This window comes from Loxodonta africana, chromosome 7 (assembly GCF_030014295.1).
Source record: "Loxodonta africana isolate mLoxAfr1 chromosome 7, mLoxAfr1.hap2, whole genome shotgun sequence".
NCBI classification, from domain to species: domain Eukaryota; kingdom Metazoa; phylum Chordata; class Mammalia; order Proboscidea; family Elephantidae; genus Loxodonta; species Loxodonta africana.
The window spans coordinates 82,221,644-82,292,685 of NC_087348.1; the positions used below are offsets into that span (position 1 = coordinate 82,221,644).

Below are 71,042 nucleotides of genomic sequence, written 5' to 3' on the forward strand. Positions count from 1 at the left end.
AGGGTTAATAGAAACAACTTTAACTTCTTCCCTAGAGAATGAGGAAACAGTTCCTGTGGGTCTCCCAGGCCCTAACTACTCACCTCCTCTCCACACTAAGCAATGATCAGGGAAAATAAAGGGAGAAGTAAGGAATCCATCAGTCTCTTCCTTTCCCCACCAACCATTTCTTTGGTTGGTGTGTCTTCACCTTTTATATATTTGCTGTGTGTCTGTCAAGACAATCTTCCTTCTTTACTTTTACTCTGCCCCCAATATTAGGTGAGTCCTGGCTGCTTGAAGGGATTTGGTTTGGACTAGTATTTGGAGAGAAAAAGAAAGTGACTGAAGATTCTAGGACTTCATCTTTTAGGGAGTATGAACTGGTCCCTTCCTTCCCTGGGAAACTCCCATTTATCAAATGAGGCATGCTCTCTGACACTTGGTTAAACGCTCCATTGAATTAGCAAGAAAAGAATAAAAGAAATGGACAACTACACAAGTGGCTTAAGCATGGCCATGGATAGTGTCGTTCAGGAAATCTCTGTGTCAGACATGTGACAAAGGCCCATAACCTTACACAAGGTATAAAATTAACTGTGTAGGTATGTGTGTATGCCTGGGGGTGCTCTTGTTAGTTTCAGCATCTGTCTCTTTCTGCCTGTGTTCTCTTTTTCACCGTGTAGTCTGACTGCTAATAAAAAAAAAAAAAAAAAAACTGACTGCTAATAATAAGGATGACGTAAAATACAATCTAATAAGTCATAACACTCAGTACAAGCTTACTATGTGCCAGGCACAACAATAAAGATTATTTTTGGGGAGAGTCATATTTTATTATAATAACTATAAGAAGTAGTGTCATTATTCCCTTTTCACAAATGAGGAAGTTGAGAGTCAGGTAGTTCAAGTATCTTGTTCATGTTTGTAGCAAGTACGTTCTGGAACCAGAACTAAACTGCCTACCTTTCTGACTTCAGAGCACACGCTCTGGACCAAAGTATTATCCAGGAATACTATAAGCATCTGTGTGTGTGTGTGTATACCTACCATTATATGATGATCATATCTAATAAGTTAACAATGATTCTTCATTTTCACATTATACCTAGTTCATATTTTAATCTTTTCAATTATTCATTCATTGTCTTCTATTCCAGGTTTGTTTAAACAGGACCCAGTCTGCATTGCATTTGGTTCTTAGGTCTCTTAAATTTACTTTAATCTAGAAAGATATTTACCTAACACCCACCTCTCCCTTTTCTTAAACGGCATTGATTTGTTGAAATGACCAGACTGATTGTCTTGTAGACATGCCCTACATTGTGAATTTGTCTGATTACAGAATGCCAAGCCTGAACATTTCTTTTCTACTTTCAGGCTGCTGTGTATGTTTGCAAATGCTTTTGGATATCTGTATGACCATCTGTTGTACCTGTGTGCAAGGAAACATAAAAATGAACGGAGATCTTCCCCTATATATGTGTGAATAAAGAATGACCTCAGATAAGCTAGAAATCTTTGATTCAAAGTATATGTTTCCGAGATGCTGATGCTATACATTGTTGAATATGTGAATAGCTAAGGAGAGGGGTTTTCAGACGAAGGCCGAACACCCCAAAAAGGTCTCTAATGCTGATAATAAGCGAGTTCCTGATTCCTATAGGTAGGATAAGAGCACTGAGAGGAAGATACATGACAAGGAAACACAAATACTCAGCACATGTGGAAGCTGGACTGTGAAGTTCAGACTGTATCTGAACTGTACCCACATAATCTAGAACATGTGAAACATGGAGACACTGTACAAGAAATATGTGTTTTTACTTCTAGATAAGGGAAGGCTCAGAAGAAAGAATACCTTCTTTCGCTTCTGCCATGTGCGGAAGGGAGGAGAAACTCAACCTTGATCTGTGGGATGGAAGGTATTGTGAACTGGACTTAAAATTGAGACTAAAAGGAGGAATATGGGAGAAGGGATAAGGTTGGTCATGGTTTCTGGCCTTGTCATGCTAAGAATCTGAGGTATAAGAACATCACATGTCTCATCTTAGTGCTGATACTGGGAATCCCTGGCCTCACTGTATGTCTACGTGTACGGTATTGGTATCTTTCTATATAAGCACCATGGGGATATTACTGGAGAAGAGAGTGAATGTAGGGCCTAGTATATAAAGGAGAGATTCCAGTTATTTTGGGAATTTCCAAAGCATCTGGTACTGCCCTATCTAGTCATGAAATCTTTTGTTTCTATCCTTCTTGTGGACTCTGTCTTCTGCACATACAAAGGCCTGTGTGTGTGTGTGTGTGTGTGTGTGCCTCAGAGAGAGAGAGTGCCAGGGGGACTTTGTTTGTGTAAGATTATATGTGGGTAGAATCCATGAGGGAATATGAGCATCAATCATGACATGTCTAAGACTCTAAATTTTAAGTGTGTTTGCATCTGAAAGATTATGTGTCTTGAAGCCTATGTTGCTATCTAAGAGAATATATGTTCATAAAGCAATAATGTTCCTTTTAGACAGAAATCTTTACTAATAGTGTTACTACATTCAAAGTATTAGGATATTGAAACCTGTAATCTAGGGTATTGGAAATTATTTCTCTGAGAAGCAAGAGCATATGAATCTCAACTATAGATAAGTTTTCCATTTCATGTTTAAATTACAAGTGACACCTAGCATACTGTAGGGGCTCAGAGTTTGTTTCATGGAATTAGGTTTTTGAATGGCGATAGAGTGTGTGGACCTCACAAATTTAAGAGCCACAGTCATAGGTAACCTGGAATGGAGTGAGTGCTTGCGAGATGGACTTAAAACTTGGGCCAGAGATGAATAGTCCACGATGACAGAGGAGCTCTTATCTAATGATGACCATAAAGGCATATATACTATAATCTACCAATCCCTGGAAAAACAAGTCCTATATTTTGTTAATTTGTATCCAGGGACAGTGTATAATGAAAAAGAGTGATTGTAGCCACGGTGGAAGTCTTTCAGGAGAAGTTGCGTAACCAGTGGGCTTGGCCAGAATAGAGAAAAGATTCTTTTTCAGTGGGATGACTCGTTTTGTGGAATAATCCTGGTTTATGCATACTTCTTGCCGTCATTGTTAATCTCAACTTTTTTTCACTCTCAAATGTCTCCCATTTTCAATGATAAATTATACGGTTAAATTACTTTGGGGGCCAATAATGATGAATTACTCAAATAAGAGTGACTCAAGTGACCCTAACTATCCTTTATACAGCTGTTTCCTAAGGACCTGGGACTTGTGACATCCCGGTTTGCAATGGTCATTTTCAACTTGAGCATTTATAACCCAGAACCCTTCATTATGGTGGGCATCCAAGGCCTAGAACAATACCATGTATGGATTGGAATTCCCTTCTGTGTCATCTACATTTTAGCTGTTGGGGGAAACTGCGTCCTTCTCTACCTCATTGCAGTAGAACGCAGTCTTCATGAACCCATGTTCTTCTTTCTCTCCATGCTGGCCATGACTGATCTCGTCTTGTCCACAGCTGGTGTGCCTAAAACACTCAGTATCTTTTGGCTTGGGGCTCAAGAAATTACCTTCCGAGGATGCCTTACACAAATGTTCTTCCTTCACTACAGCTTTGTCCTAGATTCAGCTATCCTGATGGCTATGGCATTTGATCGCTATGTGGCCATCTGCACCCCCTTGAGATACATCACCATCTTGACCCCCAAGACCATCATCAAGATTGCTGTGGGCATCTCCTTCCGAAGCTTCTGCATCATCTTGCCAGATGTATTCTTGCTGACACGCCTACCATTCTGCAGGACACATGTTATCCCCCACACGTACTGTGAGCATATAGGTGTTGCTCGGCTTGCCTGTGCAGATATCTCTATCAACATCTGGTATGGCTTTTGTGTTCCCATTATGACGGTCATCTCAGATGTAATTCTAATTGCCATTTCTTACACTTTCATCCTTTGTGCTGTCTTTCATCTCCCCTCCCGAGATGTCCGCCAAAAGGCCCTTGGTACCTGTGGTTCTCATGTTTGTGTCATCCTTATGTTTTATACACCTACCTTCTTCTCCATCCTTGCTCATCGCTTTGGACACAATGTCTCTCACACTTTCCACATCATGTTTGCCAACCTCTACATTGTTATCCCACCTGCACTCAACCCCATTGTTTATGGAGTAAAGACCAAGCAGATCAGAGATAAGGTCGTACTCCTCTTTTCTACCAAGGATACACAATGATGGTCTACTGGACAGTGACAAGAGTAGTGTCAGTTCATAGTGTATATAAATATAGAACGAATAATGAAGCCAATGGTATTTAAAGCATGAACTGATTATAGGTGCTTTTGAATACCAGGAATGGTTAACAGGTTCAGCTACTAACTGAAAGTTTGGAAGTTTGAGTCCACCTAGAGGTGCCTGGGAAGAAAGATTTGGTGATCTATTTAAAAAAAAAAAAAAAAATCAACCGTTGAAAACCTTATGGAGCACAGTTCTACTCTGATGCACATGGGGTTGCCATGAGTCAGAGTCAACTCAATGGCAACTGATTTACTGGTTATATGAAAGAGATAATTATCTACATAAAAATTTCCTTGATAACATCTTTGCTTGTGGAATACAGGGATACATAAGATATGATCAGGAAGAGGAAGGCAAAAATAGAGAGCTAAATCACTCTAATTGGAAAAAAATAATAGGAATTTATAAATTGGGGGTTTGTCACTATAATGAAAGAAAATACGTCATAGGTGAGATAGGGAGACTAAAAGTACTAAGGTAAGTGAAAAATTTCTTATTAGGGGACTAACAAAACAATATTTAAGACATTTATGGCAATATTCAAGTTTAATTATTGTTCATTTTATGCTTGATTGGAATTCACTCTAAATGTTCTACTCTCACAAAATCTTTTGACACAAATATGTTTGAAACAACAAGTTCTATTGGCAGTGATATAGTGGGGATGATAGAAGTAGGATATTTACATAGGCTATGGTTCTTAAAAGGAGACTTGGTGGTGGAATGATTAAGCGCTCAGCTGCTAACTGAAAGGTTGACAGTTTGAATCCAGCAGCTGCTCAGAGGGAGAAAAGACCTGGTGATTTTTTTCTATAAAGATTACAGCCTAGGAAACCCTAGGGGGCAGTTTACTCTGCTTTTTGTGGTCACTGTGAGTTGGAATTGACTTGAATGCACACAACAACAATATGGTTTTTAAGCCCGTGCTGGGAGAGGTGATCAGCTACTAGACTCCAGGCCACATTGGGGAAGTAAGCTGCAGAAACAGTACCCAGAAGAACATAATCCCTGAAATAGTCGAAAATCTTGGCAAAGGCCCACACTTCCCACAGTACATAACATCAGTAAGATTAGTCCCCAAGTCCGTTCATTTGGATACTAAAGAAAAATTTTACCCCAATGCCAGAGATCTTGTAGAAATAAAGACTATATCACCTTGATTGCAAAAAGGAATCAAGTACAAGACACATTTGGGCAGTCAAGGCTTGGGACAGTGATGAGGGGAATATTACGATAAAGTAACACATCCATGGCAAGATACATACAAATTTCATTTGTTGCTGTTGTTAGGTACCGTTGAGTTGGTTCCAACTCATAACAACCCTACGCACAACAGAACAAAATACTGCCCGGACCTGAGCCATTCTTATAATCATTGTTATGCTTGAGCTCATTGTTGCAGCCAGTGTCAATCCACCTTGTTGAGGGTCTTCCTCTTTCCGCTGACCCTGTACTCTGCCAAGTATGATGTCCTTCTCCAGGGACTGATCCCTCCTGACAACATGTCCAAAGTATGTAAGATGCGGTCTCGCCACCCTTGCCTCTAAGGAGCTTTCTGGTTGTACTTCTTCCAAGACAGATTTGTTCATTCTATGGCAGTCCGTGGTATATTCAATATTCATCACCAACACCACAATTCAAAGGTGTCAACTCTTCTTCGGTCTTCCTTGTTCATTGTCCAGCTTTCACATGCATACGATGCGATTGAAAATACCATGGCTTGGGTCAGGCTCACCTTAGTCTTCAGGGTGACATCTTTGCTCTTCAACACTTTGAAGAGGTCCTTTGCAGCAGATTTACCCAATGCAATGCATCTTTTGATTTCTTGACTGCTGCTTCCAGGGGTGTTGATTATGGGTCCAAGTAAAATGAAATCCTTGACAAATTCAATCTTTTCTCTGTTTATCATGATGTTGCTCATGGGTCCAGTTGTGAGGATTTTTTGTTTCCTTTATGTTGAGGTGCAATCCATACTGAAGGCTGTGATCTTTGATCTTCATTAGTAAGTGCTTCAAGTCCTCTTCACTTTCAGCAAGCAAGGTTGTGTCATCTGCATAACGCAGGTTGTTAATGAGTCTTCCTCCAATCCTGATTACTAAATATTGTGATCATAAAAGGATCTTGGAAGGATAATCATAGAATATTTTAGAGTTAGTGTTCGTGGTGGTTTTCAATCACGTTCTACTAGAAGAGTTCTGAGAATTTACTTTGAGACAGATCTCAAGGTGCGTGGAAGAAATTCCTTATCCTTCTCTGTCTATACCAGCATATCTGTTTTCACTTACTGTTCAAAGTCTTCTCTGACTCCCTAGTTTGGAGTATGGCCACTCCACGTGGTTTCCATGGACATCTTTAGATTTCCCATGACTCTCATTCTGTATTGAAATTTTATTGCACAAATCTATCCCCCTCAGTATGTGATATCCTCAAGGAATAAATTGATATTTATCTCTGAATATCCAGGATGTAGAATAATGCCTGGTTTCCTGGGCCTGAGATCTTATTTCTAGTTTTAATAAATGCTTGATGCGTGAAATAAGTGACTTTGAAATCCTTTTATAAGTACCATGCAAGATGCTTGCTATATTTCACACATATATGTGCCTTTCCCTGTTGAGGCAGGTTTAAAAGGGGTTATTGAAGTATAATCATAGTGAACTATTTTACGCAGCCTACATGCCTAATCACTATGGTAACCCTGCTTTGGCCTGTAGTTCCTTACAAGTAGGTAGGAATATGTAACAATACCCTGCATTCCTTTTCATATTCGTTAGCTATGCTAGGTAACAAATTACCCTTAAAACTAGCAGCTTAAAACAATAATAAATATTTATTATCACACTCATTTTCTGTAAGGCTGGAATTAGGGAGTCAATTGGCTAGGTAGTTTTGTCTTGGGGTCTCTTATGAGATTGCAGTCAGGATATGACTGGGATCACAGGCAACTGAAGGCTTGGCTGGAGCTGAAGGATCTGCCTCCAAGATGGTCAATCATTGAGGGCTGTTTGTTAGCAAGAGGCTTCAATTCCTCTCCATACAGTCCTCTCCATAGGCTGTTTGAATATTCTCACAACACATTGTCCAGATTCCTTCAGAGTGGGCAATCCAAGAGAAAGAAGGAAACTCCATCCTTTTTAGCCACAAAAGTCACACATTGTCATATTCATCATATTCTGTTCATTAGAGATGAGTCACTCACTTCAACTCTCACTCAGGGGATGAGGAATTAAACCCTACCTCTTAAAAGAAGTAGTATCAACAAATTTGTGAACATGATTTTAATCTACCATACTTTTTGTTTATATTCATAATCACCTGAATTCATAAAACAATTTACCTCTACTATTTGGCAGCATAGATTCTACTCAAAATAACAATATTTTACCCAAATATTCTACATGAATAAAGAAATCATCTACAAGAAATATGGACACACACCTACAATACAACAAAAGTAAATTGATGATAGCATTTAGATTTGCCAATTCTTATTTTCTCTTTTCTATTAATCATGCTTGTCATGGGTTGTGGAGTTTGCTGATATTGGAATAGGATTGAAGTGAGGAGTTTGACCTGGGAGAAGACTGTGAAAATATTGTAGTAAAGAAGGGGTTTTAATCTAAGGTAAACTTTTGTTACATTATTCTTCTTTGATTTGATCTTTTGATGTCACCATAAGCTAATAAAGTAATTCTTAAGATTCAGCAATCCAGTATTGTCTCTATTCTTCTCTATATTATGCTGTAACTTAGTAAGACTGTGGCCACAAGAATGTGTGAGACAGTGAGTGGTTAGGGAGTGAACATATTGGTAAATGGCACAAATCTATATATCAGACCTTTCCCAGATACATCAATCAATAAATATAATATGATTTTCCAACTGGCATTATAACAGTTACTTCAGCATATAAAATGTGATGTAAATAGAGGATAATAATATTTCTACTAATAATAATTATAAGCACTGATTGACTGCCTACTCTATGAACAAGCATGGAAATCCAATGGTAAACAATAAGTGTGAGGTCTGTATCATCATGAAACTTGCATTCCGGAAGCCGAAACAGAGAGCAAAATAGGTAAGAAATGTTGTGATTAATGCTAAGGCCAGGATAACAAAATAGTGAATGAGGGATGACTGCAAATGATAGTTTGGAATGTAACTTGCAAGCTGTGCCAGGTAGAAAAGAATAGGAAAGGAATTATAGAAAGAAGGAACAACATAGGCAAAGGGATGATGCTTAAAAATTATAATATGTACTTTAAAATGCTAATAGATTAGTAATTCTGGGAGTTCAGCTGTACTTAAGAGTACATTGGCAAGAGATAAAACTGAAGAGGAAATCAAGGGCCTGAAATTGTAGGTTGTATGTTATGTTAATGAGGATTTATTTTATCCTAAAGCCTTTACGGAGCCCTGGTGGTGCAGTGGTTAAGAGATTGACTACTAACCAAAAGGTCGGCAGTTTGAATCTACCAGTAGCTCCTTGGAAACCCTATGAGGCAGTTCTAATTTATCTTATAGGGTCATTATGAGTAAGAATTGACTCAATAGCAATAGGTTTGTGAAGCCTTTATAAAAACCTTTGAAGAAAGGACAAGATCTTATTTCTATTTTAGAAAGATTATTACAGCTTCTGAGCTGAGGGAACATGCATCCATGGGATAGGATGGATTTTTTTTTTTTTTTTAATTTATTGTGCTTTAGGTGAAAGTTTACAAATCAGGTCAGTCTCTTATAGAAAAAGTGGTACACAGCCCACCGTGCACTCCCAGCTGTTCCGCCATTAATGAGACAGCACATTCCTCCTTTCCATGCTGTATTTCCCGTGTCCATTCAACCAGCCTTGTTGCCCTCTTCCTTCTCATCTCACCACCAGAAAGCAGTTGCCCACATAGTCTCATGTGTCTGCTTGAGCCATGAAGTTCACTCCTCACCAGAATCATTGTGTTATAGCCCAGGCCAATCCCTGTCTGTGGAGTTGGTTTTGGGAATGGTTCCAATCTTGGGCTATCAAAGGGTCCAGGGGCTATGACCATCAGGGTCCCTCTGGTCTCAGTCAGATCATTAAGTCTGGTCTTTTTATGAGAATTTAAGAACTGTATCACACTGTTCTACTGCTCCAGGGTTGAAATTTTTAAACCAATCAGTGCCCAATAGGTTAAGTGACAAGACTGAGCAGTGGTGACTGAAGAAAGATAGATTCTAAAGATATTTTGAAGTCTAAAAATTGACAGGACTAGGAAGAGCATATGTAAGGAGTTTTATGTGAAAGTTAAAGAGGTCAACATTTCTGATTTGTGGTAACCATGGCATTCCCCAAGTCTTTTGTCTTGAACAGGAAGAACTTGTAGCCCTCCTTTCACCCAGCCATTTGAACTGTCGTATTTAATATAAGAAAACATTTTCATGTTCTCATAACCATTTTATACACTTACAGACAAACTGAATATTTATAACAAAACCAGAATAATACTCAGAGACACACAATATCTTTCAAACATGAACACACACACATACACACAGATAATGTCACCATAGATTGCTTTAGCTGAAGTTAAAAGTGAACCTGCCATTTCGAAAGCCCTATGGATGCTGCTCTCTCAGGGTACTGCCTGCCTTTTAAGATTTGAACCTGCAAGTACTTAATCCACCCCAGCCGCCGTAACCTCAGAACTTCAGGAACTAGACCTCTGGGAAGTGTCTCCCTATCCAGCCCACAGGTCACTGACTGGGTTTTTTCTGTGGTCTCCCAGGAGCCCATGAGCTCTGAGGACCCTCTTTGAGGATCCCAAAAAAGATAGAAAATAGGATTGTCCTCTGATGTGTCACTTTTCTCCATCCTTTGGTCCCCATCAAGGGGTTGGGGCTGGTGAGTGTTGGTTGTTGGGCACGGTAGACAGCACTGTTGGTTAGGTGTCGTTGAGTTGGCTCTGACTCATCGTGACTCTATATACAACAGAACGAAACACTGCCTGGTCCTGAGCCATTGCCACAATTGTTGCTTACGTTTGAGCCGTGGTGGCACCCACTGTGTCAATCCAACTCGTTGAGGGTCTTCCTCTTTTTCACTGACCCTCTACTTTACCAAGCATAATGTCCTCCTCCAGGGACTGGTCCCTCTTGATAACATGTCCAAAGTACTTGAGAAAAGCCTTGCCATCCTTGCTTCTAAAGAGATTCTGGCTGTACTTCTCCTGAGACAGATTTGTTCATTCTCCTGACAGTCCCTGGTGTATTTAATATTCTTCACCAACATCATAATTCAAAGACATCAGTTCTTCTTAAGTCTTTCTTATTCTTTGTCCAGCTTTCATATGCATATGAGGTAATTGAAAATACCATGGCTTGGGTCAGGCTCACCTTAGTCTTGAAAGTGACATCTTTCTTTTTAACACTTTAAAGAGGTCATTTGCAGCAGATTTACCCAATGCAATACATTGTTTGATTTTTGAAAGCAGCATTCAAGAAGTAGAAAGTCAAGGGTAGAATTTAGGGCCAGAACATAGGAAATTAACTGAAGGGACTAAAGAGGACCCATGTGGAAGACCAAGGAGAGGTTAATAGAAGCCTGGGTGGGCTAAATTCAGTTTTCCCCATGAATTAAGGTCCTCAGGATTGGTGGCCAGATTTTTAAATTGTCTTAGGGGTAGAGCAAGGATGGATAAAAAGGGAATAATGCAACAAGTAGGACTGGGGCTGTACTGAGGATGCAAATCAACAGCCAAAAAAGGAAGAACCCCTGAGCTTGGATTGAGAAGAGCGGACTCTGAGTCTGAGGTTTCCTTGTGGTTGCAACTTTATGTTATTGCATTGGTTTCTGCCATATGTGCGTGTTTCCATGTGGTTGTAATAATAGTGATATTTCAAAATATTTGCTATTTATTGAGAGGTTACTCTTTTCCAGGCACTGAACTTATATGACTTTTCTTACGTAATTGGAACAAAAAAAAAAAAAAATTGAGGTATAGGCATCTTAGCAAGAAAAAATAACTCATTCTATACAAGAGTCACAGCTCAAGAGAAAATCCAGGATACTTGTCTTACCCAGTTTTTTGCAATGATCCTCTATGTGGACTCTGTCTATGAGTTCATATCTGTCAGTGTATATATATACATGCAGTATGTATTGTACTTACTCATTCATTCATTTTTTCATCCATCCATTCATTCACTCATTAAATTTCACTTTAATGGAATATAGAGTAAATAGAAGGGAACATAGACTGGAGGTGGCGTGGGAGGGATGTGACTGAAGAGGATTGTAGGTTTCATATCAAAGGGGAGATTGTGTGTCAAACTAAGGGTTTAAGCATCATTCATTTATTCAACAAAATTTATTGTTTTGTAGAAATTGATCTAGATTCTTGAGACAAAATTATAGAAATAAAAAATGTGTTTACCCTCATGGAAGAGAGAAGATAAACAAGCACAATAAACTGTTTCAATGGGTATGTGCGGGGGGTGGGAAGAGGCACTCAATTCAGCCTTGGGGGTTGAGAAAAAGTTTTCTGGAAGAATTTTCACCTGTGTTGAGGCAAAAAGACTGGCCAAAAGTAATCACTGGTTTGAATATCCTGGACAATGTCAATAAAAATGATAATGATGAATAATGATTTTATTTCCATCACTGATGCAAATATCTTTAGCATTTTTCTGATTTGGCATGTTATGACTGCTTGTTTGAATAGTTTTTCTTTTTTGTGGGATAGAAGGGTTTTCTTTTGCATAATAAATACTTAATAATTTCAAATATATTTTCCGAGTTTATTGAGACAAATGAAAAAAAATTTTTTTTTATCTTGACTTAGTAATGATATTCAATTCCAGACATGGAGAGTACTGTTGAAAGAAAATGAAACAAATCTGACATCATCTTTGCTTTTACAGGGACTGCAGTTTAGCAGGAAATACAAATATTTTAAAATAGTTACAAATATGATGACTTTCAGAAAAGAGTGAATATTTCTCTTCAGAAAAGAGTAAACATTTTTCTTCAGAAAAGACTAAATTTTCTGATATAGCATGTAAGAGAGGACTAAAAGTTTTCAGAGAGATCTGGAAGCCCATTCCAAGGGAAGTTATGTTTTGCTGAGAAAGACATGTCTTAATTGAGACTTGAATGGTAAGTAGAACTTAGCCTTGTTGGGAGGTAGGAGTAGTGAGGGGAATTAATGTTTTACGTAAAGAGAGAAACTTGTACGCAGCATCAAAATCAGTAGACTTTGGCACTGAAGGAACATGTGTTTCCTTACTTGTATTTAGAAAAGCGCACAGCATCTGTTTATCCAAACAACCATCGTTCAGAGAAGTGCAGACCTCTTTTCATGCCAAGTTCACCACAGGTACCACTTCTGAACTCTGTATAATGATAACTAAATCTCAGGGAGTGTCAGTGGTCACAATCTTCTGTACTACATGAGTTTCCAGTGTCTCTGGTCTCATTATCTTTCATCTTCAGAGAAATAAGATGAATCTCAGTGGACTGGGACATATCATAGCACGTTTGAATTGTCTCAATGTTGATGGAGCAGAGTTTCAAAAAGCAGGTTGAAGACAGAGAAGAGAAAGATAATTGCCTCACTTATTCTTGTTTTTATACATGATTTGTTTAAACAAGATCCAATCAAGGACCATGTTATACTTGGTTTTAGGTGTTTTAAATTTATTTTAATCTGGAACGGTATTTCCCTTGCCTAATCCCCTCTCTTTTATTTTTAATGGCATTGACTTGTTGAAATGACCAGACTGGTTGTCTTGTCCATGTTATGGATTTGTCTGCTTGTAGGATGACAAGCCTGATCATCTCTTTTCTACATGCAGGCTGACATGTGTGTTTGTGAATGCTTTTGGATGGCTGCATGTATCTGCAGGCATAGAAACACAAAAATGACAGAAGACCTTCCTCCACATATGTGTGGACAAAGGATGACCTCAGATAAGCTGGAAAGCTGTGATGCAAATACACACTTTCAGGATGCCATATATTATTGAGTATGTGAGTAGCACAGGAGAGGGGTTTTTAAATGAAGGCTGAACAGCCTAAACACGTCTCTAATGCTGGCAATAGGTGAGTTCCTGGCCTCCACAGAAGAGCACTGAGATGAAGGTGCATGAACTTAGAGAACACAAATACTCAATAGAAATGAATGCTGGACTATGGCTGACCATCTGAATTTTGGAACATGTCCTCATAACCTAGAACACATGAATTACAGAGATACTATACAGGAGATTTTGAGTTGTCACAAGGGAATGGTTTTTAGTTATAGAAAAGGAAAAAGTCTGAAAGAAAAAAAATCTTTCTCTTCTGCAGAACACAGAAGAGAGGAGTAACTCAGGTTTGGTCTTGGGGATGGAAGATATTGTGAGCCAGGCCTAAAACAGAGACAAAAAATGAAGGGTAAGGAAAAGGTTGAACATGATTTCTGGCCTTGTTAGGCTAGGATTCTGAGGCACAGGGCACATATATCTTGTTAGTGCTGCTTCAGGGAGTCTTGACCTGGCTGTACGGTTATTTGTACAGTATTAATAGCTTTCTATGTAAGCACAATGGGAGACATTACTGGAAAAGGAAGCAAATATAGGACCTAGTATTTAAAAGAGAAATTCTGTGAGTAAAGCTTACATGGCATGTGGTGATGCCCAATCCAGCTATGAGAAACATTTTTTTTAAATATCTTTTTTGTGGTAATGTCCTCTGTTCACATGTGTATGTGTGTGTGTGTGTGTGTGTGCCTCAGAGGGAAAGGGTGAGAGAAGGAGTTTGTGTGATTATATGCAGATAAAATATATGAGAAAATCTAAGTGTAGATCACGGTATGCCTAAGATTACAGGTATTAAGTGTATCTGAGAAAGAGTACATGCCTTAGGGTCTATGTGGCTATCAAGAAGATGTCTGTCCACAGAAAAACAGTCCTCCTTTGGTGCAGATATCTTGAACAATAGTGTTTCTAAGACCAAAATATTAGGATATTATAAACCTGTATAAACCTGTAATCTAGGTTGATAGAAAGCCATTGCTTTGGAGGAGCAAGGACACACGAGCCTCAGCTACAGAGAATTTTTCTATTTCGTGAGTTACAGGTGATGTCCAGCAGCATAGTGTAAGAATTCAGCTAGACTATTATTATTTTTGACCTGAATTAGTTGTTTGAATGGCAATAAAATAGATTTGAGACAACAAATCTATGATCCACAGTTATCGGGTAGTCTTGAAAGGAAGGGGCAGTTGCCCTGGGGCAGAGAAGGATATCCGCAATAACAGAGAAAGCAGATCTTATCCAATTATGACCATAAGCATGTAAACTTAATCCATCAACACATGGAAAAATTTGTCTTGCTAACTTGTATCAGGGCACAGCATGCCGGGAGAAGTATGATTGTACTAAATATGGAATGTTTCCTAATAAAGTTGTATAAACCAGGGTAGTGGGCCAGAAGAGAGAAGAGCTTCTGTTTGGATAGAATGATCATATATTCCAATGTGTCTGGGACACTCCTTGTATACACATGTTGCTTGCCATCATTATTAATCTCAACCTTTTTTCACTCTCAAAGATCTTCCACTTTGGATGGCGCCTTATCTTCAGGAGTCAATAATGACTGGTTGAAAGTGAGAATGACTCAAGTAACTCTAACTTTCCATCATCAGACTCTGTCCTTCCTCAGGACCTGGGGCTTGTGCCATCCCAGTCTGAAATGGTTATTTTCTACCTGAGCCGTTATTACCCAGGAACAATTCCATGGGTGGATTAGGATTCCCTTCTGTGTCACCCACATTGTGGCTGTTGTACGAAACTGCATTCTTCTCTACCTCATTGCAGTGTAGCATTGTCTGCATGAACTCATTTTTTTTTTTTTTTCTCCCCATGCTGGCCATGACTGACCTCATCGTATCTACAACTGTTTTGCCTAAAACACACTGTATTTTTGGCTTGGATCTTGAGAAATTACCTTCCCTGAATGCTTTATGCAAATGTTTTTCCTTCGTTTCCGCAGTGTTTTGGATTCAGCTGACCTGATGGTCATGGCATTTGATCACTATGTGGTCATTTGCACTCCTTTGAGATACACGAGCATCTTGACCCCCAAGACTATGATCAGATTGTTGCGAGCATCTCCTTCCAAAGCTTCTGCATCATCCTGCCAGATATATTCTTGTTGATACGCCAGCCTTTCTGCAGGACACACATCATCTCCCACACATACTTGAGCATATCAGGGCTTTGAACCAGTTCTTTCTGGTTCAGTCATGGCCGATGAAGCCAAATAGAACAGACTTGAATTTTTAAAACATGGGTGAACTGGAACAATACTGGAATGGGAAAAATTACCAGTCAAAGCCCTGCTAGAAACTTAATCTCCCTCTTAGAAAACAAGGACAGCGTGCATGTTGCATAGCAGTCAAATATTTTGACAGGCAGAGTCAGAAACAATGGCACCCGGCTCAAAGATGGTGGCCGATCACACCACTTTGAACGTGTGTCACCCTTCACTGTTCTGCCAATAATCCAATCTTCAGCATCAGGCTCCTGAAAGGGCTCGCTATGCCATTTCTGAGTGTCCTGTTCCCAGGCTTCGATCTGTAATTTTTCCTGTTCTAGTTATCATTCCGGTTCACTCAAATTTAAAAAATTATTTTCTGTGCTGATTTCACTTCATTGGCCATGACTGAAGCAGTTCAAACTGGTTCAAAGCCATGGAGTATATAGGTGTTGCCTGGCTTGCCTGCGTTGCTACTTCCATCAATACCTGGTTTGGGTTTTTTCCGATGATAACAGTCATCTCAGATCTGATTCTAATTGCAACTTTCTACACTTTCGTCTTTGGTGCTGTCTTTCATCTGCGCTCTCGAAATGCCCACCTGAAGGCCCTTGGCACCTGTGGTTCTCATGTCTGTGTAATCCTCATGACTTAGCTACCTGCCTTCTTCTCCATCCTTGCCCATCGCTTTGGACGCAATGTCTCCCTGAACTTTCCACATCATGTTTGCCAGTCTCTACATTGTTGTCCCACCTTAATTCAATTCCGTTGTCTATGGAGTGAAGACCAAGCAGATCAGAGATAAAGTCAAACTCTTGTTTCTACCAAGGGTACAGCATGATGGTTCACTAGGCGATGAAAAACTTAAAATAAGTTCCTAGTGTGTATAAATACAGCAAGAATAAAAAGAAAATGTTATTTATAGCAAAAGCTGCCCACAGCTGGCTTTTATATGCCAGGAAATTGGCATAATCTATGTGAAAGAGATGGTTCTGCACGTAAAAATTTCTTTGATGACATCTTTGCTTGTGGAATATGGGGATGCGTAGGATATGATCAGGAAAAAGGATGTGAAAACGGACAGCTGAATTAATCTAATCAGAAAAAGAAATAGAAATTTCCAAGTTGAAGATTTGTCACTGTGATGAGAAAAATATGTCATAGGTGAGGCAGGGAGACTGAAAAAGAGATACTAAAAGCAAAAAGACAGTGAAGAATTTCTCATTTGGGGATTAGCACATGGATATTGAGAATGTTTATGATAATATTCAAGTCTAATTATTGTCCATTTTATGCTTCACTGTAATTCACTCTACATATTCTACCCCCACAAAATGTTTTCAGTGTAAGTCTTCTCTAAACAATGAGTTCTGTTGGTAATGGTACAGTGGGAATAAGAGAAATAGGATATTGATGCATGCTATGGCTTTTCAATCAGTACCAGGAGGGGAGATCAGCTAGTAGGCTCCAGGCTACATTGGGGAAGTAAGCTGCAGAGGTAAGGTCCCGACAAACATAATCCTTGAAAACAGTCAGGGATCTTGGGAAAAGCTTGAACTTCTCACAGTACATAGGATCAGTAGGCCTCAAGTCAATTCAGTTGGATGCAAAAGTAAAAAAAAAAAAAATTGACCAGAGAACTTGTAGACCCCTTTGCTACAGACCATATTTCCTTGATTGTAAGAGGCAATCAAGTACAGGGCACTGGGGGTTGGGAGAGTGAGGAGGAAAATACCTACAACAAAGTAACATATCCATGGGAAGGTACATCCAAATTTCGTAAGCATTTACTATATGCTGTGATTTAAGGAAGAATAATCATGGAATATTATGAAGTTAGAGTTCACCTAACCGAGTAGTTTACAATCCTCTCCTAAGGAGCTGGGTTCTGAGAAGCTTCCTCTGAGAAGGCTCATCTAAAGACAGGTATGAAGGAATTTTCTTCTTGTCCTGTCTCCACACCCAGCAGATCTGCCTTTATCTAATTTTTCAAGTGTCTAGGTAAGATTTTATTTGATTGATAGATTTCTGCATATAAATTTTCTGGAAAATCTTTAATTCATGTGGAATAGATTAAGTCCTTGTGATGTTTCAAATATTGTGCTAAGCACTCGACGTGTCATGATTGACAATCAGATGTCCTGCCCTGCTCCCGTGGAGCTTATATTCTAGGGAGAGTGACATATAAGATACAAGAAAAATAAATCAATTAATTATTTTCAAATAGTAATATGTCCAATGAAAAAATAAAGCTGCATAACATGAAGGGCTGTAACTGAGAGAGGACACAGTGCCAGAGAGGACAACAAGTGTCAAGATTCTGGGGCTGGAACAGCTTCATATACAATGATGATGAAAATGAGGCCAGTATTACTGGAGCAGAGTGAGTCTGGGGAAGAGGAGGGAAATGAGGGAGGAGGGGCAGTAGGGTCAGATCCTGTGGGATTGGTATCATCCAAACTTCCTTCCCAGAGGAGGAAACTGAAGCCCAGAGAATGAACATGATTTGTCTAAGACACACAGCAAGAAAGTTATAACTGTGGAGCTAGAATAAAATCTGAGAAGACAGGTCAGTGATATTCCTATAGAGCACAGTAACAACCACGTTGTTACAAGAAAATACAGAAGAAAAGGAAAAAAAAAAAAAAAACTTTAGGAATATCAGATTTTAATGCTGTGAACTACAAATGTCTTAAATTAAGCCACATCCAACTCAGTGAGGATTCTGCTCTCTGTGCCAGCTTGCTGAAAATACAGATACCAGAATAGAGGACCTCTTATTCTTTTGTGGATATTTTCATCATGATAAGAATATGGATTGGTGATGAACTGAAGTTTTTTTTTTCAATTGTGCTTTAGGTGAAATTTTATGGCTCAAGTGAGTTTCTTATACAAAAATTTATACACACATTGTTATGTGACCCTAGCTGCCATCTCCATAATGTGGCCACACATTCCTCCTTTCCACCCTGGATTTCCTGTGTCCATTCAACCAGCTCCTGTCCCCTTCTGCCTTCTCATCTCGCCTCCAGACAGGAGCTGCCCATCTAGTCTAGTGTATCTGCTTGAACTAAGAAGCACACTCTTCACGAGTATCATTTTATGCCTTAGAGTCCAGTCTGTTCTTTATCTGACTGAATTTACCTGAGTTGACCCCAGGAATGGTGTTGGTTCTGGGCTAACAGAGAGGCTGGAGGCCATGTCTTCTGGGGTTCCTTAAATCTCAGTCAGATCATCAAGTCTGGTCTTTTTACTAGAATTTAAGTTTTGAACCCCACTGTTCTCCTGCTCCATCAGGGATTCTCTGTTTTGTTCCCTGTCAGGGTAGTCTCTGGTGGGAGCTGGGCACCATCTGGAAGAACTGATGATTTAAATTAGACTAAAGGAACAATAAATAAATAGAGTTTGAATTGAGATAATTTAAAAATTCATACTCCTTTCATTCTAGTAGGAACTCAAAGCCACAATTATCCCCCTACACACAAAAATGGCTCTAATGAAAGCTTAAGTGTCTAGAAAAAGCAACCAAGGAAGGGACTGTCTCCTGTATTGTCATATTTTCCCCCTTTCACACCCTACCTCTGCCTCAGTTGCCTGACCCAAGCCATGGTATTTTCAATCACATCGTATGCATGTGAAAGCTGGACAATGAATAAGGAAGACCGAAGAAGAATTGATGCCTTTGAATTGTGGTGTTGGTGAAGAATATTGAATATACCATGGACTGCCAGAAGAACGAATAAATCTGTCTTGAAAGAAGTACAACCAGAATGTTCCTTAGAAGCAAGGATGGCGAGACTGCATCTAACATACTTTGGACATGTTGTCAGGGGGGATCAGTCCCTGGAGAAGGGTATCATGCTTGGCAAAGTACAGAGTCAGTGGTAAAGAGGAAGACCCTCAATGAGGTGGATTGACACAGTGGCTGCAACAGTGGGCTCCAGCATAACAAAGATTGTGAGGATGGTGCAGGACTGGGCAGCTGTTTCGTTCTGTTGTGCATAGTGTCGCTATGAGTTGGGACTGACTTGACGGCACCTAACAACAACAACAACAAAATACAATAAAAGAAATTGCTAGAAAAATAAAATTAAAAAAAAAAAGAAAATAGAAGCCCAATTTCTATTATTATATTCAAAAGGCAAAATAAATTTTAACAAGTATCATCAAAATTAATATAACATAGGAAACAGTAAAAGACTTAAAACATTTTACACATCGTTCATTGAAAGTATGTTTTATAGAGGTGGTTAATGTAGAGAAATTCTATTACATGCATAAGATTTTGTCATCCTGAAATTATACCTAAACAAAAAGTGCAAATTAAAGCCCAGGGTCCAGTGGAGATGGTGTCTGTTGTGTGTAAGAGACGAAGGGTTTGAGAGTAGGATGAGCAGGGGTAGAAAGCATAGAGTTTTAAAGGGATTTGACTGTGAGGAATTCAGTAATAAGAGACATTGATGGAAATGGCTTTTGTCAGTATTGCTAAATTTGAAAAAATATTGTTTAGGTGACCAACTGAATAATAGCTGACCTATTCTCAATAGAGATTATGTCTTGAGATGTTTATTTTTTTTCTTCTGTGGACCCATGTGATGCCATGTAAAGAGAATGGGCTTGAATTCTAAGTCTTAACCTCTCTGAGCCTTGTTTTTTGAATTGATAATGGTAACAGCTATCTCATAGTTCCATTGAAAAGCTTTCTAAGATGCCAACGGTGATAAATACGAGTAGATTCTTTCACTCATCTTTTCAAACGCAGTCAACTTTCTTTCCCCTCCTCTTTGCCTCTATTATGTGTGAATAGTGGCTACCTTTGGAGAGGAAAAGCTTTTGCATTATACTTCTTAATCTTCTTCTGTAGTGTTTGAATGTTTTACTTCAAGCACCTATTTCATATTTAGCACAGAGATTTTAAGAACCTTAAGATATTAAAGTTCCTGCTGTGACTTCCCAGCACATCTTGTTCCAGGGGTGATGATGATCTGGGCAGTCTGCTTTGGGTGGGGGCTGCTACAGGAAGTGGTACAGGCTGGATTTCTCACTGAGAACTCCCGTGACTAAATTGTCACACTTGCACAGCAGGCTTGTTTTGGTCTCTGGGCCACACCACAGTAACTACTCCCACATAGTCTGGATCATAACAAGTGTGTATATATGTGTGCACACATGCACAGACACACACATACCACATAAGGAAAAGTTTCAACGTGGAAGGCGATTATGTGATTATTCTGAAATATCAAAGTAAATATCCACAATAATAGGTGATTTTTTTTTGGATAAATTTTGAATTAGTTCTGTGACAGTGTAAGCAACAACAAAAAAAACTGGGGGTTAAAACAAATATAAACTGTTGGTGACATATTGTGAAGTATCTGTCATTATCACACTTTATTATGTCCCTCTGAATGGGCAGGGGTATACGCTTTGAGGGAAGTGAAATGTTGTAAAACTAATAATGTCTATTATAAGGATACTATGGTCACCCCTGGAAACCCTGCTGGCATAGTGATTAAGAACTATGGCTGCTAACCAAAAGGTTGACAGTTCAAATCCACCAGGCACTTCTTGGAAACTCTATGGGGGCAGTTTTACTCTGTCCTACAGGGTCTAGCAGGTATCCCAGACAGTCAGTGTATATCCTCAGGCAGACTTTTTGCAGTCCACAGAACCTTGTGTAATGTCGTGTTAATTCTTCTGAGCTCCTCTAATGTCAAGGCACCTTGCTAGGTGCTTTATACACATACCTCTTTACAACCACCATTTTCGAAGATACGTTAATCCTCATTGTATAGGGGGAAAATAAGGTCAGATGTTTAAGTAACTCTATCAAGGCTACACCGTAATGGAGTCTTATTCAAACTCAGGTCTGCCTTATTCAAAAGCACAGACTCTACCAAGTTGCTTTGCCTAACAGGCAGAAGCAATATTAGGAATGCTGACTGTCAACTTTCAGCTCACAACTGGGTTTATCATTTGTATAGAGTGAGTGAAGCATGTCTACATCTGCAGCTGCTGTTGTTCCTTTCAGTGATTCTGGGCATTTGCTATCCAGGGAGCACTTCCTGCTCAGTTTCTATTCCTCCTCAGTCTCTGTGCTTGCCAGGCACATAAACCTGGCTTCCAAGAAAATCAGCAGAGATGACTGCAACCTCTGCTAATCCCTCATTAACAGTTCACAGCTGAAACCAGCAGACCTTCAGTCCCACCAGGGGCTCAGGGTTCATGTCCCTCACCTCCTCCAGGGGTTCAGAGAAAAGACCCATAAATTCTCCTCACCCACACCTGCTCTCTCCCAGGCTTACAAAGGGGCATCTTCAGAGCTCCCAGGCTCTGAATGCATCAGCTGCTGAACTGGAGCAGCAGGGATTGAAGCAAGAGCAGGTACAGAGAGACCGGATGCCCATTCTACACTCTTAATCCCACCTCCACAGCAGAGAGGTGAGAAAGCCCTGACCATCAGCAGCAGGAATTCCTCAGCCAAGATCACTTACACCCTAGACAAATTTTCAGAGCTTCAGAGTAGCTCTTTTCCTCTCTTCCCTACCTAGGTTTTTTCCACACTGAGCCAAACACTGAAGATCTCTCTAAAAGTGCCAGGTCCCAAGGAGATGACCCAGGAGCTCTCTATGCCCTGATAGAAATAAGTTGCTCCCTCTTTTCAGACAACACCTTTTGGGGTGCAGAAGAGGGCCAGTATGGTTGGTAAGTATGAGAACTGGGGCAGAGGCATCACTACTCCTCTTTTCCTCTCTCCAACCCCAGGTCAGAATGAGATGGGCAGTTGAGGTTGGGGGCCAAAAGTAGGGATTAGAATGAAAATGCAACTAAATTTTCCATTTTGTTACTTAGAAATTTCTCATTTGTTTTTTAGAGACAGTCTTGTGGTCAATCTCCTTCTGTTGGGTCTATTGGCAAAGGAAATTCTTTCTTTGATCTAATCTGAATCAGCCAATTTTATTTCAAACTGAGGACCACTCTGTTTTCAAGCATCCTTGGTTTAGTTCCCAACGCATCCTTTTTTTTTTTTTTTTAAAGAAGGTTATATATTAAAGGACTGTCGATCAAATTATAAAACGGAATTGAGAATGCAGTGGAAAGGGATTCAAGAGAAATGGAATTTGAGGAGTAACAAAAGTGACAATGATAATAATAGTAACATTTAACATGTTCAGGACATTTACTTCGTTTCAGGTACTGTTGTAATCCATGTTATTGCTTTACATATGTCATTTTACATAATCTTTAAAATACTCTTGTAAAGTAGGTACATTTATTATCATTCCCCAATTTAGATTTGAGGAAATTGAGGCACAGGGTACCTTATCCAAAGTCACACAGTTTATATGTGACAGAGCTAGTATTTGAACTGGGCATTCTGTTTCCACAGACCACTCTAGATTTTGACTATGCTGAAGAGGGAATAAAGGAGGAACAAGAAAAATGTAACATTGAGTCATATTTTCCTTCCACCTCTACCTCCTGCTAGGGAATAAAATCAGGATAGGGATCATGTGTTTTGATCAAACCACAGTTAAGACTGATTAATCGATATACTCCAAAACACAGCAAATCTGAGACTCAACACAGACTGCTCACGTTTCCTGGACTCTTTCCATTATACTTTGTTTTCCATTGGTACTTCCAGCTGCACTTAAAACGTTCTTTGGAGGGAACACCTTGACCTTCAAGGTCTGTTAGGCAGAGCATAGTACACGAGCTACTTTGAATTCCAGACTAGAAGCCAGGGTCACTCTGAGCAGGTTCAACAGACAAAGGAGAAGGAGGATGACCTTGGTGTGAGCCCTGGCCTGGAAGGCCATGGGTAAGGGGAGGTAGCCGATGGTGGGGGACAAGTCTCAGTCTGCGGTTGGTTCACGCAGGCCTCTGTGTCACCAGTGCCCCCAACTACATGCTCCAGGAAAATGGGAGGGCATGTGTGAATGGACTCTGAATGAGACACCCTCAGAGAGAGAGTGGCAGGGGCAGCTTCTTCATCAGCCAAGGCAAAAACCTTCATCAAGTGAGAGGAAACAGCTCTGGACTGGGATGAAGGAGACCTTGTTCCTGGGCCCAGCTCCATGTGACCGGGGAGGTGACATCCTTTTTGTACATCAGTTTCCTGATCCTAGAGAGGGGCATAAGATGGTGTGAGACCTCTGCAGCACTGTTACCACCAAGGACATGTGTCAGGACTACAATCCATAGCTCAGAGATGGTCTGCTCCTGGGAGCACAGTAACAGCAAAGATCCCACTGTACTTGTCCCTCCTTGTGTTTCTTGCTGAACTTTTGACTTGCAGAGGAAGCTGAGCTGTGTGAGGCCTGGAGATGAGATAAACTGAAAAAACAGGGCTGGGGAGGCCAAGAGAGTAGTCAGGTGAAAGGTGAGAAGGGTGCAGCTATGCTTGCAGAGAACAGGATACCAGGGCAGGACAGAGGCTGGAGGGTGGGAGGACACTTCACTTAAACCTACAAGAGGAAATGGGAGCAGCAAAAGCATGGACTGTGGACATGATAGGGGTGGGAGTTTGTCCTTGAAATCTTTCCAGGAGGAAGTGTGTTAGCTGGGCCTGTACCCTGAGTACAGACCTCTCTTACAGGGCCTGCCTGGGTATAAGCTGTGCTTGCTCTGTGGTTTGGGTAGAGATGTTCCCAGTCTGAGTGAGTTGACATCATCCTTCCCTGGTAAAGACCAGGCCTGTCCTGTGGTGAGCTGGGCCCTGGCAGGATGTTCCCAGGGTCCATAGAAGCCAGTAGGGCCCCCATTGTGAGGAAGGCAGGGATGGGCCCCATAGCTAGGCAAAACCTCATCCCTCAAAAGGAAGCTCTGGTTCCTAAGTCAACAAGACTTCACGTGGGAAAGTCTAACCTGGTTTATTACCTGTCTGTACTCTGCAGGAATTGGGGCGTGTGAGAGACGGGACAGGAGACAGTGCTGCAGAGAGGGCTAGAGCTTTGCAGGAAGAACTGTATCCTTACTCAGGACCAGAGCTCCTATTCTCTTTCCACCTGCCTCTGGTTCCTCAGTCCCCAAGGCCAGGTGAGCACACTAGAGTCTATCTCTCATGAAGTTCAAGTACAGGCAGTTCCTGGGTTACAGACGAGATCTGTTTCTTGAGTGTGTCTTTAAGAATTTGTAGGTAAGTCGGAACAGGTGCATACAGTTCTTATTTGCCTTACTTTAGCGCAAGAAAAGTCTCGAAATCTTTTCAATGATGTAACAGCTGCACTTGCAGCAAGTGAAGGCTATTGTGATAAAGAGTTTGTTGTGAATAGGGGTTAGTTCAATTGTTTCAAAGTGAAGACAAATTTACATTACATTAAAGGGCAAGTACAGTTGTCCGTAAGTCAGATGTTCCTAACCTGGGGATTGCCCGGGCCTCAGGTGGAACATATTTTGGGCCCCAGGTGGAACATAAGCTTAGATCCTTCCTCCAGGCTGTTCTTTAGCCATTTAACCAGGTAAGTGAAGTGCTCCTCCTTCACATCACCACCATTTTAACCTGGCCACCAGTTGCACTGCCACTGTGGATCTGGTCCCAGTCCTCCTGCAGTCCAGCTGTGATGCTCTGCTGTGTCCTTAGTGGACATCAGAACTTTCCTAACCCTTCTCTCCAGGTTGAGTTCAGTAGCACCCAAAGGGTGTTTCCATGGAGAAAGAAGCCACAAAACGACATAAAAAAATGAATGTCTACACTGGGCAAAGAAGGAATTAGTTTCCATGAACCAGGTACCTAGACATATAGTGAGCCAGAGCTGAAGGGAAGGATGTCAGAGACCATAGGCAGCTGGGAAAAAGTACTGCATGGACTGGGAAGAATGTAATGTTTGGAAGAGCAGATCTGAGCTAATAAAGTATCTTCTGGAAAAGGATCTTGGAAGAGGAGCTTTGGTTGAGTATCTGTCAGTGAAAAGAGCTGAAAATTGCCATTCCACATTTCCTTTCTTCTGATTTACCCCTCCCCGCCACCCCTACTCCCCTAGGGTGGAGGGTACACCGGTCTTTCCTGCAGCTGCAGGGATTAGGCTTAGATAATACAAATGCCTTCCTCTGGGACAGGTGATCAGGAAAAAACACATCCCTGTGTCCCCATGTGGCTAGACTTATGAGGGAACCATCCACCCAGAGGAGAGGACTGTCAGGAGAGCATGGCCTTTACTTAGATGGGTTTTGATTCAAATCCTTCCTATTTTATTTAACAGCTGTGTGACCTGGATCAAGTCTAACTTCTCTGAAACCAAATTCCTTGATCTGTCATATGGGAATGTTAGCAAGTCTACAAGACTGCTAGGGAATCCACAGGCCAACATATGCCAAATCCCTAGCACAGTGCCTGACACAAAGATGAAAACAAGTTACTGTGGAGTTGATTCTGACTCATGCGATCTTGGGTGGTGCAAACAATTAATGCACTTAGCTGAAAGCTTAGAGGTTTGGGTCCACCCAGAGGTGCCTTGGAAGAAGGGACCGGCAACCTACTTGCAAAAAATCAGCCATTGAAAACCCTATGGGTTACAGTTATACTCTGATACAAATGGGGTCTCCATAACACAAAGATGGCACCCAACAAATACTATAGCCTCCTAAGCCCTGATTCTCATCCCCATCTATCTAAAATCTCAGTAGAGCTGGTAGTTGCTTCACATGGCCCCCTTTATGTCCTGTAGGCACAGAACCAGGTGGAACCACGAGATGGACCTGGATCCTACACTGCCTGCTCTCAGCCAGACTGTGCTGCCCCCTGGGGCCGGGCCCTTTGTCTTGCTGGGCATGCCAGGACTGGAGGCCCTGCATGCCTGGTTTTCTGTGCCTGTGTGTCTGCTATATATGGTAGCTTTGGCAGGGAATTCCCTGGTGGCAGCTGACAAGTCACTTTGGTCACCCATGTACCAGCTACTGGGGCTTCTGGCAGCTGCTGACTTCATTCTGGCCACGTCCACAGTGCCAAAAGCCCTGGCTGTGCTCTGGGGTCGGTCTGGTGAGATCTCTTTTGGGGCCTGCCTTGCCCAGCTCTTTGTCACCCATGTGGCCTTCATTGCCGAGTCCTCAGTGCTGCTGGTCATGGCAGTGGACCACTATGTGGCCATTTGCTGGCCTCTGTGCTATGCTTGCTGCATTGCTGACCCAGTGTGAGGTGGGCATAGTGGCTGTAGCTGCTGTGACCCGTGGTACCTGTGTCATGGCACCCCCTGTGACCCTGCTCCAAAGATTGCCTTTCTGTGGGAGGTGGGCACGGCCCCACAATTACTGTGAGCACATGGGTGTGGCTCAGCTGGCGTGTGGCGATATCCACCCCAACATCTGGTATGGCCTGGCCATCACACTGCTTTCCCCGGCCCCGGATCTCGAGCTCATATGTGTTTCCTATGCCCTCATTCTCCAAGCTATGTGTCAACTGCCATCCCGTGGTGCCTGGTGCAAGGCCCTGGGCACCTGTGTGACCCATGCCAGTGTGATCATTCTCTTCTACACACCCTCCCTCTTCTCCTTCCTACCTCACCGTTTTGGCCACTACACAGTCCCTGGCCATATTCACATCCTAGTGGCTAACCTCTCTGTGGTGGTTCCCCCAGCACTCAGTCCTGTGGTCTACGGAGTGCGAACCCAGCAGATCACTCATCGGCTCAGGCACCTGCTCAGACTCTGCTGGTCAGGGGCAGGAAGGAATGTGGGCCCTGAGTGGGTCTTGCCATAGGAATGAATGAGCATCCTATGTTCTCCAGTCTGTATCCTTAGATGGCCAAGATGTGTTGGAAGACCTATTTGGGCAGAGCAAGACTCCTGCCTCTAGGTAGCTCCATGCTTAGCCCGGACCTCGTTCCTACCACAGGGGAAGAGTGCACATGGAACTGAGCCCTTTCTGCTTGAGTCTACTGTGCTCAGTCTACTCCTGCTCTTTCTAACTCTGTACTGACCTCCACAGATTTATTGCACATGTGTAGAAGTTTGGCCTGGACAATGACAGACAAGGAGACCCAGACCACAGCCTATCTCAGGCAACCTGGCCATCAGAAACTTGTCTTCTTCCATCACTCCGCACAGACAGAATCAGGTTAGTGAAAGGAAGGTGGTTCTGAGGGGGCCCTTTTGTACAATGTCTGATACAAAATAGGAAATCCATGTTTGCTGAAGGGATGAAGGCAGCAGGGGGTTGGGGATGTGAATAAAATAGAACACTGCTCTGTTCAGATGTGTTCGGGAAATTGACATGATTTCTGACTTGGATGATTAACGCCTAGAGCTTGCAAGGCCCGTTTCCTGTGGGAGGGAATGGAGTGGACAATACTACGGCTGCCTTCTTAAGCTGCTTCCTCACTTTGCCCAGATACTGAGGCTTCTCCTGCTTTTCCAACTAGTGCTATGGGCTAGATGTAGTTGGCAAAGTATGGGAAGATGACCCCTGCACCAGTCATCATACCGTGTGCTCTGTTTCTTCTTCTCCCTTTCCTTCTCTCCACCCTCCCTCCACAAGATTCCATAGGTCTAGTGACACCCATCTGAATACTGACTCTGGATAAGTTTCCAGCTCCACGCACTTGAACTTTTCCCAACCCACTCCTCTCTTACTCTCTGACCCTTGAGGCCCCTCTGGCCCCAGCAAAGCCAGGTCAGAAGAATTGATGGAGAATGGGTCCCTGGCCGCAGGCAGGGTCAGAGGGTGAGGACCTGTAAAGTGAGGCAAGGGTATGATCTCTCATGTAAACCAAAAACCAGTTGCTCTTGAGTCTACTCCTACTCACGGTGACCCAGGGGTGCCAGAGTAGAACTATGATCCATAAGGTATTTCATGGCTGATTTTTTGGAGTAGATCAGGCCTTTCTTCTGAGGTGCCTCTGGGAGAACTTGAGCTGCAGTTGATTGTGTTAACCAGTTGCACCACTCAAGGACTCCATCAGGATTGCCCAAAGATCCCTGGATTATGTCTTTCTGGATTCGTACATTCACCTAAGCTCTCAGCCTTTTTCCCTGGAATGGGAAGTGTGGGCTTCATATGCCTTTCTCTACTAGCTATGTGTTGAGGAAATGATTTTGAAGGATGAGATGAGTATGTGCTTGTAATTTCTGAAGATGGGCTGCAATGAGAAGTTGTTGTTGTTATTAGGTGCCATTGAATTTGTTCCAACTCACAGTGACTCTATGTACAACAGAATGATATACTGCCCTGTCCTGCACCATCCTTACAATCATTGTTATACTTGCCCATTGTTGCAAGCACCATATCAATCTATGGTATTGAGGGTCTTCCTCTCTTTTGCGGACCCTCTAATTTATCAAGCATAATGTCCTTCTCCAGGGACTGGTCTCTTCTTATAATATGCCTGAATTACATGAGATGAAATCTGACCATCCTCACTTCTAAGGAGCATTTTGGCTGTTCGTCTTCCAAGACAGATTTTTTTGTTCTTCTGGCAGCTCGTGATATATTCAATGTGATGGCCAAGGTTGTGTGTCACCTTACCTGGGCCATGATTCTCACTGGTTTGGCAGTTTTATGATCACTTCCATGATGAGGTTTGAAATAGTGTGATCACCTCCATGATGGGATCTGCTCTGAGTAGGTAATCAGCTGAAAGGGAGTTTCCTTGGGTGTGTGGCCTGCATCGAATATAAGTGTACATTCTGGAAAGGCTCGGAGGCTTTGGCTCACTCTGGATCCTGCAGTTGGCTCCTGTTCATCTGACCTCCAGTTCTAGGGACTCGAGCTAGCAATTTACCTGCAGTCTTGCCTGTGGATCTTGGGATTCATCAACCTTCAAAGCCTATAAGCAAGAGCTGTGCTGTCTGACCTACTGATCCTGGGTTCACCAGCCCCTGCAGCTATGCAAATCAGGAGAAGCCTCTATCCTGACCCATGGACTTGGGATGTTCCAGCCTCTACAATGGCATGAGCCATTTCTTTGATATAAATCTCTCTCTATATATATTTATGCACTTTACTGGTTTTGTTTCTCTAGAGAACCCAGCCTAAAACATTCAATAATTGTCACCAACATCATAATTTAAAGGCTTCAATTCTTCTTTAGTCTTCCCTATTCATTGCACAGCTTTTGCATTCATATGAGGCAATTGAAAATACAATGGCTCCGGTCAGGCACACCTCAGTCTTCAAGGTGACATCTTTGCTTTTTAACACTTTAAAGAGGTATTTTGCAGCCGATTTACCCAATACAATGTATCATTTGATTTCTTGACTGCTGCTTCATGGGTGTTGATTGTAGATCCAAGTAAACTGAAATACTTTACAACTTCAATCTTTTCTGTTTATCATGATGTTTTTTATTAGTCCAGTTGTAAGGAGTTTCATTTTCTTTAGTAAGAAGTAGGGATGTAATAAAGGATATGGATTGCAGAGCTTCGGAGACCATATATCTCAACAGAAACAATATGGGACTTGTTTTTCATAGGGAACCTGATATCTCCCTAGGTATTTGGGTGGGTGTGAGACTCCCTACTATCTGAGAAGTACTCATGAGTGATGACAGAAGAGAAGAGAGCTTTCCAGGATGGCCAGTACTAGGAGCACTGGAGGTGAGTCTGAAGAAACTGTGGCTCCTTGTCTGGGCCTCAGGAACTGAACTCTTACCTCTCTTCAGGGTTTGCCCAAGTGAGAGGCAGAGGACTGAAGGCTCCATAACCACCTGTTGTTGGTTAGGGGATATTTGGAGGGGGGCTTTCTTAGAGGACAGGCAGTAGAGGCTGCTGGCACTAGGACCTCAGACTAGGGGAAGCATTTGAATAGTGTGATGGGATTAAAATGTTGAGTGCCTGGGATAGTGGAGGAGACAAATTGCTGGGTCAAGTGAGGGTGTCTAATAGAGCAGGCCAATATAGTGTTGCTGAAGCAATCCCCACAGATATACTCTTTGGCCTTCATCCAAAAGCTCATGGCTAAGTAAATGGCTTCGGTCCTTGAGATTAAGCAAGTAGGGTTATTTACCTTCTAGAGTGTCCTGTCCCTTTGATGTTAAGAAAGACTATAATCCCTCCTGAAAGAGACCCATCCCAAGGCTCCCACAGGATGTCTCAGGTTTGCCTTAATCTGTTTGGACAGGAGGGCCGAGCTGTGCGGGGGCAGATATCAGCTTGGAGATGGATGAGAAAGGCCCAGTTTGTAATGAGAAGCTTACCCCCACCTCAGTCCCAGTCTGTCACAATCCTCTTTTTCCCTCACACCCTCCCCCACCTCATACTCTCAGCACTTCCATGTGTGGCAATATGTGGCCCCTCCTGCTTAGACTATTCACTGGAACTAGAGATAAAAGCCCAACAGAAACCCAGGGACTTGCTCTTCTCCTGCAGCTGATGCAAGATGCTGCTTGTCCTAGCCCTCTTTACCAGCTTACTGCTGCTGCCCCTGGTGCTCCCAGGACAGCCCCAGGTACAGACAGAGGGGGAGGGATCATGAGCAGACAGGGGAGCGTTAGGGTCTGGTTTCCCTCACTACTCTGAGGCTGCTCAATGCAGGTTCTGGGAGAGAGTGAAACTGGACAGACCTAGAGTACATATGATCGCTATGAATTGGAACCTACTCAATGGGACTTAACAACAACAGGAGAGGGAGGGAGAGAAGGAGGGTAGGATTTTCCCCTGGCTTGTAACCAAAAAAAAAAAAAAAACTTTTTTTTTTTTGTATGGACATAGGGTAAGACAGGGAAGACAAGGATGAAAACAACAGAGGGAGCAACTCCATACTTTACTATGAGGCCTCATTTTCTGCAAAAGTCTGCCACCCTCTTTCTGTGTTAAGGATACTGAAGCTAAAGGAAGCAAGCCTAGGCTATTGTAGGCTATAGGACCTCTGCCTCATTATCCCCAAAAAGCTAAATTATGGAGCTGGGGTTGAAGGTTAGATCGACCACCAGAGCCAGAGAAGCTATGAGTGAGACTTCTCAGAGAAGGGCAGGGACTGCACACCTTAATTCTCGAAAGGTCAGGAAACATCAGCTGGTGCCACAGTCCCAGCCAAGAACTTGGGAAGGAGTATTCTGTCTTATACTGGCTCATCTCATTTCAAAATGTGGGTGGAGAGGTAGATATAGAGGAATTATGATAGCTAATATAAATGACTCTTACCATAGCCACTCTTCTAAGTATTCTATAAATATTATATTTATACATATTTATAATTTTTAAAAGAAAACAGTAAGGTAAGTGCCATTATTACCCCCATAATACAGGTGGGGACTCTGTGGCACAGAGAGGTTAAATAATTTGTATAATGTCACAGAACTGGAATTAGAATTCAGGCAGTCTGACTCTAGAGTCAGTGGGTCTGGGCTCTGAGTGAGAATGTCAATAAGATGATGAGCAAAGGGGAGAAGACCCCCAAATGATGCATCTTCTAGCATTAGAACCATCCTACCACTTCTACTCTCTTCAGCTGAGGCAAAGAAGCTCCCTCTCACCTTCTCTCTTCTGGCTTGCACTACATACTCACCCGAACATAGCTTCAGCTTCTGCAGTTTCCTTTGGTGTAAAAGCATGAAATGTAGAACAAACGTGGAACTCAGGGCAACTCACAGCCTTGTCACTTACTAAGCATGCGACTCGGTAAAATGCTTTTTAGATTCTCAGAACCCCTTGTATTTCAACTACAAAATGTGGGTTACATTCATACCTTGCTATGTTCTTATAAATTCTAAATATCAGTCTGGACTGATACCCCGTGGTGCTGCTAATGTTAATCCCCTTCTTGGATGATTGGAAACTCTCTGTCCCTGCTGTCTTCAGGACAATGTGCTGTTGTGGGGACTTGCTAACCATCTAGAGTGGGGGTACTATAGAGTATTGAGAAACCCCCAAAGCCTATCCCTTAACACTTCTCTTCAAATCGGCTCTGCTCTCTCCCACAGATCTCCAAGGGAAATTTTACAATCAGCTTTGTGAATGGCAGCCAGATTCAACCAATGCATGGGGTAGGGTAAGGGTGGCCCTATAATAGGGACTGGGAGGAGACTGCAGCTTCAATTCTGGGAAATCAAGGGAAGAGTGGCTCCAATCCATGGCAGGGGGATGCTGGGACAGTGAAGAAGAATCCCCTGTGTGAAGAGCTCCTATTAGGTACTCCAGAGTAGTATCAGCCTCTTCTCCTGCCTCACGTTTCCAAACCGTGCATTGTGCCTCAACATATTACATTATACTTAATGTGTCTGTGGCTTTGGTTTTGCAGCTGGCGAAAAGCATGCCAGGCTTTCTGGATGAGGATAGCATATGCCATTGTGTGGTCCATCTGCCCAACAATCTCATCCCCCTGCAGCAGCTGGAGAAGCTACAGAGTACAGCCCAGGAACTCGTGGACAAATATGCACAGAAGCTTTCCAAGGTGAGTGCTGGCGTTGCCAGCTAGGCCTGGGAGTTCTCCAAGCTCAGCCTTACCTGGACCCAGCATGGAGTTAGCCCTGGGCAGGAGAATGTTGAAGGAAGCATAGCTCTGGTATTTGAGATGGATCCTTTGCATGGGGTTGGGGGGAGGCTTAGGTACTGTGCTTGGGATCCCCAGTGATAATAATAGAGTATGGAAAGGTGTATGTAGGGAGTGCTTCCTACATTAGCATATGAATTAATAGGTATGGGCCCACTGGAAGATAGGGAGAAGGAAATTTAGGTACAAGTATAGAAAAAGCATGGTGATTTCAAGCAGAGTATAGTTGTACTCTGTAGGGTTTTCAAATCTGTCACCTTTTGGAAGCAGATCACCAGGCCTTTCTTTCAAGGTGCTTCTGGGTGAGTTTGAACCACTAACCTTTCCACTAGTAGTTGAGCTCTTAACTATTTGTGCCACTTAGAGACTTTTGAGTTGGAATTGGCTCAATGGCAACTTTTTTTTTTTCTTTATACAATAAGCTGAGGCTTGGAAGTGGGATGACCAGTGAAATAGAGGCAGGGAGAGCTTGGATCCTGTAAGAAAGCATGAGTGAAGCAAAGCTTTGCAGCAGTGGTTGTGTTGTAGTCAGATTTGTTTTTCATAAAGGTCATCCATGGAGCTTCTGGAGAAAGTTGATTAGGTGGGGTCAGAATGAAAGCTGGGAGCCTGTCCATTCATTTGTTCACCAAGTCACTCCTGAGGTTTGGCTCTAGTCAGGAAAGGGAAGAGAGGATCTGGGTGATGCCTAAGAGTGTTTCTCCTGTAGGGAAAAGGAAGATATGAGTATCCTCAGCTATAAAATAGGACTAACACCACTGCCCACTCTAAGGCTGTTGATGGAAGCAAATGAGATGACAGATAGGAAAGTGTTCTGTAGGCTGTGTTTCACTGGGAGGATGTGAGTGGCTGGGTGCTGCTGCAGGAGTTGAAGTTTGGGGAACTGTCTGTTCATCCTGCCTGTGCCCAGGTCAGTGAGTATGCATGTGCGACTGAAAAGCAGAATAACCAGGTTCGGGAAATGACCCACAAGCTGCAGTCCAGCAGTTCCAGTGCCCTCTCTTCTTCCTATGAAGACCTGGCCTTTAACCTGCTGTACCTGGAGCTAGAAAAAGCACAGCAGTTGGTGACTCAGCTTAAGGCCAAGGGAGAAGTGCACAGGTCTGCACCCCTCCTCGACCAACTCCGGGACCAGGTAGGTGGATGGATTAAAGAAGCCCCTCCCCTCTGGAACTTCTGCCTCATCTAATCCCATTTGTCTGACAATGTCCAAAATCACTTCTTTCTGGAGGGAGAAGATCCTGAGTTGAGGCAATTTGGTGGACTTTTTTCTTAAGAACTCTGTGACCCGTATCTCTGGCATCTTACTTCCTTAGGTGGCAAATGCAAGCTTCACTCTCAAGCTTCTTGGTGACTCTGATCAGCGCAGATTTGGTGCTCTACTCCAGGAAGTGGATGTCCTTGAGAGCCAACTGAGGGAGTGTGAGAGGCACAGGGAGCAAGAACTGGCCTCCAGTTACTCTGGTCCACCCCTACTCCCTGGTGAGGCCCCAGGCTGAAACTATCAAGAGCTTATCTCCTCAAGGGCAGTGTCCAGAGTGCAGGGTTGGCTATGGCGTAGTGAGGGGAGGATAGTAAAGATCTTAATGGAGAAGAAATGTTTCATTTTCCTGTTTGATACAGTCTCACACATGGGCATACCCATATAAGTAGACCTGTGAACATACCCGTAATTAGACATACACATTAACCACTCTTATGCAAAATTGTACCAATTTATGAACTTATATATACACTCAGACGTATGGCCACACACTCAACTGTACACATGGTTATTTTACTTTCACACTCCAGTCTCTGTGGATTGTGTGGTTCCTACCTAGCTCATATCTTGCCTGCTCCCCTCTCCAGGTTCCTGTGCTCATCGAGGCCTCCAGAAAGTCAGCAGACCCCTTGTGGTGCAGCTCAATTGGAGAGGCTTTTCACATAAGGCAGGTGCCTGGGGCCGAGACTCAGCTCCCAATCTAAACTCTTCCTACTACTGGGTGGCCCCACTGAGTACAGATGGCAGGTGAGTCCAGGATGACTTCTGTTCTATACCCAGGTTTATCCCAAATGCCCCCTGCCCCATTCCAGCATGTTCCCTTGTGGTCCTAGCCTGGTTTCACTTTCTTATTTTGGGTGTGCCCTGGAATAACCCAGTCTAGATCTGACACATCAGTTTCTAATACTCCCTTCATGGGTCAAGAATGGTCACTGTCTGGAAATTTTTAATCTCATACCAAGCCAAAGGTAATTCTATCCCTAGCCTAAGCCTATTTCAAAAACAAGTTTTTCTAGATCTGGGCCTCAGAATTTCAATTTTCTGCTCACAAAAGCTTAATTTCAACATCTGGGGCTTAGAAGATGGGTTAGAAAATGACCCCGGCCAAGCTTGGAACTTGGAGTCAAACTAAGTACAAACTCAGTCAATCCTAAGAATTTGAATCTCAGTACTGCCACTTAAGTGAACTTGGAGAAATAAATTAACATCTTGGACCCATTCTTAATTATCTGTAAAATGAGAATAATTAAATATATGAGATCATGTGAGATTACATACCAAAATATGGGCAACATAGTAAGTACAGATAAATACTTAAGAAATGAAAAAATGGCAAAATCAATCAATCAATGAGCCCTTTAGCAAACTGGCTGTCTGTCTAGGGAGGTAGGTACAACTCATAGACACCAGAGTGTGGAAGTGTGGTATAGACCCAAGGGAGTAAAGATTATAGGAAGGAGGGATGAATATGGGTTGAATCAGTCACGGAAGAGCCTTAGTCACAGAAACTCAGCTCAGGAAGACTAATATTACTGATAATACCAGTTAACAGGTGCCTTTGAGTGTCCTCTGAGTCATGGCAACCTCATGTATGTCAGAGTAGAACTATGCTCCACAGGGTTTTCAATGGCTGATTTTTTTTCCCCCAGAAATAGATCACCAGACCTTTCTTCTGAGGTGCCTCTGGGTGGACTTGAGCTTCTAACTCTTTGGTTGGCATTAACCCTTTGCACTACTCAGGGACTCCATTATGGATAATAATGTCTTCCAATTCCTATAGCCACTGTAGCACCTGGAACACATTTATATGCCCTTGTTTTTTGGATCATCTCAAAATCCCTGTGGGCAAGGTAAAGAAGGGCTTCCTGCCCACAATGAATAGAGAAAAAATACTGATAGCTCTGGAATAATTTAAGGAACTCTATAAAGCCGTATCATGAGAATAAATCTTCCTGAATACTGGTCAAGAGCTCTGACATCCACATCTCAAGGACAGGTGGAAGAGAGTGGAGTCTAGGCACAAAAGAACGTCCATAAGAAGGGGAAGGGAGGAGGAGGGGTAGAGATAGGGGGTAGGGAGGAGGAGGAGGAGGAGGAGAAGGAGAAAAGCTATTATTTGTAGCATTGCTCAATTTGAGACAAATACTGTGCTAATTGTTTTATTTGCACTATCTCGGTCAGCTTTGATAACCAATGGGGAAGATTCTCTTGTTGTTTCTTTTACAGATTTTACATATCAGTAGTGCAACCTTCATCAAATTGCTTAACCTTTCTAAGACCTAGTCTTTTTATCCATGGGGGTAAAATATACCTTACAAAAAAAATACTGAGCTTTTATTGCCATTTTAAAATGAGTTAATGCATGTACAGTACAATATTGGCACTATTAGTATTTTTATCACTACTATTAATGTTATTATTTTTTACAAAATTATTTTATCATTCTATGTAGCAAGTAACAGAACATGGATTAAAACTCAATTGTGTTTGATTCTAAAGCCCTCGTTCTTAATTAGCACACTCACTTGACCTTTTTGAATAGTATGTACTTTGTAACCCCGCTTATTGGGTCCTAATAATTTTGATGTGGGCTGGCTTGGCCTAGGTACTTTGACTTCTACCGGCTGTACAAGTCCTATAATGACCTGGTGCTGCTGAAGAACTACAAGGAGTGGAAGATAGGCTATGGTGATGGCAGTGGCAATACTGTGTACAAGAACTTCATGTACTTTAACTACTATGGCACAGGTGACGTGGCCAAGGTGGATCTTTCCTCCAACGCCTTGGTACTGCGGCGTCCCTTGCCTGGTGCCACTTACAACAACCGCTTCTCCTATGCTGGTGTGCCCTGGAAGGACATAGATTTCTCTGGGGATGAGAAAGGGCTGTGGGTGCTCTATGCCACTGAGGAGAGTAAGGGTAACCTGGTTGTTAGTCGTCTCAATGCCAGCACCCTAGAAGTGGAGAAAACCTGGCGCACCAACCAGTACAAACCAGCCCTGTCAGGGGCCTTCATGGCCTGTGGGGTGCTCTATGCCTTACGCTCATTGAGCACCCGCCAAGAGGAGATCTTCTATGCTTTTGATACCACCACCGGGCAGGAGCGCCGCCTCAGCATCCTCCTAGACAAGATGCTGGAAAAGCTGCAGGGCATCAATTACTGCCCATCTGACCACAAGCTATATGTCTACAATGATGGGTACCTCATCACTTATGACCTCACCTTCCTGACATTGAAGTACAGGCTACCGAGGCCATCAGCTAAAACGCCCTTTGAGATGCGTGTCCCATTCAAATCTGTCAAACCCAGCAAATCCTTCAGGCCCTGAGGCTCCAGGGCTTGGCAGCTCATTGGTGGAAGTATGCCTTCTTCCTCATTTCCAGATGGAGCACACCACCAAAGGACCATCAGCCCTAATGGCTGGGAAGCATTGATTATGTCTAGTTAGTTCTTAATATAATTAATATCTCAGTTACATATTACAGGCCCATTTAATAATGGTCTGGGTGGATTTAATCGGCAAACATAAAAATTAGCTTGGGAAATGTGACCCTCTTTCTGGTGTTTCGGAATCTCACATTCCATGTTTTGAAAACTATGAATTCTAGATGTGCTTTCTATACGTTAGAAAACAAGACAATTCTATAACTCTGTGAACTAGATTGCTAAGAATTGTCTCAGTCTGGCAGGTTCTGGTTCCAGTGCAGGAGGTCCAGGGGAGCTGGTCAGTAGGGTGGGATATGCAAGTTCCCTCTCTTACCCCTTCCCTCCTACGAGGTCTGTGGGAAGAAAGGGGGCAGGGTCTTGGTCTGAAAATCAATGTTTCTCTGTCCTGGCTCAATCTCATTTTTAAGTGCAATCGAGAGATGCCTAGGCCTGAGTCCTGCTCTAGGAAGTTAGCAGCTATTCAATGAACCTGAGGAGGGTCTAACACAGATTGGGCTGGGTGTCCACGTATTCTCAATAAAGAATCCTTTGGTGTGATAGCAAGAAGTCTTCTGGCCAATTGTGTTCTCTTTGCTCATCTTTAACACACTGAGAATATAGGATTCCAGACTCTTTGCTTTTCACTTACCTGTCTGTATGGCATACCTCCCCACAAGGCAAGTGTATGGGTATTCAAGTATTCAGGCCCTGAAGTCCTCACAGTCACACAGTCCACACAGTCACCAGAATATCTCACATATGCTGTCTTATGAATACACTTTCACATACACGTATATTCACAAATATACATTCAACCAGATATATACGTTCTCACTCCTATATGTCCACTATTCCTATCTGCACCCAAATATCAACACAGATAAAAATATACATCTTAACATATCTACTAGTAGGAAATTCATCAGCTTCCCAAATAAAATTATATACCATCCTTCAGTTTGCATGGGACTGAGAATCTGTTTTTTTAGTAGCCTGACCCTGTTTCCTTAGGAATCCCCTCTAGTAATCACCTCTACCCTCACTTCACTTGATTACAGGTACCTCCCATTTTAGTGTTTCAATCCAAAGGTGAATACTAAAGACCAGGCTGGTACATTGAAACAAATCATTCTAAAATTGCTATCACAGCATGTAGGAAAGAGTGAATCATACATAAATGGAAAATATTTTGCAAGGAATGATTCACTTACCTTTAGTTTGGAATGCCTGTAGAGGAACACTCCTTGGTTAGCCCTACTCCTGCTTCCTAGGACAGAGGACATTTTTTTCCCTGCCACATGAGTCCATTCTCAATGAAGCATAAACCCCAAAATATAGACTCTAGAGAAAAACATGACCTCTCTTCCACTTAAGACCTTTGTTCCTTTTCCATTTTCCTTTGTAAGGACCCACATTTCCCAGATCATGAACAACATTAATGTTCCTTTCCTATGGAAGAGATTCCATTCTCACCCACAGGTATATGGTTTTGTGGCTTTAATAGACCCAAAGTTTCTCACAACAACCCTGACATCCCTCTAAGGGGCCCAAATTCAACACCACTTAAAACCACATATCCCATAAATAACCTGGTCCTTTATTTTTTACTGGTTTTATTCTGAGAACTTTGTCCCCAGTTGTCTGACAAACTATCTTATTTTATTAAAGAGATCTAGATCCTTTTTTTTAGATCCCCCAAAACATCATCCTTCCCCAGCCAGTCCTGCTTTGATAGGCACTGTGAGGCTAGAGTTGATATCACAATATCCCTTTTCTGAAGATGTTATGTACCTAATGGGCGGGGCAGGGGGAGGGGCAGCCCTGGGAGGAGTTGTCAGAACTTAGCTCACCTTTAACCAAGTATGAATCAGTAGCCAAGACAGGCCTCAGTTGGGCCATATCTGGAGAGCTGGGGTGGGGGAACAACACCACAAAATATCTGGCCCAAGCCCAAACCCTCACTTCATCACAGGCAACAAGGAAACTAGCCAGTGACCTGAGAATACAACAGCTGAGACGCAGGCCAGCAGAAACATTTGTCTACCCTCACCCCTCTGTCCCTGCATCTACCTGCTCCCTACCTGCCCACCAGCTAGGGCCCATGCCGCATGTCACCGCCCGAACACTCAGGATGGCCCAGAGTGGGCGTCTAACAAATCCATCTGCAGACAAGGATATCTCTTTGAGTGTCACTCGAGTAACAGTGAAGACACCAGGCAAGCAGCAAGACTTTATGGTAGCCGATGACACCTCGGTGAGGCAGTTCAAGGAGAAGCTATCAGCTCATTTCAAATGTCAAATTGACCAGCTAGTACTGGTCTTCATGGGTCGCCTTCTCAGAGACCATGACACACTGAGACAGAGGGGCATCCTGGATGGCCACACCATTCACTTGGTCATCAAATCCAAGCATAGCTCCCAACCCCTAGCCCATTCCTCCTGGAACCTGCCAACCAATGAGCCCTGCCACTGGGGTAGAAACACCAAAGGAAATAGCAGTGAGGTACATCAGCCTGCTGGCATGAGTCAAGCCCCATTGGAATCACCCCTCTTTGTGGAGCCAGAGATGCCCAAAGTGAAGACCCAGAACCTGGAAGTGTGCAGTCCTGGGCACATGGAACACATGTTGGATAATTCTAGCACCCAGCAGCTTCTGTCCAACACAGATTTCGTGAGGCAGTTCGTCTCAGAACATCCAGAGATGCAACAATTGATGCAGCAGAACCCAGAGGTTTCCCACATCCTTGACAATTCTGAGATCTTATGGCAGACTCTGGAGCTGGCCAGGAACCTTGCCATAATCCAAGAGATAATGCAGATTCAACAAACTGCACAGAACCTTGAGCATCCACAGAACTCACAGCCATTTCTGGGCTTAGAGAAAGCTCTGGGTGGAGACAACGCCCTAGGTCAGAGCTGTGCTGATTTCAATGACCAAATGTCCAACAACTTGCAAGATACCTTTGGGGGCAACCTTTTCACAGCTCTCTTGTCAGGACAAGTGTCAGAACAAGTCCAGCCCTCACCTTTACCTCCACCACCATCCCAGGAATGGCGGGACCAACTTCCACAGCTACCTACAACCCGGGTTATTTATACCAGTTCATGTGGTTTATCCTCAGCCAATGGAACCCCCAGCAGGGTGAACCATACTGGCAGGGTCAGCGCTGCTACCATCTCCACCAAGGGCCGAAGCCATACCTGTGCCATTCAGCAGCCAGTTGGGGTGCCAGCCTTACCCAGCATAGAACCCATTCAGCAGCACCAGGCAGAAGGCAAGGATGACATCTCTCTAAGTGAGTCTGACCAGAGACTGGAGGATGATCTGCAGCTGTCAGATGAGCAGACCAGCTCCCAGATTACAGGGAGCATGACACAGCTGCTTATGAACAACCCTTGCCTGGCAGCCCAAATGATGCTGTTTATGAGTATGCCCCAGCTGAGTGAACAATGGAGGCAGCAGATGCCCACATTCCTGCTGCAGACACAGCTTTCTGACTTGCTGGTACCCCTAGCCAACCCTAAAGCATCACAGGCAATACTGCAGATTGAGCAGGGTCTACAGTTGCTGGCCACAGAGGCTCCTGTTCTTCTACCCTGGGTTGCACCCTACCTATGGGGTCTGGGTTGGCTTCCTGACCCCAGCTGCAGCTACCCTGACATGACACCCTTGTCCTGGGATGTGCCAGACATGGCTGACCCCAAAGGGCCTGAGGGCTGCCATAAATCTGGAGCAGTCCTGCAGAGGCTACAATCCCTAGCTGAAGAACCCTCTCAATCTCTACAAGCTCCTGAGATTCGCTTTAGCAAGCAGATGAAATCTCTCCAGGCCATGGGCTTTGGCAACCATCATGCCAATCTGCAGGCACTCATTGCCACCAAAGGAGACACCAGTGCTGCTATCCGCAAACTCAAGAGATCCCAGGGATTCTAACCACCACCATGCCTACCTACTTGCTTGTTACCTGCCCGCTGCCCATTTGACTGCCTCATCTGCCTTCTTTACCTCTCTTGATGCCTCCAGCAAGGAGCAGCCCTGGGACAGGAGAAACCAACCAGCGCTTTCCCTATTGAATAACAAATCATTGACCATGACTGAAATACCTGTCAATAAAATGGCTACACCTACTTCCCCCATCTGAAGTTTGGCTTTGTTTCCTTCACCATCAAGTAACTAGGTGTGTGTGATACCCTTGTCTCACCTACCATACGTACATGAACACACTCACAAACCATGTACATATCAATATAGAGATAAAAGGTGTCATAGTCACACAAAAACCATATATACATATATGAAACTATGCTTACATACCCAAGAATATGCTAGCATATTCCCAGACAGCTGTGCAAAACACACAAGCTCACATAGACACAGATTCACATATATAAGCACAAAAAGGCAACACATAGAGATTTATACCCAGCCATGTATATATATATATATATTTATGTATATACACAGATACACACAAAAACATAAAGACACATAAACAGGTCCACATTTAGGAAAAGTCACCCGTAGCATGCCCATACAAAATGGAAACACTCATTCAAAGAGGGAAACGATATCATGTAGATAAACCCAGGTGTTTAACCATAAAGACTGTCTTCCTTGCTTTCTCAAACCCAGATTGATCAATTTTGAAAGTAAAAGGAATATCTAGTAGGCCAGAGTAGGAGGAACCCATGTATCAGCCAGGTCCTGATGAGTATTTATCCTCACAGAAGCCTCTTGCTAATTATCACTGCTACAGTCATACAATTTAATACTCTGTTCAAGAACCCACTTATTCCTTGTTTCTAAATTTTTATTTATTTATCTTTTCTCAGTAAGCAGTCACTCCATTTCTTAAGTTCCTCTAGGGTATAATAATAATAATGATAGTAACGATGATGTAAAAGAAAAACTTCGTCATCCTTGACCCCTCTCTCACATCCCAAATTCTATTAACAAATCCATTTAATACCTTGAAAATATAAATATAATTCATGGTTAATGATGAAACAGAGAGAAGACAGGGACATATGTTGCTTTGTAGAATATCCTGACTGGGCATTAGCTGAACTTGGGGCTAAATGGAAAAAAGGAACTGAGAGGTCTTTTTCAATACCTGGGTCAGTCTGAGCCTCCACATACCACATAACAGGTTGTGTGGAAGCAGGACTCTTGGCCTAATAAGGAAGGGCCAACCCAGGCCCCTCACTCTGAAGAAGACAACTGAGGTAAAAAAAGGAAAGTTAAAGGTAGGGGAGAAGGAGTTTCCAGGGACCCAGAGAACCTAGGAGGAGTCTCAAGAATCCATTGCGTGTGGCTGTGATTTCAGTGCTGAGGTCACAGAGGTGCCCTGATGGAGTGGGTTCTGGCCCAGAAGGCTCAGGGGTGGTTGTGCAGCAAGATGAGGGCTGTTTGGAGCCCCGCATAAGAGGAAGGACGGGGTCACAGCTGACTGGTATGTATTCCCCAAACTGGGCCCTCCTTCCTGCATTTGCCTCATCATTCACAAACTACACATCTTTCCCAGGACCCCATATTCCCCTCCCCTGACCCCAACATCTCTCAATCGCTTAATCCCCCATAAGCATCCTGCCCTAGGGACCTCATAGCCCCTTCCATGCAGACCCTACATTTTTCCCCCAGCCCAAGACCCCAGATCCTTTTGCTCACCTTTCCTACTTTTGCCATTGCCCAAAAGGATGATCTTGGTCTCATCCCCATCCCCCCAGCTGTGTCCCCACAGACCTGGGGCTCCTGCTGATCACCATGGCCAAAAGCGGAGAGGCTCTGCCACAGGGTGGCCCAGCACCACTCCAGGATTCCCACCTCATCAAGGTGACAGTGAAGACACCCAAGGACAAGGAGGATTTCTCAGTTACAGATACATGCACCATCCGGCAGCTGAAGGAAGAGGTATCCCAGCGCTTTAAGGCCCACCCTGATCAGCTGGTCCTAATCTTTGCTGGCAAGATCCTCAAGGACCCTGACACACTTGCACAATGTGGCGTGCGGGATGGCCTCACTGTCCACCTGGTCATCAAGATGCAGCATCGTGCTGTAGGCACGCAGTGCCCAGCTGCTTCAGTCCCTACCCGAGCCCGAAGCCCTGGATCATTCCCTCACTCGGCCTCCATTTTCCCTTCAGATGGGCCTCCCACTTTCAGCTTAGGTGTTCTCACAGGCCTCAGTGGGCTGGGCCTCACCTCTGGTAACTTTCCCAACCAGCCAGGCTCACTGATGTGGCAGCCTGTATCTGTGCCTGAGTTTGTGGCTCAGATCATTGATGACCCCTTCATCCAGGGTCTGCTGTCCAATACAGGCCTGGTACGCCAGCTGGTTCTTGACAACCCCCACATGCAGCAGTTGATCCAGCACAACCCGGAGATTGGGCATATTCTCAACAACCCTGAAATCATGCGGCAGACACTGGAGTTTCTACGCAACCCTGCCATGATGCAAGAGATGATGCGTAGCCAGGACCGGGCGCTCAGTAACCTCGAGAGCATCCCTGGTGGCTATAACGTGCTTCGTACCATGTACACAGATATTATGGACCCAATGCTTAATGCAGTCCAGGAGCAGTTTGGTGGCAATCCTTTTGCTACTGCCACTACTGCTGATACCACCAGCAGCAACAGCCAACCTTCGAGGACTGAGAATTGCGATCCTCTCCCCAACCCGTGGGCTTCCACATACAGAGGCTCAGGTGGCAGGCAAGGAAGGCGGCCTGGGGACCAGGATGCATCTGAAACTAGAAACGGGGTCTTCAATTTGCTGGCTATAGGACTTTATGACTACCTCCAGCAATTACCTGAGACCCCACAATCCCTTGGAACCTACCTTCAGGGAATTGCATCCTCCCTCAGTATAAGCAGGGAACCATGCCCACCAGGAAACCAAGTTCCCCCAACTTCATCCTCTTCCCAGGAACCTGGGTCAGGCCAACCTCTCTCCAAAGAGTCAGTAGTCATCAAGGGAAAGTCCTCCTGCCCAGCTTTCCTGAGATACCCCACAGAGGGCAGTGCCGGGCAAGGTGGAAGCCAAGATGGGGCAGGGGAGGGCTCCGCTGGCCATAGCACCAATATGCCTGATCTTGTCTCAGGGCTGGGAGATTCTGCGAAAAGGGTCCCATTGGTTTCTTCACCACCTTCCCCCATGACAGCCTCCTCTGGAGTCCCTGAGCCTGCCTGGCTGCCGCCACCAATTTATCCAAGATCTTTAAGGCCAGTTGACATGAATCACAGCCCACAGGTACAGGATGAGATGCGTGGGCAGCTGCCGCTGCTGCTGCACCTTCAGGCAGCCATGGCAAACCCCCGTGCCATGAAAGCCCTCCTGCAGATTGAGCAGGGTCTGCAAATCCTGGCAACTGAAGCTCCACGCCTCCTGCTCTGGTTCATGCCTTGCCTAGCAGGGCTGGGGACTCTGGCAGGAGGTACAGAGCCTAGGGAGGGTACCCTTATGCCTGAGGGTCCTCCTCAAGCCCCAGCTCCCGAGGTTCCCCAAGCATGGGGCTCTACTGAGCTGGGCCTCCGTTCAACTCCCTTCCTCCAGATGTTACAAGCCTTAGCTAGTACCAATCCCCAGCAGTTGCAGCCTGAGACTCACTTCCGGGTACAGCTGGAGGAACTTCGGGCCATGGGCTTTCTGAATCCCGAAGCCAATCTTCAGGCCCTCATTGCCACGGGGGGCAACTTGGAGGCTGCTGTGGAGAGACTGAGGCAATTGTAGGAGCCATAGTTGTTCAGATTACATCTTTTCCTCTGTGCCTTTTCTCACTCCCTCAGCTCCCCCATTCTTGAATGCAGGTGTTCTATGAACCAAATTTAATACGATGCACTTTACTGCAGAGACGATGTTGTTCCAGGGTCAATGAGGAAGAATAAGAGCCAGAACCAGGGTGGGGGTGCTGTGTGTGACCCAGCCACTCCTACCCACTGCACCACCGTGGGGGCCCAGTCTGAGCTCTGCTTGTGCCTGTCTTGGGATGCAATTACAACCAATCTCCAGTGTCAGCTGCTGCCTAAGTGTAATTCTTTGCGGGCTGTGAAAGGAGGGGAGGAAATGGGAGAAGAGGTGGCAATAAGGGCTGTCTCTACTTCTACATACAAGGGAAGACTTGGAGGGGGAACTAAAATGTCTGAAATTAGAAGATTCAGGCTCATGGAAAACAGAAGCGGGATATTGGGGTCTTTGCTGTAACCCTTCCAAGACTGAGGCCTGCAGACATCCCGGGGTTTTTCCAGAAGTCCCCCAGATTTTGGGTCCCTTAGGAACTGCCACCATCTATTCTGTTCTTTGGGGCTCCCTCCCATCAGTCTGACTGCAGAGTGGAAGCAGCTTCCTTTTTTTTTTTTTTTTAATTGTTCCTGCAGTCTACCCATAGGTAGCTATCACTTAAGGATTAAATGCTGACCCCTGAGTGGGTAGAGACAGAGCAGCAAGGATTCAGGCTGGGTTCCAAGTTTCCCTAACCTCACTGAGTTTACAAAGGTACTTTCCCTAGTAGCCAGTTCAGGGGGTTGATTTCACTGCCGTGGACCTTCTTTGTTCTGGAGTTTGTCTTTCTTGCAACTCTTAGCTCATTCGTTCATTCACTCAATGGAAATTGAGGTATTAGAATTCAATGTGAACAAAAGAAAAATGACACTGCCCTGTTATGATCTGGTAACGCGAAATAATATTCTTCAAATGTTTTTTATAGATGACTATAAACTATGCTAAGTGCTATAAAGAAAACTACAGAGAGCTGGGAAATAGAGTTACACAGGCTTGATCTACTCTTTGGGGTGATGGAAGACTTCTGGGAGTGAATGCACTTTAAGCTGAAGTCTGAAAAGTGTAAAGAACGAAGTAGGTAAAGAACCTGAGGGAGAAGGGATGAGAATTCTGGGAATGGGGTCATGATGTACAAAGGTCCTGAGGTAGAAGCTGCATAGCACATGACGGAGGGGCTTGGAATCTCAGACTAAATTCCTGTTTGGACTTAGGGACCTCTTCTTCCACGCACCCTGTGGTAAAAGTGTTATAATTCATAAATCAAGCAAGCGAACCATGCTTTCCAGTACACATATACATAACCCGCCCATAGGCTCACACTGATAAACCCTTAACTCCAGAGAAATGAATGGCACAAGCACAATGCATATTCACACTTTCATGTGGGCACATACTTCAACAGGCACACTCAAGTGCATACACACAGACATGTGTATACCCAATGTACATATGCACCAGCATACATACAAAACATAGTCCTTTAAATTAGAGTTTTATCACAGAATGGAGGTGTAAGAAAGATTAATGCTATATTCCTCTTAAGGAAAGAAAAGAGCCCTTGATGGAGAATACCACTATGGTAAAAGTGCCATGACCTGTATTTAAATGTCAGAGAGCAGGTGTTGTGGGTCCTTTCAAGGACTGGAAAAAACAGAACCTCTGCCTGGAGCCCAGACTACTTGGACCAGCTTATCTTTACCATTTAGCTACTCAGCACATGGGCGAAGAAGATGACACAAACTTTTGGGGAGAAATTTCCCACACAATTTTAGGTTTCAACCTCTAGGTGGAGCACAAGTCCTCAAGCCCCTTCCCCACCCCATCACTCATCAGGAGTGGGAGCTCTTGTCCAAATGAAAGGCTCAATTGTTAGTGGAGATGCTAGGGACAGGAAGAGAAAACTCTTGCCTCTAGGTTTCCTGCAACTACTAAAGCAAAGTGCTCCAGGAACTGCCTCTGACTGGGAAAGATGTAAAATCCAACCTCTAATTTCTACTCTTGGAAGACCAGGTAGGTCGAAGGAAAAATTTCATGGAGTGAAAGGTTGCTGCTTTTTGCCTGCCTTCAGTCTGGGCAAAAGGAAGCCTGGAGGCTCATATGAAGTTAAGCCCAGCTCAATAGGACAGATAGCAAGTGGGAATCAGTCTAATAGCCCTAGATAAAGAGGAAAGAGTTAATATAATGGATTATTTTAGGGCCATATCCTCTTGAGAGTCCTCTAAGCCAATTGGGTGTTCAGAATCCTATCTCTAGTCTCATCGGAGGTTGAACTTATCAGCCTTGCGCACAGCTACATAGTGGTGAATCCAGGGGATCGAGGTTCCTAGGACAGGGATTACCACTGTCCCTCACCTAGCAGTTAATGTAGGGCCTGGAACATGGAAGGCTCTCAATAAATGATTGAATGTTGAGTGATGAGTGAGTAAATCAACCACTGATTGAACAAATGGTTGGGGAAGCTGGGTAGACATCAATCACGTAGAAGACGGCACAGAACCAGAGTTTGTGGCTTGTGGGATATAAAGGCTGTTGGAGTTATAGGGAGAGGATGCCTTACAGGCTGAAGTTATTGGAAGGGCATGCCTCCTGAGACTTAGCCTCTGCAGTCCCTGCTCTGACCCTCACACTCTATCAGCAGTGGTCCAATATCTAACATTTGGGTCTTGGGAGGCCAGGACAAGGGAGCTGTATAGGTGGAAAATAGAAGATACAGGGTCACAAAGCTTTGGTGAGACTGGGCCTAGCGCCTGGCTCCTCCCCAAAAAACTATACCTTTACTTCAGGCCAAGAGATCTGCTAGAGAGCGAAGAAGCAGTGGTGAACTCTGCAACAGTGATTTGAGGCATGCATAGCCAGGGAGGCATACAGATATTTAAGAGAAAGGCATTGTCCAAGCAATAGAAAGGCTTCTATGCATCTATGGTCGTTACCTTTTTTTTTTTTTTTTAGATATTATCCTAATGTTTCTCTGCTCTAAATACATGCCCATATTTTTTTTCTAGATTTTTTTAGGGTTATACTACTTAGATTTAATTATAATGACAGACATATCTGTTCTTTTTGTGTCCCAATCCAGTTATCCAAAACCCAGTGCCATCGAGTCAATTCCGACTCATAGAGACCCTATAGGACAGAGTTGAACTGCCCCACAGAGCTTCCAAGGAGCGCCTGGTGGATTCAAACTGCCGACCCTTTGGTTAGCAGCCGTAGCAACTAACCACTACACCATCAGCGTTTTCTAATCCAGTTATAGTCCTGACCAAATGACATGCCAAAGATTGCCAGTACCATTGAACATTAATAATTTATGACTGATATAATATCCAACATTTAACAAGTGTCTGCTACGTGTCAGGCACCTTGGGTTGCACTTTATATGCATAATCTTCTTGGGCCTTCAAAACAAATCTATGACAAACTTCCATTCTTTATTAAGAAAGTAACAGGATACAACTCGGGATCAGGATCAACTTGGAAGTACCAGGAATAACTCAGGAGACAGTGTTACCGCAAACTGCGGGTTTGAGCCAGCTGCCGCAAAGCCAATACTGAGACGGGAGGAGGTAAGCAGTAAGAGGGCTTTATTGAATACCACAGAGGGAGTTAAATTTCTCCCAAATTCTGTCTACCCTAAAGGGTTAATGGGAGGGTCTTATATGGGGAAGATCAGGGTTACCTAATGTTTTGAGCATGGAATCCACAGATGGTCTTATACGTCACAAAACAACTACAAAAAACCTCTTTATTAAACTAAAGATATCCATATCAGGCATCTGGGCTCTAATCAGTATATTTGTAACAGGCTGAAAAACTCATATAAAAATTTCTCGGCTAGTGGGACTTTTGCCAAGTCCACTGTGGCTGAGATAGGGAGCAAGAAAGAAACTTGCAGCTTAAAAATGCCAGAGAGCCTTCTTGTTGGTTTGCAGGCTGAAGGCCATTTCTCAAGAGAACAAAAAAAAAGAGAAGAGAGACCAAGGCCACAGGAGCTGAGAGAGCTCTGCACCCCTTTGGAAGAGACTGGTGCAGCTGGTACAATAAAAAAAATGTTTAGAGATTACTTAGAGCATCATTATGGCAACAGTTATGTCAAGCTCTCAATCACCCATTGTGAATAGGAGAAAACATGTTGTAAGGTATTAGAGCATTTGTTAAGAGTGGAACGGGCTGCTCAGCTATATTTTGAACAGAGCCTGCACCATTTTCCAAGGACTTGAGATTAATCACAGCTTATACAGCTATACTAAAACAAACAAGAAAATATGTTCTCTCTAATATTAAAAACCTAAAGAAAATGCATTTTTGCTGGGATACAGTTCATTATTCAGGGCAGCTTCCAACAAAGACAACTCTCAGCTCCTCCTCAGCCGTGCCCACAGGCAGGCCAAGCTTCTCCGCTATACCCACAGGCTGGGCTCCACTTGGGCCCCTGCCACCGGCCCTGGCTCAGGCCTGACCTCTGTTTTTGGGTGTTGCAAGTGTTACATTTCTTTTGGTTCTATTGTCTAGAGCTCAGAAGCACTCTAATCCACCAGCAAGCCTCCTGGCTGAAGGTGCTCAGCTCTCTCACTCAACGGATCAGTGAGCCTACTGCAGCTGTCTTTGGGTCCCGTGCTGCTGCTGTCCTGTGCAGCTGCTGTGTCTTGCTACAGTCACCTCACATCACCTCCAGTGTTATAGCTCTGTCTCCTGGGTCTAGGAAGTTCTCAGCACAGGAACCTCAGGTCCAAAGAACATGCCCCATTCCAGGTTATTCTTGATGGTAGTAAGATCCCACTCAACCTCTGTGTGACTGGCCCTTTTAAGCCTAGCAGGATGGCAGAACTGACCAATCCCCTTGGTATGCCACAGTTACTTAATTTGCATAGTAAACTGTTCAATCTCTGCAAGGATTTTATGCACCTTATTCGCATAGTAGATTAACCAAACCCATTGCAAGACTGTAGACTAGTAAATCATCTTGACAGAACTACAAGCCCAGGGCCACATACGACGTATATAAAGAGAAATCTGTTGCACTGCAGAATCCACAAAGGGAATTCTTTTTGCCAGTAATATTTATATTGTAGAAGTTGTGCTTAGGTCTGGGTAATACCAGGAAAAGCCCCCATGCTGACTGGTTGCCAGCCAACCATGAGACTCACTCTATGTTATTCCCTACGGCTGGGAAGGTCTTGAAAACTTATAAATTACAATTTTTCAGGGTCTTGATATTGGTTGTTTAACTCTGGGAATACTGATTCAAGTTAATCAAAGTTCAAGGGAGTATATCAATATACAACGAGCAATGCAGTTCCAGAGGGAACTAAATGTCATGTTCTCCACGTCTAGCAGAACGGAATCTCCTGGAGGCAGCACTCTAAGCAGTCAAATCCTAATTTTGTACTCCTTGGAAATTCTAGAATCATAAAAAGGGGGTCAAGCATATATAAAGCCTAAAAGAGCCTGGTTAATCCATCTTCACAATAAAAGAAATAGTTGCTTCAGGGATTAGAAAGAATTTACTCTGAGGTCCTACCTGCCTGGAGTGGTCAAAACAGTGCCTTAGAGACTAATCATTTTATGTGTGTTCACAGCCAAATTGTGTCCTCTCCCAAGTGACAAGTCTCTTCTTCAAATATTTTAATACCTTAAATCTAGTAATTGTTAAGTCATCAAGATCTAAAGCTAAACTATTACTTTCTGATTTCTTTTGTCTCACCTGTGACACTCTGAAAGTTGGTCAGAATTAATCTCTCTGAAAGCAGCCTTGTTTAAAAGTCTTTGAGGAGCCGATGCTCGCTTTCTTAGAACCATGTTGAAGGGTTATTTAGCCTGGAGGGCCTCAGAGATACAAGCTTCCTGTAAGACCCCAGGAACACTTCCCAAGCTAGCTCTTAAACTAGTGCCTTTTCTACTCAGCCACATTCGTTTATCAAATTCAAATGGTAGGATTTTAAACAGTGGAGTAAATCATGTTTCTATGCAGGGTCATTTTAATTTTTCTAATTGCTATTTAAGTCAAATCATAAAGAGAGTCCAACATCAGGCCGGTGGTAGAGACACCTGCCCTTCCCCCATTCAAATGTACCTCTCAACTGTGACCTCATCTCTGACATCATATCCCTTAAGGCTGGCACAGGGGAAGGGTAGTTGCCACCCCTATGGGAGCCAGGTGGATGCAGGGCTATACTGGGAGGTGGCGTCCATAGGACGTGGGTGAGAGGACATCATTGGACATTGGTTCCTACACCCAGGTTTGCTCAGGGCTACATCTAGGTTTGTATAGGCCTGTGCCACACTCTGCCCTCAGGTGACCTTGCATTCTGTTCTTGAGGAAGTATGGCAAGGGCTAGAGAAGAAGCAGGGGACAGCCAGTCGGTGTCTGGTCGGGAGCCATCTTCACACATCATTCGAGTGTATGTCAAGACCCCACAGGACTGTCAGGAATTTATGCTGGCAGAAAATAGCAGCGTCTGCCACTTCAAGAAGCAGATCTCCAAACGCCTTCACTGTGACACCGACCGACTGGTGCTCATCTTCACTGGAAAGATCCTTCGAGATCAAGACATATTGAGCCAGCGTGGCATCCTTGATGGCACTACTGTTCATTTGGTGGTGAGGACCCATTTGCAAGGGTCGGTTGGTCTAGGAACTCTGTCAGGCCCCACAGGCCATTGCAGCAATCACTCTGGACCATCATCCTCTGGAGGGGCTAGGATGCTAGGCAGGCTGGGCCGCCTGACCCGGAGGTCACCAGAGCTGGCTGACTTCCTTGGCCAGCTGTCTCAACTCCTGGTGGCTTCACCGGAGTCTGTGGTGCAGTTCTTAGAAGACCCTCTGGTTCAAAGCCTGGAAAGTGAGATTCCAGTCAATGTCAGCCATGTCCCTGAAACCTCAAGGTCAGTACAAAAACCTGATGCAACTCCCAAAATGCTGGAAATTCTGCAGAGCCCAGTACGGCAGCAGGAATTCTTCCAGGCTGAAAAACCGGGACTGGAGGCCTTGAAGGCAGTGCCAGGTGGTGACAATGTTGTGCGTCCAGTCTGCTCTGACATCCATCACTTCATGCTCTCCACTCTGGCCCCTTTGGTTACCTCCAAAGGCCACATCCCAGGTTCTGAGCCCTGGAAAGGGGAGGCCAATGCTCATAGCAGTACTAACCCCAACATGGTCCTTCCCACTACCTCAGCACCTGCCAGGCCACTGACACAAAGGAAGAGTACAGGAATAGTTGCCCAGGGCAGGGGCATGGCCTCAGATCAGGCCAATTCAGGGTACAGGAGTGGCACGCTGAACTTATACTCAAGCCAGGATTTTCCATCCCAGGAGAGCCATCAACCCATAGGAAAGCCCACTCGAACTAGTCAGCTGAGACCCTCACCCTCTGCGTTTCATAGAGCCTTGCAAATACTGCAGCAGAATCCAGCTCTGCTATACCAACTGGCAACTGATAGCCCCCTGCGACATCAAATACCACTACTTCCTATCCTCACCAACCCACGAGCAGTGCAGGCATTGATACAGATAGAGCAGGGCCTGCAGATACTGTCCAGGGAGGTGCTTGGGCTGGGGTCCTGCTTATGGAACACGGGCAGACCGAGTAGGGCCGGAGGAGGCCCTGAATCTAGGGGTGGAGGACACAGTCATAGAGCAGATGTTGGACAACCCACTTTGGCTATTCTTCAACTCCTCCATACACTGGCCAATGCCTGCTTCCAGTCTACCCAATCTTCACTATCATGCCCCCTCAGTGAAGGCCACTACCAGCAAGAACTGGAGCAGCTGAAGGGCATGGGTTTTGCTAATCATGATGCCAACCTGCAAGCTCTAATGGCCACAGGTGGAGACATCCATGCTGCCATCGAGAGGCTGCTGGGGGGTACCACAGACCTAGGTTCTTCCTGCTAATGTCCATAGAGCATCACCCCATGGAGAAGGAAAGAAAGGAAGGGAATGGGAAAGGGAGGGGAAGTAGCTTATTTTGGGAATTCCTCCTTCTCAGATCATACACACAATTGGACAACCCCTCTCTCACTGCCCAAGCCTGCTCTACATTAAAAGGATTGCTTGGATCTCATGTGTGATACTATTTTGGGGTGAGTGGGTAAAGGGGAGGTTTTTTGGTGAAGGATTGATTATGTTGCCTGATCTTGGGTCTGTGATTCACCTAGTCTCATGCCCCTGTCCTCAGAGCATTTTCCAAGTTTGAGTATGGGGTGGGGAAGTTATGATTTTTCTCAGTATCTTTAGTTCCACTCAATTGGCAACCTGGTTCCCCACCATCATGATCACAAACCACCTTTATTCCAACTTCACAGTGACTCTGAAGGAATCCTGGTTATTACTCCCTTGTGGAACTGTGACTTTCCTTATGGCCTCTTGAAGCCACCTGCTTTTTCACCTTCAAGTTTCTCTGTTTTCAGTCCAGCCTCTTGATGTTGCAGAAAAGATATTTTATCTCCCTCTCATCTATGACTATTCCTTTGATATCTGCCTGTGGCAGGATCCTGTTCCCTTAGGTCAATCTACTACCTCTGAAGCTCCATCCTTTTCCTTTCTGCAAGTTTCTTACCTTTATCTTGAAAAATGCTTTGCTCTGCTACTGAACTTTATCTCTTCTTTTGCCTCTGCATTTCTTGTAAGCATCTGCTCTCCCTGTGGTGACATTTACATGACCCTTTGCAACCAGGGACATCTCCCCAGCATGGTACAGAAGATTTCTCAAAACTGTTTCTCATTCTTTATCCTCTCAAATTTTTCTACAGAATTTAATATACTGGTCCCTCTTCTTTTAAGCTGCTTCTTTTAATCTACTTTCTTACCCCATCTTGTATAGAGTGGTGCTTTCCAGGAGTATGTTATACCAATTCTTTATTCATCCCTCAGATTTTGGCCATTTCCATGGCTCTGGTTCTTAGCTCTCTGTTCATGGCCCATACACCCCTGAGTCTAATATTTATACCTTCCACAGCCTGCTGGCCCTCCCTTTTCATGCCCCACATGAACCTTTGGCTCAGCATGTTTACATACTGCTCAGTATCTTTCTTCCGATCTACATTTCTGCTCTAAGCTCTGTGTTTGGTTCCTATATCTCAGTGAAAGTCATCTATACTTTCCCAATTCACCCAATCACCTCTGCTGTAGGCCCCGGATCTATCAGTGATATAGTGCATAGTGCAGACAGGTGGAGCAGGCACCAGAGGACCAGTGGCTAATTGCAGCCCTGTAGCAGGGTGAGGAGGGAGTTCTTTGGTGGTGCAAATGGTTAAAGCACTCAACTACTAATCAAAAGTTTTGCAGTTTGAATCCATGCAGAGGTGCCTCAGAAGAAAGGCCTGACAACTGATTCTGAATGGTTACAGCCTTGAAAACCCTGTGGAGTTCAGTTCTACTCTGCACACGTGGGGTTGCCATGAGTGAGAATCAACTCAATGGCAACTGGTTTGGTTTTTGGTTTTAGCAGGATGAAGATTAATAGAAAAGAGAGGAAGAAGCATGGTGGAGGAATTACTTGAAGGGAACCTAGAAACTAAAAATTTAAAGCCAACCTCAGGGAACAATTGACCCTGGGCTGAGGAGCGGCTGAGTCTTGTGCTTCCTGGGGACCAGGGAAGACAGACTTCTTTGAGCTAGACACCATGACTCAATTTTCTTTAGAAGTGTGATGCTTCCTGAGCCTAATAATAATAATAATGGCGATCCTGAAGGAGAAACACTTCCATAGCATTCACTGTGTGCTGTTATTAGTTTTTGCATACATTTAAACAATTTAATGCAATAGACACAAAAAAAAAAAACATAAGTGGTGAGTTATTATTACTGTTGTCATTATTCAAGCTTTATAGGTGAAGAGGCAAGGGCACACAGTGTGTAAGTGACAAAGCAGGAGGAGTCCGAGCTGTTTGATTCCAGAATTTGTGCTCTTAGATTTATGCTGTGCCACACAGCCAGGCCAATCATCAATCAGTTCCCATGAAATCAAACAACAGAGAGCATGACCAGTCCTGTCTTGATACAAAGAGGCAAATTAGATCTTCAGCCCTTCAGGAATTTAGAACCTCTTCTAGAGAGGAAAAACTCAGGAAGTAATCCAAATCACAATAAAGAAATTAACTATAAATGCATTTGTAACAAATTGAACATATTCAATATTTTCCTGCTGTACAGAAACATTATTAGCATATTGAAAAAAAATAAAACTGGGTGGAGCCTGAGTTAATCCTGAAGTGATATTGCTACCTGGAAATGCAGAATTTTCCAGCTCCGAGTTGATGGAGTAGTTGAGGGACTGGGTGTTTTGATGAACTTATTGTAGTTTTGAATGCTAAAAACAATAAAACATTTACAAGAAGTTTGAAAAAAGAAAAATCGCCCATTATTTCACACTGAGCATTTTTAGTTTATGCATTACTTTTCTGCTTTTTGTCATTAAGCTTACATGTCTTTTAGAACATACTTTACACATTATGTTTTAAATACCAGCAAAATGTTTAATTTTAATTCATTTAAACATCAATGTTTACATAAAAATAATTTGAATGTGAAAAAGAAAAGAAGAGAAAACAATTTTAGAAAACCAAAGAACTGCAGGAGAAGCTGGGAGTGTCCTTCAGGGCTCAGAAGGGGGAGTGTTTTTCTTTTGGAGTCCTACATATACAGGAAAGTGTGTGTGCGTGTGTGAATGCGTGTGCACGTGCATGTGCAAGTGTGTATGTGTTTGTGAGAGGGATACAGACAGACAGACTTGGTAGTGGTGGGCTGGGGCAACCAGGGAATATCATTTTAGGAAAGCTTGCATTTACCTGTTAGCTAGCAACCTCACTTCCCTTCAGATTTCAGTTAAAGCTTACTAAGATTAATTAATCACTTGCTTCATTACAGATTGACTCATAAAAGTTCTAAGAGATCTCCATGTCTTCTGATGTCAGCCTGACTTTTGAGGCCTCCCAAGAATCTAACCTCACCCAACTTCCTATGTTCTCCTTCCTGCTCAGTTGTTCTGTTCCTCCTCCTCTTTCAGTCTCTGCTATACCCTTTTGACCTCCTCTGAGCTCCTCTGAGCTCCTCTGAGGCCACAGACTTGACTGGCCCTGGCCCATGAAAGTCCCCTGGTTGTGAACTTGGCTCTTCAGCTAGGCTTGGAACTCTCCAATGGCCAGAACTGCAGCTTCTCCTCTTGGGTCCACCATGGTCTTCCTGACTCTTTTTCCTCTAATCTGGTTACTGAGTTGAACACTTTCTCTCTATCCTGATATTTATTCTACATATGCCTTCATCTTGACATCCCCAGTGTAAATGAAAAAAACAAAAATCAAATTACTGACTGTCTACTGTGTTTTCTACTGTGTACCAGGTTTTATGCAAGGCATCTGACATACATAATCATTAATCACCCTAACAGCACTATGAGGACCTCATTTATTTATTCATTAATTCAACAAAGACTATTTAAACACATGCTACATACCAGTACAGTCCATAACATTTGATTCATAATATTTATTGAGTGCCAACAATCAATAACACAACTATGTGTAAGGCACACACATGGTGCCTGCTGTAAAGAAGTCTTAGAAAGACAATAAACATTATAAATTATTTTAAATCATCTAAATATAACAAAAATAATATGCCTTTGGTAATTTAAGGATAACCACCCACTGCCGTCGAGTCGATTCTGACTCATAGCGATCCTGTAGGACAGCGTTTAAGGATACTTAGCCAAAATATTAAAGGTCGTACTTTGGTGTAGGACTGGATAGTGTTTTGTTCTGTCGTACATAGGTCCCCATGAGTGGGAGGCAACTCAATGGCAACTAACAACAGTAAACCGAAATATCAGCAACTACTAAAAATCTCGATTGAATGCTTTCTTTGTGTCAGGCTCTGCGATAAGCACATTACTCAGACTAGGGGAATTTACGTGGAGTGTCCCAATGCGTGCAGCTAGTATATAAAGAAGTCAGGATTTAACCACAAACTTATCTGGAGCCACAGCTCATGTTCTTTCAATTATAAATTACAAGAAAATGTATGAGACAGCCATATAAATGGCGTAGTCGTAGGACTGTTAGCCTCCTTGAATCATAGGCTCTTCTAAAATGAAAATAATGGCTACCTTTTTTGAAAGTTGTGAAGAGTGTCTGTGGATTACTGGCGGATTTTAGAACCAAGGTTATTAAGGCAGTGAAAACTGAAGAAAGGCACTGTGACTTTAAGCAGGATCCCCTGCATCCCTAATAAGAAATGCTTTTACGGCTAAAAAGAAACTAACCCCAAAATCGGAGAACTGGAGAAATAATAAGGAGCCCCGGTGGTGCAGTGATTAAAGCTATTGACTGCTAATCAAAAGGTTGGCGGTTTGAAACCATCAACAGCTCTGTGGGAGAAAAGTGTGGCAATCTGCTTCCGTAGAGAATTACAGCCTTGGAGACCCTATCTGGTCACTGTGAGTCAGAATCGACACAGTGGCAGTGGGTTTGGAGGAATAATGGGAGATAAGATATTTTTATTGAGCACTGTTATTTACCAAGTACTGCCTCACTATTATAAAGCCGCTTATAGTTACCACAATAACCCTGTGTGATAATGTAAAATAGTCTTAATAGGTAAAATAACTCGACTAATAAAGCTTACTAAAAAAGCTTAGATAGGTTAAATAACTTTCTTATCTTACATTTATATATTGAACACTAATACTTGTCTGGCACTGCTCTAAATTTTCTACATTCATGTATTTAATCCTCATCACAACCTAAAGAGTTTGGTATTATTACCCCCATTTTACAGGTGGCCAAACTGAGGCACAGAAAGATTTATTAACTTGTTCAAGGTCACAAAGATAGTAAGTGGGCAAGTCAAGGCTCAAACCCAGGCAACGAGATTTTAGACACTGTGCTTATATCACTTCTCAAAATGGTAGAGTTCAGATTCAAATTCATTCCAAGAGTTCTTTTTGTTTTCCACTTGACTTCTAGAGGAGTAATGCCACCTTGAGTGGCAGTGTCTTCTTCAGACCAGGAACAGCCTTCCTTTCTGGTAAAACGGAGAGCTTTCTGAAACAAGAAAGAAAGTGTAAACCATTTTCTGAGAAATTCAGAGTTGCACAAGGAGCCTCAGGAATATGAACATTCAATGTGAGCATTGATATCTTCAATTCATCTCATTAGTTCTCTTCATTCCTAAGCTCTGCCTATGTCAGAAGATTCTATGCATATAAATTCTATGCATCTAGACAGCTCCCCTAGCCATTTACCTTTCTTTCTCATATTCAACCTCTGCTCAGAACTCATACTGAGTCCTCCCTCAGGTGAAGCAGTCTAAGAATTCGACTTTTAATCTCCTTGGTCCTGGCCCCAGAGATGATTGGGTTGAGTACAGGAGGCATGAGCACATAGAGATTAGCCAGAAAAATGTGCACGTGCTTGGGGACACGGTGTCTGCCAAAGCGGTAAGCGAAGAAGGAGAAAAAGGCAGGGATGTAGAAAATCAGGATGACTGTAAGGTGGAAGCCACAGGTACTTAGAGCCTTGCGCCAAGCATCATGAGATGGTAGATGAAAGACGGCTTGGAGGATAAAGACATAGGAGATGGCATTGAGGATGGAATCCAGACCCATGGCCAGAAGCGCTACAGTCAGCCCATAGACAACATTGACAGTTATACTGGCACAGGCCAGTTGAGCAATGCCCATGTGCTCACAGTATGTATGTGCCATGACACGGTGCCCACAGTAGGGTAGTTGCTTCAGCAAGAAGATAAAAGGGGAAACAACAGCTACACTACGGAATATTCCAACAAGGGTGATTCTGCCTATGACGCCGTGGTTGAGAATGGTTGTACATCTGAGAGGGTTGCAGACAGCCACATATCAATCAAAGGCCATGGCAAGAAGAACTGAGGACTCTAGACTATAGATAGAATGGATGCAAAACATTTGGGCTAGGCAGGCATCAAAGGAAATCTCACCAGCATGGAGCCACAAAATAGCCAGTGTTTTGGGCATGGTGGTAGAGCTGAGGGCCAGGTCGGTGAGTGAGAGAAGGCAAAGGAAGAAGTACATGGGTTCATGAAGAGTATTGTTCATCACAATGACCATTATAAGGGCAACATTTCCAGTCAGTGCCACCAGGTACATGGCACAAAATGGGATAGCAATCCAGATGTGACTGCCTTCAAGCACTGGGATCCCTGTCAGAAAGAGAGTGGCTGGAAGACTGTTATCACTGGTGTTGGAGTTTGACATCCTGCATGGCAAAAGAAGGGGTCTATCCAAGATGTGTTGTTATGCCTATTCTATAACATCTGGTGTTTTATTCATTCACATAATATGATGACTTCCCTGGGAAATGACCTTTTCAGACTATCACAAAATAAAATAATAATAACATATACTTATATATCGTTATTCACTTTTTAAAGAATCTACAAAGTCTCTATCACATATAATCATTTTTTTTTTTTTTCCATCTGCCATTTCCTACCCAGCTATAACCTGACCCTAGGAATGCCGGTAAATTTCCGTTAGTCCATAAACTAGCCCAAGCCAGATTTGGCCCACACCACTTGCACGATAGGGCCATCTGTGACTGCTAATTAACCTCAACAGAGGATGAAGCAAAAGGAGGAATGAATCAGAAGGAAAATCATAATCCAGATCCTATTCTGAAGCGAGAGGTCTGACAAGAATCATGTCACCTCCTGTTTCCTGGCTGCCTTCTAGAATTTTCCTTCCCCAGGGCACCTGCACTGTTACCGTCTTGCTATCCAAATAATGTATAAGCCCTGCTTCCTTTAGCTCAGGGAGCCGGATCTGAGGAATCTCCTCCCAGCTCCTTTCTCTGCGCATTGCAATAAAGTTACTTTCTCTTAAAGACTGGTGTCCAGATAATTGGCAAGTCTGAGCACCCAGACAAGGATCCACCTTCTAGGATTTGGTAACACAGTCATATTTTGAGTTCTATATCCCAAGCACCGAGCTAAGCATGTAAGCATTTGCCCACTCTGACCATTCTACACTTATCTCAAACAGTATCTTGCACATAATTTGCTGATCTTTTGTCCACACGCATCTAGGACTATTTCTTGCCCATGTTCTTTAGTCTATGCCATTTCCTATCCCTAGGTAGCCTTGTTTCTTCATTCCCCTCCCTCTCTATTATTTAAATTTCTTGGCAAGTTTTACTGCCTCCAGCAGCCTTCCTTTCTAAAGCTGTTCTTGGTGATCCTTTTTTTCTTTTCTCTTTTCATTACAAAAACCCTTTCGGCTGGAAATATGTCTTTATGTAAGTGTAATCTCCACACTTTCCACGACTATCTCTGCACGTAGATATTACAATCAAAATTCACTATCAGATCAGTTGGACAACTCTTAGTAACATACCATTAACTTTCTGATTTAATGCCATCACTCTCTTTTCTCTGTTTGTATCTTGTCTGCCCAAATATCAAATAATATCTTTTTACGTCTCACCCGAAGTGCTAGAAAGAGGCTGCACAACCTCACAGATCCTATAATTGGATATCTATATGCACTAACATGGCTACAATAAAAAGAAAGCAAGAGACAGCATTCCCAACAACAGCAAAATCAACTTAAAACCCTGCATGTGCACCACTGTTATGGCTGGATGTGACATCCAGATCAGCATGCCAAGTGATGATGGAGGCTAATCAAGGGACAGAGTGAAGTTTCTGGACTTGTTAAGAGTGAAGAAATCCTTAACAGTGAATCGCTTTTTGTTGAGGAGGACTCATATTATACACGCCCTCTGGTGGAGTATGAGCTCAGCTGCTAACCAAAAGGTTGGCGGTTCGAATCCACCAGCCATTCCTTGGAAACCCTATGGGGCAATTCTACTCTGTCCTATAGGGTCACTATGAGTCATAATCGACTTGATGGCAACGGGTTTCATTTGCTTTTTTAAAGTAACACTGGAGTCCCTGGGTGCCACAAACGGTTAGCTGAAAAGCTGGCAGTTTGAACCCACCCAGAGGTGCCTCGGGACTAGGGCCTGACAATCTGCTTCTGAAGGGCCACAGCCTTGAAACTTTAAGGAGCAGTTCTACTCTGCACACACGGTGTTGCCATGAGTTGAAATTGACTCGATGGCAACTAGAAACAACACAATAACATCATGTACTTAAACGAATCCTGGATATGATGCCAAGAAATCTGAATTTTAGTTCTGATTCTGTCATGAGACTGTTGCGTGATCTTGAGCAAACCCTTTTACTTCTCTGGGCTGTCTTAGTTAAGAATAGGCATTTTAGAAGGAGCCTCTGTGTGCTCATCTCAATTGAAAATGGTATCACTGAGCTTACTTACCTCAAAAGATTTTGTGGTTGAGCAAGAGTAAAGTATATGGGATTTAAAGTTTGGGCACAAAACGTAATTTCTTCCCCATATTTACAAACTCTTTATCCCCCAACAGCAGGTTGGAGTTTTCAGCTCACCCACTTGTCTGTTTTTATATGGTCAGTTTTTGAATTCCTATCTCTCAAGCAAGGCATTCTGTCTAACATGAGATTCTAATGCTGCCATCACTTTACTTATCCTCTGAACTTCGAAGAGCGAGCAAGAAGTAGGGAGAGCCTCTTATATGCGTGGAGACGTCTGCTGATGGGACGAGCCACTCCTGGGCTCAGCCTGAACACTGGCCTGTGATACTAGAGAAAACTCTTAGGTTGCAGAGGATGAGGAGCTGAAGTCACTATCATCTTCTATTTTCCTTGTTTGTTACTCCTATTCTTGCCCTCAAAGGAGGACTTCATATGGTCATCCTAAGCAAGCTGCCACTCTGTGAGCCTCTGTGTATATGGGGATGACAAAGATTAGGGTGCAAGCTGGACTGGTTTCCAGGGAAAACCATGAGAAAGGAGCACTGAGATGGAGTGTCAGTTTGGCCCTCAATGGGGACACTCTCCCAAACTTTTCCATGTAACTCTTATCTCTGGGTCACTGTAATGGCTGATCTTTTGAAAACGCTCCCCCCTTCTCCTTTCAGACCGAGACTTCAATAATAAAACTCTGAGCCATTTTATTTTACTTAGTTTTTGGGGAATCTGATCAGAAGAACATACCTATATGGAGGACATGCCTTTGCAGATTGAGCCTGCTTGATTCGGAGCTGTGCGAGGCTATGTAGTATGTGGGTGTGTGGCTAGAGTGTGGTGCAGCAATGGCTTGTTTAGGAGAAGTGTTTCTGAATGAAGGTGTGTTTATGCAGGTGAAAGCAATTTTTCTCTGCATGTTTGTGTGGGCATGGCATGTGGGAGGAAGGTGGGTTTAAGTGTGCAGTCTGAGTGGAAATGCCTGATCCTTACTCGGTTTTATGGGCTAGTGAGTGTCTTTAGCTCAACTCTGGATTCCAGCCTCCTCTGTCCAAGACTTGGTAGGTGGGACCATTTATTGACTCTCTCTGTGACTTTCTGGTGTGAAAACCCAAGCGAACTGCTCAAGGGATTTGATTGTGGCGAACAATTAGAGGGAAAGAAAATGAGTAGGAGTGGTAAATAAAAGGGGAGGGAGAGAGGAAAAAAATTCCAGTGACTTTTTAAAATAAGTGGAAATAAATTTCTAATATGCTTACATTTTATCCTCCCTTCTCTTACTTTCTGTCTTCTTTCCTTCTCATTTTTTCTTTCCTCCTCTCCTTTTTCCTGTGTGTTTTCTTGAAACCCCAAATGTTGTGGGTCTATTGGATTTGTGTGCTCATGGGGCAGCAAGGAACAGCAGCAGACATGCACATGTTCCACTCTCCTATCAGACTTCACTAGGAAACACAAGTTCAAAGATAAAATTACTAAGCATTACGAGATGATGACAGAGGGCATTAAACAAAGCACAGGGTCCTTCTGAGAGTGGGGCTTTTGCAATTACATGGAATGTGTGTCCATGAAGCTGGTCTTGCTATTAAAAGACATAAGTTCTCTGGCCAGATTCCTTCATCTCTCTACAACAGCTATCCATCGAAGTATATAGCGTCAGAGTCCTTCCATCAAGGTCCCTTTCCAGTGTACATTAAATTCTCCTCCATGTCTTCAGGTTACATCACTCTCTTCCTTTGTAACACTTAACACCATTTCGTAATAATCCAACCAGTAGTCTTTACATTTTTTCTTGATTACTTCCTAAAGGATTTTGAAAACACTGTAGGACCCTTCAGATACTTTAAGTCAACAAAGGAAAATTGTCATTAGAACCTTAAATAGTAGGAAAGGATGTCATTTCTAGTATATGGTGAAAATTGACACTTTAAAATAAAACTACCATACCACATCCTGTGGAATCTAAATACCCTAGAAATTTCCAACTCATACTTTAGTAAGTTTTTCTTAACTGTTAGAACTTACTGCTTTGTCTCCTTGAAGTCAGTTTATTTTCCCACTTTTGTTTTAATGCTTCAAAGTGCTGTAAGGATCACTATTCACACCTGTTTGCAATAAAAATATATAAGCAGGAATTATTTATTTTGTTTTCTAGACCAAAAGTTTCTTAGTGTTAAAATGTTCTATTATTACAATTATTGTAATAATTATAATGTTATTATAATAACATTATTTTGTTTGATCACTCACAGTAAAACTTTTTTGTATAGATTAAATAGGGAAATAATAATAATCATTATTATTGAGGATCTAGAGAAACTGCTAGATACATTCTATCGATGATCTCATTTGATCCTTACAATTACTTTATGAAGTAGTCACAGTAGAGTCTTATATTTGTTAGGAATATATTTCAATACTTTTGCAAATTCCCCAATTTTTCTAATATGGAAATTTTTTGTGCTGACACCTAGTCTTTAAACCCACATTGATTCCTTTTTTTGGAGTTGTTGAGAATACACACAGAAAAACATACAATTCAAAAATTTCTATGTGTACTATTTAGTGACATTGATTACATTTTTTGAGTTGTGCAAACATTCTCACTCTCCTTTTCAGAGTTGTTCCTCCCCTATTAACATAAACTCACTGGTGAGGGCGCATTATTAAAAGCCATATAAAAATTTTGAATTTCATAAATATTTTGTTGGTGTTGTTGCTAGGTGCTGTTGAGTTAGTTGTGACTCATAGCGACCCTATGTACAACAGAATGAAACACTGCCCAGTCCTGTGCCATCCTCACAATCGTTGCTATGTTTGAGCCCGGTGTTGCAGCCACTGTCGACGCATCTTGTGAAGGGTCTTCCTCTTTTTCACTGACCCTCTGCTTTACCAAGCATGATGTCCTTCCCCACAGGCTGGTCCCTCATAATAATATCCCCAAAGTACTTGAGATAAAGTGTTGCCATTCTCACTTCTAAGGAGCATTCTGGTTGTTCTTCTTCTAAGATTCTTTCTTTCTCATTGCAGTCCATGGTGCATTTAATATTCTTTGCTAATGCCATAATTTGAAGGCATCATTTCTTATTTGGTCTTCCTTATTTATTGTCCAGCTTTCCCATGCATATGAGGTGGTTGAAAATATCATGGCTTGGGCAGGTACACCTTAGTCCTCAAAGTGAAATCTTTGCTTTTTAACTCTTCAAAGAGGTCTTTTGCACCAGATTTGCCAATGTAATATGTCATTTGGTTTTTTCACTGCTGCTTTCATGGGCATTGATTACGGACCTAAGTAAAATGAATCCTTGACAACTTCAATATTTTCACAATTTATCATGATGTTGCTTATCGGTCTAGTTGTGAGGATTTTTGTTTTCTTTATGCCCAAGTCTAATCCATCTTTGATCTGCGTCAGTAAGTGCTTCAAGTCCTCTTCACTTTTAACAAGTAAGGTTGTGTCACCTGCATAACGCAGGTTGTTAATGAGTCTTCCTCCAATCCTGATGCTTTATACTTCCTCGTATAGTCCAGCTTCTCTGATTATTTGCTCAGCATACAAGTTGAATAAGTGTGGTGAAAGGATACAACCTTGACAAACGGCAGTCCTGATTTTTCATCCCCTTGTTCTGTTTGAATGACTGCCTCTTGGTCTATGTACAGTTTCTCCATGAGCACAATTATGTGTTCTGGAATTCCCATTCTTTGCAATGTTCTCCATAATTTGTTATGACCCACACAGTTGAATGTCTTTACATTGCCAATAAAACACAAGTAAACATTTTTTTGGTATTCTCTGCATTCAGCCAAGATCCATCTGACATCAGCAATGATATCTCTCATTTCATGTCCTTTTCTGAATCTGGCTTAAATTTCTGACCATTCCTTGTCAATGTGCTGCTGCAATCATTTTTGAATTATCTTCAGCAAAATTTTACTTGTGTGTGATATTACTTACATTGTTCAATTATTCCTGCATTCTGTTGGATCACCTTTCTTTGGAATGGACATAAACATTGATCTCCTCCAGTTGGTTGGCCAGGTAGCTGTCTTTCAAATTTCTTGGCATAGCATTTTTTCGTTGAAGCATCTCAGTTGGTATTCCATCAATTCCTAGAACCTTGTTTTTTGACAATGCCTTCAGTGCAGTTTGGATTTTTTCCTTCAATATCATTGGTTCTTGATCTTAAGATACCTCCTGAAATGGTTGAAGGTCCACCAACTTTTTTTGGTACAGTGACTTTGTGTATTCCTTCCACCTTCTTTTGAAGCTTCCTGTATCGTTCATTATTTTGCCCATAGCATCCATCAATATTGCAGTTTGAGGCTTGAATATTTTCTTCAGTCCTTTCAGCTTGAGAAATCCTAAGCATGTTCTTCTCTTTTTGGTTTTCTAACTCCAGGTCTTTGCACATTTCATTATAATACTTTATTTGGTCTTCTCTAGCTACCCTTTGAAATCTTCTGTTCAGCTCTTATACTTCAGCATTTCTTCTGTTTGCTTTAGCTACTTGATGTTCAAGAACAAGTTTCAGAGTCTCTCCTGACATCCGTTTTGTTCTATTCTTTCTTTCTTGTCTTTTTAATGGCCTCCTTCTTTCTTCATGTATGATGTCGTTGATGTTATCCCACAACTTATCTGGTCTTCTGTAATTAGTGTTCAATGGGTCATATCTATTCTTGAGATGATCTGTAAATTCAGATGAGATATACTCAAGGTTGTACTTTGGCTCTCATGGACTTGTTCTAATTTTCTTCAGCTTCAACTTGAACTTGCATATGCACAACTGATGGTCCATTCCAAAGTTGGCCCCTAGCCTTGTTCTGACTGATGGTATTGAGCTTCTCCAACAACTCTTTCCACAGATATATTTTATTTGATTCTTGTGCGTTCCTTCTGGTGAGGTCCACATGTATTGTTACCGTTTATGTTTTTGAAAAATGTATTTGCAGTGATTAGGTGGTTGATGCTGCAGAATTCTATCATGCTATCTCCCATGTGGCTTCTATCACTAAGGCTGTATTTTCCAACTACTAATCCTTCTTTATATTTCAACTTTCATATTCAATGATCAGTAATTATCAATGTATCTTGATTGTATGTTTGATCAATTTCAAATTGCACAAGTTGGTAAAAATCTTCAATTTCTTTATTTTTGGCATTAGTGGCTGGTGTATAAATTTGAATAATAGTTGTATTAAATCGTCTTCCTTGTAGGTATATGGATGTTATCGTATCACCGACAGCATTGTACTTCAGGATACATCTTGAAATGTTCTTTTTAACAATAAATGCAACACCATTCTTCTTCAATTTGTCGTTCCCGTTGTAGTAGAGTATATGATTGTCTGATTTAAAATGGTCAATACCAGTCCATTTCAACTCACTAATACCTAGGATATCAATCTTTACTTAATTTTTGATGACTTCCAATTTTCTTAGATTCATACTTTGTACATTTCACATTCTTATTATTAGTGGATGTTTGCAGCTGTTTCTTCTTATTTTGGGTTGTGCTTCATGAGCAAATGAAGGTCCCAAAAGCTTTACCCCATCCATGTCATTAAGGTTGAATCTACTTTAAGGAGGCGGCTTTTCCCCAGTCATATTTTGAGTGCCTTCCAATTCGAGGAGCTCATCTTCTGGCACTATATCAGACAATGTTCTACTGATTTTCATAAGGTTTTCACTTGCCAATTTTTTTTTTTTTTCAGAAGCATATCCCCACATCCTTTGTCCCAGTCTGTCTTAGCCTGGAGGCTCTGCTGAAACCTGGCCACTCTAGATGATGCTGCTGGCATTCGAAATACTGGTGGCATAACTTCCAGTATTACAGCAACATGCAAGGCACCACAGTACAACAATACTGGCAGGTAAATGTTTTACATAAATCAAATACGTTTTGGAAAAGATTCCTTAGGGAGATTGATGGAGCTTCTCCTCTCCCTACCTAATCAGTTTATATGTCCACAAATGAGCATTGGTGGAACAAAATCTGACCCACTCTCATTCTTAATTTTATATTTTTAAAAGTTAGCTTAGAGAAAACTTGTTTATGTGAATAACTCTGGAAGTGGAAGTAGCTCTGTGTCTACAATGTAGGGAATATTGCCTTAATAGAGATTTACTAACTGCTGCAATCAGTTACTGTCCTAAGGGAGGAAGTTCTGCTTATCAGAACTATAAAGAACGGTCTTAGACTTCTGAGAGGGGGTGACCATATCTCTGGCACTGTGTATATGAGGGGCACAATAAGGCAGGTTTGAAGGAAGAAAAAAAAAAAAAAAAGCTCAAGTTGGAATCAACTGCTATTTCCAAGGGAAATTGTTTGGACACTGACAGGACAAGAATCAATTGCTATTGCCAAGGGAAATCATCCGTTGGGACACTGACAGGAATAGAAAGCCAACCAAAATCTTGAAACCCATTGCCCTTGAGTCTATTCCAACTCATAGTGACACATAGAACAGAGTAGAACTGCCCTGTAGAGTTTCCAAGGAGTGTTTGGTGGATTTGAACTGCAGATCTTTTGGTTAGCTGCTGAGCTTTTAACCAATGTGCCACCAGAGCTCCAGAAAGCCAACAGGAAGAAGGGGAAATCCTCTATCTTCTTTCAGCTTTCCAGTCTGCCTCTAGCACCTCCTACTGGCAGAGTCAAATAGGCAGCCAGCTGGTACTGGAGAGTGGTAATCCAGAACCCAGTGTCACAAAGTAGAACATTGAAAGTCATTTCGGAACTGAGAAACAGTAGCCTAATAATCAGCACAATATTTCTTTGATGCATATGTTAATCCGTGTATATTGAACACGGGGGTGGCCATTTTAGGAATAATTAAATAAAAATCATGTGTAAAAATCAGAAATAAACCAAGTCATTTTGTTAGCCTTCATAATCAAATTTTTCTTTAATATTTAATGAAAGAGAAAATTATGTTTCCAAAAAGAGTGAATATTATATAGACTTTACTAAGAATAGGATTAACTGTAAATTGACAAAAGAAAGTCTTGATATGATTTGACAAAAATAAATTTTAAGTTCCTGTTAAATAATATACACATTACCTAACAAACACACACACTTGCATATGTCTTAAATTTTTAATCCTTTGTTTCATCTAATGAATATTGACAAATTTGGTACCACTTAAAAAATATTTTTAAATATAGTGCTTCAGCTGTTTGGAAGTATTTTTCTTTCTAGCTAATGATAAACATTGTATTATAACCGCAAACATTTTCTTAAGTTAAATTTGAGGAGAAAAAATAGTGTTTGAATCTTTCTTTACTCTTCTCTCATGGAGCTCTCCTTAAAACTTTGCCTTATTTAGCTTTAACCCCCATTGCCATTGACTTCATTCTGACTCATAGCGGCCCTATAGGACAGAGTAGAACTTCCCCATAGGGTTTCCAAGGAGCGGTTAGTGGATTCGAACTGCCATCCTTTTGGTTAGCAGCTGAACTCTTAACCACTACGCCTCCAGAGTTTCCTACTTAGCTTCAGGCCAGGGATAAAAGTGACAGAATTGCTCCCACTTCCCTGCCTACTCTTCAATATATCTGAATTCAGAACTTCCCAACACCTGCAAAATACCTTGATTCAAAAGCCACACATTCTTTTTCAAAATACATAAGACAGGAAAACAAGCCCTAAGTAGGTATATGGTTAGTAAATCAATTTTTAAAGAGCTTTGCTCTAAATCAGTAATTAGAACTGTTCCTTCGTCTGTAGCTTAGAAAGGGCAATGCACAGAGGAGAAAACTAAGGAACTTGGAATTTAGATAGTTATGTTAAAAACTACAGAATTTTTGAATTTGTAATCATAATTCCACTAAATTGAGAATTTAAAAACTAATTTTTTTCTACCAGAGATGGTTTATCTGATAGTTTAGACTTTGTTCTTATGTCATACTAACCGTTTAGTCCATACCCTGGGTTAACTTTACCACCCAGATTCTCCATTCTTGTTCTAAGACTACTGAATATTATGGATAAAAATCACAAATATCCACCGATTAACACAATGCAGATGCATGGACTCAAATCTCAGCTTTTCGCAACAACTATTTTGCTTGATTCAGTTAATGTTATCTATTTTTTCTATTAACTTCCATTTCAAACAAAAATGGCACCTTGGAACACCTGTACTACTATTTATAGTTGCTGTTGTGGTTGTTAGATGCTGTTGAGTCGGTTCTGACTCATGGCAACCCTATGCGCTACTGAAAGAAACACTGCCTGGTCCTTTGCCATGCTCACAATAGTTGTTATGCTTAAGTCTATTGTTGCAGCCATTGTGTCAATCCATCTCGTTGAGAGTCTTCTTCTTTTTTGCTGACTCTGTACTCTACCAAGCATGATGTCCTTCTCCAGGGACTGATCCCTCCTGATAATGTGTCTAAAGTATGTAAGACGCAGTCTCACCATCCTAGCTTCTAAGCAGCATTTTAGTTGTACTTCTTCCAAGACAACTTTTGTCAGTCCATGGTATATGCCAACACTACAATTCAAAGGCCTCAATTCTTCTTCAGTCTCCCTTACTCATTATCCAGCTTTCACATACATAAGAGGCAATTGAAAATACCATAGCTTGGGTCAGGCGCACCTTAGTCTTCAAGGTAACATCTTTGTTTTTCAACACTTTAAACAGGTCATTTAGCAAGTAGAATATATAATATTTGGTGGCTGCATAAATATGTGGTATAAGTAAGAGTAATAATGTGTAGAATGACACTTGGGTTTCTAGCTTAGTCAACTACAAAAATAACGCCATTCATCAAGAAAAGAAACCTATGAAGAACAATTTTATGTTCATATTTTGGGTGTGTTGATTTTACAATGTTTATGAAGCAATTACAGGTGCCATGTTGTCCGTTGAGAAGTAAGGTATAAATTACAGCTAAATACGTAGATTGAGAGTTGTCAGTGTGTCAGAAGAAATGGAAATTTGATATTTTTTCCCCATAATCAGCCAAGGAGAGTATACAGAGTAAAAAATAAAACACAATCGGGGAAAAAAAAAATGGAGAATGTTAATATTTAGGAAAAAAAGAAAAGAGAGCTGCTTGTAAAGGAAACTAAAGAGAAGTAGCCATGACAGGAGGTGGAGGACCAGAAAAAAGTGATGTTCCTGATCTGAGAGAGGAGAAACTATTAAAAAAATATATATATAATAAATCAAAAAAAAGACACAGTTAATTGTATCAGTTGCTGGACTGAGTGTGCATTATTACATTTAGTGATATTGAGTTCAGTTGTGCAACAATGCAAGCACTGTTTCATGCTGTGA

The 71,042-nt window shown here is 42.6% G+C and overlaps 6 protein-coding genes and 2 pseudogenes across 6 annotated transcripts; 7 read left to right on the plus strand and 1 right to left on the minus strand.

Annotated features, from left to right (window-relative positions):
* Positions 1–3,258: 3,258 nt before the first annotated feature.
* On the plus strand, positions 3,259–4,218 carry LOC100664692 (olfactory receptor 52H1). Its single transcript, XM_003421516.4, has one exon. It carries the CDS (start codon positions 3,271–3,273, stop codon positions 4,216–4,218), a length of 948 nt encoding a protein of 315 aa, XP_003421564.2. The 5' UTR covers positions 3,259–3,270.
* Positions 4,219–14,872: 10,654 nt separating this feature from the next.
* LOC135232169 (olfactory receptor 52H1-like) lies at positions 14,873–16,431 on the plus strand (annotated as a pseudogene).
* Positions 16,432–26,248: 9,817 nt separating this feature from the next.
* On the plus strand, positions 26,249–27,251 carry LOC135232170 (olfactory receptor 52D1-like). Its single transcript, XM_064289493.1, has 2 exons — positions 26,249–26,685; positions 26,783–27,251. Exons 1-2 carry the CDS (start codon positions 26,249–26,251, stop codon positions 27,249–27,251), a joined length of 906 nt encoding a protein of 301 aa, XP_064145563.1.
* Positions 27,252–30,866: 3,615 nt separating this feature from the next.
* Positions 30,867–37,571, plus strand: LOC100663840 (ubiquilin like). The gene is made up of 7 exons (XM_023540584.2): positions 30,867–30,935; positions 32,410–32,472; positions 32,727–32,879; positions 33,817–34,113; positions 34,295–34,460; positions 34,830–34,989; positions 36,848–37,571. The coding sequence occupies exons 1-7, from the start codon at positions 30,867–30,869 to the stop codon at positions 37,569–37,571; spliced, it is 1,632 nt and encodes a 543-aa protein (XP_023396352.2).
* A 1,537-nt stretch (positions 37,572–39,108) lies between these two features.
* On the plus strand, positions 39,109–41,603 carry UBQLNL (ubiquilin like). The gene has a single exon (XM_023540583.2). The coding sequence runs from the start codon at positions 39,771–39,773 to the stop codon at positions 41,601–41,603; it is 1,833 nt and encodes a 610-aa protein (XP_023396351.2). The 5' UTR covers positions 39,109–39,770.
* A 1,708-nt stretch (positions 41,604–43,311) lies between these two features.
* On the plus strand, positions 43,312–45,433 carry UBQLN3 (ubiquilin 3). The gene has a single exon (XM_010600972.3). The coding sequence runs from the start codon at positions 43,434–43,436 to the stop codon at positions 45,396–45,398; it is 1,965 nt and encodes a 654-aa protein (XP_010599274.1). The 5' UTR covers positions 43,312–43,433; the 3' UTR covers positions 45,399–45,433.
* A 6,334-nt stretch (positions 45,434–51,767) lies between these two features.
* LOC104847058 (ubiquilin-1-like) lies at positions 51,768–53,336 on the plus strand. The gene has a single exon (XM_010600971.2). The coding sequence runs from the start codon at positions 51,768–51,770 to the stop codon at positions 53,334–53,336; it is 1,569 nt and encodes a 522-aa protein (XP_010599273.2).
* A 5,380-nt stretch (positions 53,337–58,716) lies between these two features.
* LOC100669146 (olfactory receptor 52D1-like) lies at positions 58,717–59,870 on the minus strand (annotated as a pseudogene).
* Between the last annotated feature and the right edge of the window lie 11,172 nt (positions 59,871–71,042).

Bases quoted from the DNA above. Each gene is read 5' to 3' on its own strand.
- LOC100664692 (XM_003421516.4), top strand. From the start codon at position 3,271: ATGGTCATTTTCAACTTGAGCATTTATAACCCAGAACCCTTCATTATG.
- LOC135232170 (XM_064289493.1), top strand. From the start codon at position 26,249: ATGGACCTGGATCCTACACTGCCTGCTCTCAGCCAGACTGTGCTGCCC. The intron at 26,686-26,782 runs GTGAGGTGGGCA...TTTCTGTGGGAG, and splicing joins TGCTGCATTGCTGACCCAGT to GTGGGCACGGCCCCACAATT.
- LOC100663840 (XM_023540584.2), top strand. From the start codon at position 30,867: ATGCTGCTTGTCCTAGCCCTCTTTACCAGCTTACTGCTGCTGCCCCTG. The intron at 32,880-33,816 runs GTGAGTGCTGGC...TTTCACTGGGAG, and splicing joins ATGCACAGAAGCTTTCCAAG to GATGTGAGTGGCTGGGTGCT. The intron at 34,461-34,829 runs GTGAGGCCCCAG...TCCCCTCTCCAG, and splicing joins TGGTCCACCCCTACTCCCTG to GTTCCTGTGCTCATCGAGGC.
- UBQLNL (XM_023540583.2), top strand. From the start codon at position 39,771: ATGCCGCATGTCACCGCCCGAACACTCAGGATGGCCCAGAGTGGGCGT.
- UBQLN3 (XM_010600972.3), top strand. From the start codon at position 43,434: ATGGCCAAAAGCGGAGAGGCTCTGCCACAGGGTGGCCCAGCACCACTC.
- LOC104847058 (XM_010600971.2), top strand. From the start codon at position 51,768: ATGGCAAGGGCTAGAGAAGAAGCAGGGGACAGCCAGTCGGTGTCTGGT.